At 53.0% G+C, this 70,921-nt stretch overlaps 1 protein-coding gene and 1 long non-coding RNA gene across 3 annotated transcripts; one reads left to right on the top strand and one right to left on the bottom strand.

Annotated features, from left to right (window-relative positions):
* The first annotated feature begins 14,045 nt into the window (after positions 1-14,045).
* On the top strand, positions 14,046-46,901 carry GYPC (glycophorin C (Gerbich blood group)). Its single transcript, XM_036996012.2, has 3 exons — positions 14,046-14,330; positions 45,324-45,446; positions 46,247-46,901. The coding sequence occupies exons 1-3, from the start codon at positions 14,294-14,296 to the stop codon at positions 46,438-46,440; spliced, it is 354 nt and encodes a 117-aa protein (XP_036851907.1). The 5' UTR covers positions 14,046-14,293; the 3' UTR covers positions 46,441-46,901.
* Positions 46,902-56,823: 9,922 nt separating this feature from the next.
* LOC140850514 (uncharacterized) lies at positions 56,824-68,702 on the bottom strand. Of its 2 annotated transcripts, none has more exons than XR_012133459.1 (3): positions 67,703-68,702; positions 65,389-67,536; positions 56,824-57,175 (listed from the first exon to the last, which is right to left on the bottom strand). It is a non-coding gene; the product is annotated as an uncharacterized lncRNA (long non-coding RNA). The 2 variants fall into 2 exon arrangements; XR_012133458.1 differs by having other exon boundaries at positions 65,389-67,996; positions 68,554-68,702.
* Positions 68,703-70,921: the final 2,219 nt, after the last annotated feature.

Raw genomic sequence — 70,921 nt, 5'->3', positions numbered from 1 at the left:
TTTGCCAGATATAAGGTTAATATATAGAAGTCCATTTCTTTTGTATATAGCAGCATTGAACAATTAGAATTTAAAATTTAAAATATAATGCCACTTATATTAGCCACTAAAAATAAAATATTTAGGTATAAATGTAAAAGAATGTACAGGATCAATGTAAGGCATACTATAAAACTCTAATGAAAGAACTTAAGGAAATCTACATAAATGGAAAGATATTCCATGTTCACAGATAGGAAGACTTGCTATTGTTAAGACACTAATTCTTCCCAAATTGGTCTATAAATTCAATGCAATGCCAATACCAAAATACCCAACAAGCATTTTGTAGATATTGACAAACTGATTTGAAAGTGTATACGGATAGACAGAAGACCCAGTAGAGCCAACACAATACTGAAGGAAAAGAACAAAGTTGGAGAACTGACACTACTCAGCTTCAAGGCTTTCTATGAAGTTCCAGTAAGCACGACAGTGTATATTGGCGAAAAATAGATCAATAGAACAGGATAGGGAGCCCAGAAATAGACCCACACAAATATGGTCAACTGATCTGTGATAAAGGAGCAAAGGGAACTCAATGAAGAAAGGATACTCATTTTCAGCACATGATGCTGGAACAATTAGACATCCATATACCCCAACCCCTGCCAAAAATAAAAAGAATCTTGATCCAGATCTTTCACCTTTCACAAAAAATTAACTCAAAATGATCATAGACCTAATTCATAATACAAAATTATATAACTTCTAGAAGATAAAAGGAGAAATTCAAAGTGCCCTTGGTTTGGTGATGAGTTTTTAGATAGAACATCAAAATCATGACCCATGAAAGAAAAAATTCCTACTTTGGACTTTATTGACATTAAAAACTGCTCTGTGAAAGACACTGTTAAGAGAATAAAACGCCACAGACTGAGAAAAATCTTTGCAAAACATGTCTGAAAAAGGACTTGTATCAAAACAAAATAAAACATTCTTAAAATTCAACAATAACAAAACAAGCAACCCAAAAAAATGGGCAATTAGTATAAATTCACCAAATAAAGTATACAGATAGCAAAAAAAAGATATTCAACAAAAAAAAGATTTGTGAATTATAAGCTAAAAACAACATCCATTAGGATTGCTCAAATCCAAAAAAAAAAATTGACAATACCAAATACTGGCAAAAAGGTGAAGAAAAGGACTCTAGTCCACTATTCAACAATAAAAAGAAATGAGCTGTCAGTGATGGCCCCAGAAGACGTGGTAGCAGTGCACACGCATCCTGCTGAGTGGAAGGAGCCCATCTGCAAGGCCACACGTTGTATAATCCCAGCTCCGTGACACTGGGAAGGGCAAAATTACAGACACACAAAAGATGAGTGGTTGTCAGAAGTCTAGGCCATGGAGAATAGGTCGACCAAAGGATTTTTAGGGCAGTGAAACGATTCTGTACAATAATGCAATGGTGGATGCATACATTATTCATTTGTCAAAACCCATGGATCTGAATCACATAGAGTGAAGTTTTTTGTAAACTATGGACTTTATTTATTAACAATGTATCAATATTGGCTCACCAAATGTTTTAACAAATGTACTGCACTAATGCATGTTAATGGGGGAAACTGTGTAGGTGGAGGTGTAACAGAGCTTTCCGTACTCTCTGCTCAACTTTTCTGTAAATCTGCAACTGCTCTAAAAGACAGTCTATTTTTATTTTGAAATCACTTTTCTGAACTCACACTTTATAATATATGTACATTCAAATAAGCATCTTTTTCCTCTACAGTAGTTGCATTTGAGGCGTGGCACTTGTGCTTACTAGGGATGTTCACCTGAGCGGCCGTCAGACTCGCAGGGTGGCCCCTATACTCCCCACGTCAGCACATCTGCCTCTGGGAGGCAGTGACTCTAAAGAGCAGCTGCCAGTTTTTCTGAACTAAACCTAATGAACAGCATGGATGATTAGATATATTTGTTTTTCAAAACAGAGAGGGCTGATTTTATTATACTGCTTATAAATTAAATCCAGAGACAACTTGTAGAGTTGAAGTGAGATGGAAAACCATTTCAAAGAAGGGCCACATCACGGGAATAGAGTTGCAACCTCTATACTGGATTTTCTCCTAAACAGAAGTAGCTTTACATTATTTTTCTGCTCATCATTTAAAATGTATATAAAGAGAAAATCCAGTTTAATCTGTATTTAATCTGCCCACAGACAAACAGTCTGCTTTCAGTCTAATCATTGCTCCTTGGAAGGTACCCTGTCCTTTTTCTCTAGCTGCCTTTAAGATTTTCTGTTTTTCTCCCAGTTTTCCTTTGACATATTTAGACATAAGTTTATGTATAGCATTTATTTTGCTTAAAATGTATAGCACCTCTTGAAACTGTGACTTGATGTCTTATATCATTTGGGGAAACTTATCAGCCATGATTTTTTCCGAGCATATGTTCTACCCCATTTAATTCTCTTCTCATTCTGGTACTCCAATTATAGCTTTTTGTCATATGTTTTTAACATGCTCCATATATTTCTTATTTCTTTTTCATATTTTGCATCTTTTTCATCTCCATGCTTCATTCTATTCATTTTCTATTGACCTAACTTCCAGCTTGCTTGTTCTGTTGTAAATTTGTCCAATCTGCTGTGAAATTCATGTATTGAGTTCTTAATTAATACAGGTTATTGTATTTTTATTTCCAAAAGGTTCATAGAAACATTTTTATAGTTTCCTGATAAAGTTCTCCATTTTGCCAGCTAATTCCTTGGACTAGAATTATTATAGAGCTCATGTCTAGTAAATCCAATACCTGAATTTTCTGTAGGTCTATTATCTGATTTTCTATTTTGAAAATGTTTAACCGGATTATAACTAACATTACAGTAAAGTGCACAATATTAAGGGTACATCTCTATGGGTATTTCATACGTATATATTCATGTCACCCCTACCAAATCAAGATATAACAGCTATTAACAACATATAAAGAGTTCTAACACGTCAATGAGAATAGAATCATCATAAAGAAAAAATGGACCAAGTACCTAAACAGGCAATTCACAAAAAGAGCACAAAGAGGTAATACAAGAATACATATGATGGACATGAGGGCTCAATCTTAATCAAGAAAATGCAAATTAGCAACATGATGCTATTGTTCATACATTGCATTACAAGTTACAAATTAATACATCACTGATCTGTGGTGATGAAACTGGGGCTTTCATGTCCTATGGAGATGGGAGTGAAAATTGTCAATCGGCAGGCATCTCTCTGTATTTGAAATTTATTTACTCTTTGATTCAGCAATTCCATTGTTAAGACTCTGTCATTCAGAAATTTTCATAAAAGCACACAAAGAGATATTAGCTAGCAATGATATCAAAAATGTTTGAAAGCTCACTATTTGCCAGATACTGTTGTTGGTTCTTTATGTGTATCAGCTCGTATAATTCTCAAAATTACATAAAAGCAATAGCTATATTCCAGTCTAAATGAGAGTTGAAGTAGGAAACTAGCACTAAAAAAGGAATATAGTGCTTGCTTTTGCCTCAAACACAAGGAAGCAGAGGCAAAACCTTTTAAAAGGATGGCTGAATGAGGGGACCGGTCATAGATCAGAAAATGTTGCCCAGGTGGGTCAAGTGGCCATGGCATGGATCCAGGGGGTAATGCCCCAGGCCGGGCTAGCCAGGCCCCTAAAATCTGGTGTCTACTGGAGAGGAGTTCACTACCTCACTCCATGTACCGCCGGTCGCCTGCCCCATCTGTGTGCCTCGCTGTGCCGGCTGCTGTGGGGCTCACGGACTCAAGACTTCGTCTCTGTCTAAGGGTCTGGACATGGTGTGGGAACACTGTGTGCTCCGCTGCAGTCTCCCAGGGAGGCGACCCTGCCCAGCCAGGCAACATCTGCAGCACAATGTGCGGGTTTTCTGTCAACTGTTCATCCACCGCTGGTCTCTGCTCTGCTTGAAGGCAACGTTATCTTACTCATCTCTGGAGTTTCATCACTCCGGCACACAGCGGACAGTCAGTGAATGGCTGCTGCACACATACACGGTGGGGTCCATGGCCACACAGATGAAGAGGCGAATATGTGTGTAGATGGGAGGATAAGCGAATACCTTGTATCTAGTACTGACCCTTTCCTTATTGCATGCAGACAAGAAGGCTGCCCTAGATGATGTCTAAGGTTTACTGTCCTGAAAATTTTTCTTTATTCTAGCTTATTTCCACCCTTTAAGATTCCAGCTTAGTTAAATTTATTCCCACCCTTCAAGCTTCACCACGACAGAGAAAATCATAATTAAAATGGCACTGTTTTCTCTAAAATATGTTTTTTCTCTTTAAAGAACAGACAGGTCTTTTGCATCTATTGTTTCACATTTCTGAGAAAAGAACAGCTTCAGGGATGAATATCAGAGTATCTGTCTGCTGTCATATTAATTCTTATCTGCAAAGAAAATCTATTTCATGTTTATTACTTTTTATTGTTGCCATATACCATGAGTTCTTAATACACTTCATACTGTCATCATTGCAAGTACTTCGCAACATAGTCGTACACAGCTGAAGCAAATCACCAGGATGGTGGAGTAAGAGCCGGTGAGGCTTCCAGAAGTGTGGCTGAGGCTAAACAGCAGCTCCCGGGGTGGGCTCTTCCCACACTGGGGGGCTGAGGGGCTGGGGAACAGGAGGCCAGACCAAGCCACGTAATCACACTCCAAGCCCCAGCTGCAATGTGGAGTAGTCATGCCCACTCACATCCCACTGGCCAAAACAAATGAGACGGCCAGTCCCAAATCCGTATGGCAGGGCAGTATAGGGGGCACATGCTGGGGAAGGGGAGGGTATTTGCTGGGCAAAATGCAACCCATCACATGGGGCCACGTGATGCCCCTGCTGTTTCCTCAGTCCCTGGAACTCCACCTGCTTGCTACACTTCAGTGGCTTTTATGACCCAATGAGTAAAGACAATAAGAAAAAGTCGTCATTTGTGGAGCACCACTATGTCCCAGCCACCATGTATATATTATTAATCCTTACCACAGATCTGCAGGGTAAGAGTTGTTATGCCCACATTACATATGAGAATACTACAGATCAAAGAGAGGAGGTATCTAGTCCAACGTCACTACGTGCATGCCAGACACAGACATCAAGCCCAGTTCCAGCGGCTGATTAAATCACCCATGGGCTCTTTCCTTCTCAGTGCACTCAGGACCACTGGTCATCTTCCCTGACTGATGGATTGATTGATGTCACAGGAATCAGTTCCTATGAACCAACTGATAACTGAATTTAGAAGACTCAAAATATCAGTGTTTGGGAACTGTAGAGCATTGACAACTCCACACACTCCTGGTGGCAACAGAAATTGGCACCTTGGAAAACAATTTGACATTATCTAATAGACTCAAATGCATACTCTTTTACAACCCAGAAAGTCCACTCCTGAGTGTAGTACGTAATATATAGATAGATATAGATGAGACATAGACGAGGCATAGGTATAGACACAGATATAGGAGAAAACAATTTTAAATAATTTTTTTTACATGTCCACTTAAAGATCCACTTTGGTAAGGACCAAAGAAATGTCCTTAAAGAAAGCCAGGCTCCTGAAGGAGCAAGAACATTAAGGTAACATTTAACAGAAAGTTGCAGAATACAGAGAAATTTGCTGGTAGGACTGTGCCTTTGAAAGCACTGGTGGAAGGGTCTGGAGAGCTGGAAGGAGGAGGTGATGGATGCCCGCTGAGGATTTAAGAGCTGGGTGGGATGAAGAGACTGGGGGCTTGAAGTCTGGGTGGTGACTCTAGCAAACAGGGATGCACAACGGGATGAATCCTGGGAGAAGGTGGGCTATCGTTTCCAGCCGGAGCCTCAGCTGGGGAGACTCGGGGCCAGTCCCTCAAGGAGATCACAGAGACTGAGGCCCTGCCCCTGACACACACCCTTAGAACCGTGCTGGGCACAGCTGAGGCTGGGAGCCCCAGTGAAGTCATGTCTCCTCGGTACCGTCCAGGCCATATTTTGGAAACAAGGTCAGAGACAAATTAATTGCTGCTAAATTTCATCTTGCTAAGCCCAGCCCATTTTCTCAGCCAGCTAGGTGGGTTTTTGTTTTTTTAGGTTTTCCTTGTGGTTTACAAATATTCTTCAAAAATAGAAAATAAAAATAAACTAGTTCAAATAGTATAGAGGGCTTTTATTTTAAAAGCAACCGGCTCCCACCACATAGGCCTGCTCTTCAAAGCCCTTCTCACCATCTCAACAGCAGGTCTCGGCTGGCTTCCTCGTTTTCCTAGACAATACGCTTATCATCCCGGTTTTTGACCTGCCCACCCAGACCATGTGCCCTGGCAGTCTGTGCGGGCTACTCCTCACCCAGCCCCGGCCAGGTCCGCCTGCCCCGGGGAGGGAGACTCAGCAGCATGGCGTCCACGCAGGCTGGCCAAGGAAGGCCGGGCTCTGGACCAGGCCCCCGAGGCGGCCGAGGCCACGCACCGCTCTGCCGCCCCCCCTGCTCGGAGCTGTGCTCCTCTGGAAAAGCACCCGTGCGGAGGCGCCCACATCTCACAGCACTTCCGTCCTGCCCTTTCGGAGCTGCGGTGGTGCTCACCGAGGGCAAAACACTCTGACCCAGACCCGCCCCTCCAAACTCTGTGCGTCCTCACTGCGGGATCCTGGGTCCCCCTACAAGTCGGCGACAGGAGGAAACACGGGGGCACCACGCCCGCGCCCTCTCCCCTTCCTCCACACTGGGGGGTGCTGGTATTACACCTGGTTCTTCTCTCGTCGTCTTTGTAACTTAATGAGACGCAGGGCATGCAGCCTGGACGCCACAGCCGCGTCCCAGCTCCGTCCGGGGGGCGTGGGGACCTCAGCCTTCCTCGCCCCCGGCACCCGCTCCCCGCGCCTCACCCCCAGATGGGCCCTAGAGGGCAAACAGTCGGTGCAGCCAACGCGGCATCTCCTCCCGACGGTCTGTGTGCGGGCGCGTTTCGGTTACAGGCTCGTCCGCATCTGGATCCCGCCCACCCGGAGGCCCGCGGGGGCCGGGGGATGCTCCGCCGCAGGGCCCAGGGCGGGGGCCCATCCCCCGGCTCTCGGGGGGCCGGACATCCCCGTCCCCCCCGCTTCCGAAGGGAACCCTAACGCCCCAGACCCGTGGCGACGTGCAGAAACGCTCCTCGGGCTCCATCAAGGGCACAAAATAATGCCAGAGTTTAGTTAACTTCATACTTGGACCATGACTTATTTGTACAGCTTTTTGTTTGTTGTTCTGGGGTTTTGGCCAAGAGCCTTTTCCTGTGGAGAAGCCATGTAAGCGTTCTCACACATTTCCCGGCATATCCAGCGCTCACCCTCTTGTCTCCTGCAGCACCGCCCTGAGGCTCGCTGCCCCCCAGAATTAGGCTACAAACCCAGCCCGGCCGCCGGCCCCGGCCCCACCCTCTCTCCCAGCCATTCCGCCTTTCAGCCGGGCCCGAGGGCCCCGAGCCATCCCACCCGGGGCGGCCAGCGCTGCTCTCCCAGCACCCTGCCGTCCGGGGCCCCAGCCCGGCTGATTCCAGCCCCCGGCCGGCTCCCCGGCTCCCCACCCACCCGTCTCCGAAAGCTTTAACAAATCTTCTCTGGACCACAATTCACAGCCACGTGTACTTTTAAAATTCAACCCTTCTGGCCTGAAGGTCTGTGTCCTTTAGCTGGAGCTGCTTCCCCCACCCTCTCTCCTTTCTTCTTTGTCTTTGTCATATAAATTTCAATGTAATTTTCCCCCTTCCATTTTCTCTCCTCTCTTTGGGAAATTCATATTCGTTGGACTTCCTATATCATCTTACTTTTTCTCTCATTTTCTCTTGTTTTGTTCTTACTCTAGGAGATCTCTTCAGCTTTAACTTTTGACTCTTTAACTGAATTTTCATTTTAGTCATTATAGACGTACCCAAGTTATGATGATGCAGCTGATGATTGTTCAACTTTGCAGTGGTGCAGAGACAAACACGTATTCAGTAGAAACCATACTTCACATGGTGAATTGGGTCTTTTCCTGGGCTAAGGATACACAGTGTGGCGTCCACTCCTGGGCCCAGCACCGCTCGCAGGCAGCCACACAGTCACCAAGATCGGCACCTAATGCACGAACAGCCATTCTGGACCCATGCAACCCTTCTGTTTTCCACTTTCAGTACAGGATTCAATACATTACATGAAATATTCAGCACTTCATTATAAAATAGGCTTTGTGTTCCATGATCTTTTCCAACTGTAGGCTCATCTAAGTGTTCTGAGCAAATTTAAGGCGGACTAGGCTGAGCTCTGATGTTTCGTAGGTTAAGTGCGTTAAATGCATTTTCAACTTACGATATTTTCAACTTACCGTGGGGTTATTTGGACATAACCCCTTTGTAAATTGAGGAAGATCTTTAATTGTTAATTTTCAAAAACTCTTTCTAATTATTTGCTTTCCCTTTTACATAGCATACTACTCGTATTTTATGGTTTTAATATTTTCCCAAATTTATGAGTATATTAAAGTCTGCCCTGTTCCTTTTTCCTTTAAGCTCTCTTATTTCTTTTACCAAGGTTAGTTTTTCCTTTTGTCCAAGTCAGCCTTTTATTCGCCACCTTCTGGTTCTTGCATCCGACAGCCGTCACATACAGCAGCCTATCAACATTTAAAACTGAAAGACCAGGCGGATTCTCCTGAGGAGTTTTTGAGGGTTTCCTCTTCCGTTGCCTGATCGGCCTTTCTTTTGGGAGGAAAACATGTGACTGGAACATCTGTGCTTCTGGATTGTATGGTCTCTCCTTTAGGGTATGTGGAAGAGGGCCTTCCTGACAGTCTGAAGGCCCCCAAATGCCAGAAAGGGGAGGGTTTTACTGAAAAATGCTCCTTCTCACACCAGCAGCCTTGGGTCCATTACAGTTTTTCTTCATCTTCTTAGAGACATCCACATATTTTTGCCACTAGGAGCAAACTTCTGCACCAGTTTGACATCTTTTACCCAAAGGTGGGGAAGTGGGGAGGAGGGGAAGAGTTGCCCCACCCCAAACAGACCTTCAACAAATTTCCTTATCTTCACCCTCAGTTCCAAACTCACCTTCTGACCTGCCACCTCTGAGCCCAGATCCCTGTGGCCCTGACAGGCTTAGTCCCCCAGCCCCCACCATGGGCTTCCTCAGGGCGGGAGGCTCCATCTCTCTATATCCACCCCTCCACACGCTCCACACCCTTCCCGTCTTCCAGGAATTCTTGAAATCTCATGCATGAGCTCTGAAGCCTCCCCTCAGAGCCACTACATCCTGTGAGCTTCTTTCTTTTATGATCCACTTAATATAATTGCAGTGGACTATCAAAAGAGAGTATAAAATATGCTGAATGAATTCTTGTGAACCACGCACCCCATTTTGCACATGAGAAAACATGGAGGCAAAGTCCCTTAGCAAAGCGGCAAGTGTTAAACCAGGAATGAGAAACCACGCCTGCCACATTCCAAATCCTGCTCTTTCCTTGCTCATGAGACTGTCCCGGGGCTTCAGGGAAGTAAAATATGCAGAGCTCACAGCAAAACTTTGGCAAATGCAATTACCAGTCCAGTTTCCCCTTCTTAATCACAAAGCCACATACCCCAAATTCCTTCTCGCTCTTGGCCAAAGAGAACAAACACCACAAAAGGTCTAAGGAGGAAGCTGCCTTCTCTCTTGGGGCCTCAAGAGCTCAGCTGGGAACAGCTGGAGATGCAATATTTTACCTCTGTTTCACACCAACAACTTTTACCCAAAGGGAAAGGGCTGTAACCCAAACAGGGCTTCTTGAACGTTTGTCATTCACTCTCTAGTTGTGAGAAGATTTTCATTTCCACATGTTCTGATGGGAAACTTTGGGAACTCACCCAGCAGTAACTTGCCTTTTCTCCTTTGCCTCAGGGTCTCCAGCATGATGAGCTCCATGACACTGAGCCGAATCACAGGGGGCCCTCCAGGGACACCGGGATCCACCAGGGACATTGGGTCCTCGAGGGACACTGGGATCCACCAGGGACACTGGGTCCCCCAGGGACACCAGGGTCCACCAGGGACACTGGGTTCCCCAGGGACACCAGATCCACCAGGGACACTGGGTCCCCCAGGGATACCAGGATCCACAAGGGACACTGGGATCCACCAACACTAGGATCCATGAGGGACACTGGCGTCCACCAGGGACACCATTATCACCATGATCCTCTTCTCTGAGAGATACAGTTAGGAAGTTTCCAGAGGCAGGCCATTCCGGATGCTTAAAGATCCATGCCTGGATGAGGTGTCATGTGAGTGAGGGCCCATCTGTAGCTCTGGTCTGACACGAGTCCATAGCCTTCCCAGTCGTGGGTGCTGTGTTCTCTGCCTGGCATGCTGAGAACCAGCCTTTAGCAAAGTCTACACAGAAGAGGGCTAACTGTTCAGTCCTAGCAGGCATCCCTAGGTCTCCTCGCTCCCAGCCTGCAGGCCGCCTCGCTTAAGAATTGTTCTCGGGAAGATCCGCGGGCTGCTGGGACAGGGGAGAGCCTGCCACCCCTGCTCCCTCTGGGCTTCTCAGGCTGTCCCTCCCTCTCACGCCTGTCACTCACAGCCTGGGAGGGCATTGGCAAGCCAAACCTTGGCTCTTCTCTCCGCTCCTCATCACATATGCGTAGCCACAGTTTGGTTTTCTTAAAAGCTGCCCACTTGCCAATCAGATTAAGTCAAACTATGCTTCTGTGTTAATGGCAAAGAACCTGGAAAAAGGCCCAGGAAAAAATATTTGCAATGCACATGAAAAGGTGTTGTTGGCTTTTGCATATAAAGAATTCAGATAAATCAATAAGGAAAACATTAACTACCCCTCTGAATGAGGAAACAACATGAACAAAATATCCACGGAAAATACGTGCAATTTGCAAATAAGCACATGACAGTATATTCAATTCAACCTCCCTAGTAATCAAGAAAATGCAAATTCAAGTAAGTACATTTGTTTCCGTCTCATCCACAGAATCATCAGTGATTTAAGATCTAGTGCTTAATTCCAGCAAGAGGCTCTGAATTGAGCACTGGCTTTCTTGATTGGAGAGAATATAAATTGTTACAGCCACGACTCATGAATGTGACCGAAGCTTTAAACACACTCCTAACCTTTGAGTCAGTTACTCCATTTGTTGGAATACAAGCTAAGGAAAAAAAATGTGAACTGCAGATATTTATGTTCCCATGGTTTACCACAGCACTACTTAATTAGTAAACAACTCAGTAATTAAAACGAATTGAAGAGATTTTATACTTTTATATGGGAAAATGGTTATGACGTTTGGTAATGAAAACTCAGCACTTAAAATCACCTATTCAGTGAAACAGAATAATATAAAGCAAATGTCCACAAATACACAAAAAAGACTAAAAATAAGAATATCTGAGTGTGCCAGAGATTATGAGCAGTTGTTAGGGTTTGGATTTTTTTTCTTTCCATTTAATTTTCTTTTACGCAAAGGGCATCTATTGCTTTGATGATGAGATCAGAGAGAGATGAGATAAAACTTTGATGAAGAGTAAAACTTTTAATCAGAATTTTTCAAGGATAAGTGAAATCTGCCCACTTCTGCCTGTAAGAGCTCAGAGCCAGAAGACTATGGCCACCAACAAGGGGCCAGCCCTGAGTGTGTTAATCTGGGGTGGGGGTAAGGCAGGCAGGGAGGGATCCCCTGCCCACAGGCAGCTCCTACCGGACAGGACAGAACACCAGTAAGGAAGAGGAAATGCCCCTCCAGGACTCCATCCACCCTCTCCCGGCTTGGAGGGCTGGCAGCTCATCCTGCCACGGCCCCAGAGCATCACAGCGCCTGCCAGAGCTCAGACTGCATCCTGGCTGCTCTGCCTCGGACAAGATCTTGTCACTGCTCCCAATGTCAGTTTTCTCACCTTTAAAATGGGCCCTTGGCAATGCCCCTTTGAGGGTATTAATGGGAATTAAATGCAGTAACAACGGTTCCAGGGTTACAAAATCTGAGCTCTTTCTACCTCATTAATAAATATCCAATTCATAAAGGCAACTAAATGCATTTCTGTAACTTAATATCAGATTCTTACCATTTATCTTATTTTTCACGTAATTATCTTACCTTCTTAAAATAGCCCTCATTTCTTTAAAAGTAGACACTGTCATGGTTAAATCTTCTAAAATATATCAAATGCTCCCCAGCTAGCTAAACAACTACTCGTTACTGAACACTATTTACCTTCTTTTCAGAATGGCGTGAATGAACCATCACTATAATAAACCAAGTGGGTGCTGAGGGGAAAGGGACCGGGATCTTTCATGCGTGGGTGCTGAGTAAGACATTGCAGCACCCCGTGAATTACTAATTCTCTAATGTATTAGTCACAGTAACCTAACTGTGCAGGTTGCTCCAATTTCATAGATGACAAAATGGAGGCTCAGAGGAGTTGAGAAAATGCTGAAGGATACCCAGCCGGGAGGCAGTGACGCCTCAAACTGAGATGGGGTCCCAAAGCCATGGCTCCCTGATGCCCAGGGTGCAGTCACATCCTCAGAGGGCTGAAGCCAAGACGCTTCCTGTTGTGCAGGAAGGGCTCTTGTTCTCGCATCTGACCTTTACAGCTGGTGGGGGTCTCTATCTCCAGGTTGGTTTGTTTTAGCTGTTTACTAAGTTGGTTAGTTCAGTTTTTTGGTTTCTCTCTGTAAGGAATTCTTGTTATATTCTGGTACTTTGAACTTGTCTTATCCTGAGAAATTAAGTAAGTGAAGGTCTTGTGATTATGTCAAAAGTCCGGTGAGCTGCAAGTGAGCCTCTAGAAATCCTCCCATAGGTGAGCGCAATGACCTGGGGATGGGTTTTTGGTCACCTGGTGGGTCTCTTGGCTGCCTTCCAGCTCCCCGGCTGTGTTTCAGATAAGTGAAGTTGTTTAATGTATGAACTCTGAACCCAGGGGATACTGTTATCCAACATGGACCTATATGTATTACAAAACAATGTTGAACTGTTACAGAAATCCTTGCTACCTTCTATTAAATGCCTTTTCTGTCCCACCGTTAATTTACAGACACTGCCTCTGTAAAAATCTGGAATTTACGTGATCTTGTCTCCATCTCATAGACGAGGAAACTGAGACTCCACAGTGTCCACACCTGGCCAAAGGCATTCAGTAGGTGCTTCCGCTCGGGTAGGCGTGTACACGTCCAGCATGGGGGCTTCACTGAAGATTTGTAAGCAGTGTGAATTCTTCACATTACCTGAGAGAACTGAACTTTCTCACCAGGCCGAATCCGCAGTCCTCACAAGGGTGCCTGGAGTTGCTTCGGCCCACCTGGAGCTGAGCGAGGCGTCTGCACTGCACACCTGCAGGGGGCGGCCTAGCACTGTGTCCCACGCGGACGGGCCTCCCACCAGGCACACCCACATGGTGCCCCGGGACTGCAGCAGAGCAACTTTGGTGGGAGAAGAGCAGGGTGTCCCGGCGGTCACGCACACACTGGAAAGCCCCAGTTAGGATGGGACAGCGGCCTGGAGCGGTTTGGGGGTCTCCTGGGGCTGGGGTAGGAAACAAGGGCGACTCGGCCTCCAGCTCCCCGCTTTGCTTCCCGCTGGGGGTGGGACGGCGGGACGCCGCACGAGCACTCCCTGAGGGCGATGCGGGTGGGCTCCACGCACCCCACTGCCAAACCCGTGTCCAGCTTCTAGCTGTCCTAGTGAATCCCGCACGAACACGCCCACGTCGGGAAGCCTCGACAAAGCTGAGCCGGGGAAGTCACACGGCCTTTGTCCTGATCCCTTTTTTCTCAGAACTTTTCCAAACGTTAGCCCGGGGCTGGACCAGCAGCCCTGAGGGGCCAGCCGGGCAGGGCCCGTCCCCGGGCCACAACCGCCGGCGGCTGCGAGCGCCCCGGCCCGAGGGCTCCCTGCGCCCCCGCTCCCCGCCCCGGGCCGGCCGCCGTGCCGCTCTGGGGGTCTCCCCCGCGGGCGTCTCGGCCACGCCTGTGCGCCAGAGCCCCGCACGGCAACAGCAACGGAGGAACTGACTCGTGCGCAGCCAAGTTGGAGCGCAGGAAAGTTCGGAAGTGGGCGGGCGCCTGTGTTTAAAAAAGGGGTGGAAAGCCCGCGGCCGAGTCCGCAGGGAGAAGCGAAGCCCGCCCAGCCGGGCGGGAGCCCCTCCCTCGGCGCGCCGGCCGTGGACACAGGTGCCGCCGCCGCCCGCCGCCGAGGCCGCAGCCCGCGAGCGCGACCCTCGCCCCCAGCGGCGGCCCGGCTCCGTCGGCGATGAGCGCCCCCAACGCCTCGGCGCCAACAGGCCCCCGTGAGTACCGCGCGCAGGGCCGCCGGCCAGTCGCCGCCCCACGCCAGGCCGGGCACAGCCCGCAGCCCCGTGCGCCCGGCCCGGGGAGTGGGGGGCCCGGCCGCCGCCGCTCGCCTTCGGGTCCTTTGCGTGGCGGGCGGGACGCGGCTGCGGGGAGGGCGCCCCCCGGGAGCCCGCGGAGGGCCTGCGGGAGGGCGCCTCCGAGCCCCGGCAGACCCGCGCGCCCCGCGGTCCGGCGCTCGCTGTCTGTTTGGAACGGCACGTGCGTTAGCCCCAGGAAGCCGTACACCCCGACATCCTCTGAGGGTGCTCGGAACCACCGCCGGGCCGCCCTCTCCCCCAGCCCCGCCTTTGGCCTTTTGCATTCAAAAACGAAAGTTTATTTGTGCAGATGACTGTTTATCCGCGCCCTGGCTAGGCCCGGCCACGGGCTGTCAGACAGGACACTAAGAAGTTTGTGGTGTGGTAACACTGTCACCAACAGGATAACGGTATGCGTGTTGGAGATACCCTCCGTCACAAGTCTAAACTCCAGGGCCTGGGGGGCCTTACCGCCGAACCGGAACGTGCAGGAGCGTGGTTAGGGGTAGCTTTGCGCAGTGTGAGGCTGTGTCCCCGGCCACACGTGAGCCGGTGGGGTGCGCAGACAGGAGGCCTGGGAGTGGGGGCCCTGCTGCCCTCTGAGGGACCGTGTGTGCCGCTGATTAGCCAAGGACCTGAGACAAATCAGCGTCTTTTTGCTCATTTCATCATCCGCAAAACGGGAATAATAGGCTGTCCTCTTTGGGATGTGAGAAGTCAGTGCATATAAATGGCTCAGCACAGAGAGCACATACAGAGTGTTGGGGAAATGTCAGGCATATTTATTTTCATTTTACATGAGTGTGGAGGAGCGGACTTGTGTGTTTACAAGTGTGTGTGAGTGTGAGTCAGAACCAGTGGGCATGTGTGCATGCGTGTGCCAGCGCCGAAGCTGAGGGGACAAAGCCACTGTGTCATTCCCGTGGGCCCCAAGGAAGCGAGGCGCAGGCCTGCAGCCGGCGTGCCCTGTCTAGAAAGGACAGGCTCGCTCACCCCAGAGCTCTCCCCCTCCCCTCCCCAGCCCTTCTCTCCGATTCAAGTTTCAGACCTTGACCAATGACTGCAAACCCTTCCCTTCTGAACCCCTGAGGATGCAGCCCTTCCTCGCATACCATTCCAGATTACCCTTAGGACTTGATTTATGGCAGGACCTCTGCTGTGGGAGAACCGTGGGGCCCTGTTTCTTGCTGCTAACTCGGGCAGGATGTGTCTGTATCCTGTCTCAGTTTAGATCACTGCTTCTCAGAACCAGAGCTTAGAATGCAGAGACCCACTGTTTCCTACAGCCGGGTCCACCCCTCCCAGCTGGGCTCAGCCAGAGCCTGACTATCACAGTTCTTCCGAATGGGCCCTGCACACAAACCCACGGCCTTGTCCTTGTATAGAAGGAGGCAGTGCTCAGTGAGGAGATGCAAGCTTGGCAGCTTTACATAGAAGTCACTGCCTCTGGCAGAAGCAGAAAGAATTGCATTAAGTGCCAAGTGAAATTCCAGCTTAGCCATTGCTCAACCCCTCAGGATATTGCTGGTGTTGGGAGTCACATGGCATAGGCTGGACCTTTCCAAGGGTGCCCTGGTTGGGCAGTTATTTCTGGGGACTTGCAGTGCACCCTGGGAAACAAGAGGGTGGGGTAAGGGGCATTCTGTGTTTGCAGTGGGAGCATGTCAGCCTGTCTGCACTCAGTAGGAAGAGGCCCCTCACCAGCAGGGGGGAGACGGGCAAGCCAAGTCAGCTGGTCTCTGGGTGGCAGAGAGAGATGAGATAGATAGGTAGATTAGATAGATAGATAGATAGATAGATAGATAGATAGATAGATAGATAGATAGATAGATAGATAGATAGATAGATAGATAGATAGAAAGAATAGATAGAAAGAAAGAATAGATAGGATAGATAGATAGGATAGATAGATAGGATAGATAGATAGATAGATACAGATGAGTAGATAAATTAGGTAGATAGATAGATACTTCATAATAGGATTATTACCATCTCAAGGGCAGTTACTTTACTGATTTATGAAACTCCTTCCAGAAGTGTTATATATTTATACAATTACCCTTTACTTTATAAAATGAAACTTATTTTATATGTTCTACTTCATCTTACTTTTTTCATAAGAATATATGTTAAAGATTATAATTTATCACCAGGTAGAGACAAATTCATTCTTCTCAGGGTGGCACGTATAGGAACAAATTGGTTGTTTACATAATAGATTCCTCTATGAATGGACATTTAGATTAAGTACAGTCTTTGATATTTTTTTTTTTAACCAGACACAGTGATGTCATGACTTACAAAGTCGGGTTTTACATTCATGTGTTTGTGTACCTTTAGGATAATTCCCCCTCCCCTCTGAATTTAATTTCTGGGACAAAGAGCGTGTACATTTAAAATGTGAGTAGACACTGAAAAATGGCCTTCCAGAAGGTCATGTGAATTTCCAACACTTGTCAGTGGCCAGTGAAAATCTCTATTTTGCCACATACTCACTCGCACTTCATGTCTTAGTCAATCTGATGAGTAAAATGTCACTTTTGAATGCGCCTCTGTAATTCCAAGTGAGGCTGTGCATGTTTTCATACCCCCATGATAGCAGGTCCCATCCCCAGTGAAGAAACAGTCCCCAGAAGCTCACAGCAAGCTAGAGGCAGAGTAGGGACCACCCCCACCCGTGCTGTGGAGCCAGACGGGGGTTTGACCCCACACCAGCACTTACTGATTTGGGGGAGGTGCCCAGAACCTCAGAGCCAAACGCTGTCATCTCCAGGTGTGAACAGTAGAGCCCCGCACAGGAGGTGAGATGAGCAGGAGAACACAGCCCTCAGCAATAATGGTGTCTGGCTGTTGTTAACAGGACTTATTAGAGCAAAACTGGCCAACAGGTGCCAATAATCTCCAGAGCCCACTGTGCCCCGAGCAGCTGTTTTTGCCTTTGATAATGTTAATGACAATGGCAGCCCCGGGTGCCCACATGCCAAGCCCTGAGCTAGAGCCTCACAGGGGTCGCACTCCAAGGCCTGGGCTTACAGCGTTTCCCACCTGTTGTGCCGGTGGGGCACCAGGAGCTCAGGGGATGACCCACCCCAGGGCTGTCAGGTGCCGAGCAGACGCTGGTGGTCAGACCCCTGAGCCGGCAGAGGCCCACCAGGGGCGAGGGCTGGGGGTGCCCACGGTGTTCAGACACCACCGCACCATGGGAGCCGGGCCTGGGAGGTCACCACCGCAGCTCCACACACAGAGAGACCAGCGAAGCACGGACGCCCAGCCAGGCCAGGGGCCCGACCTCAGCCCTCTGCGGGCACCATTGCTCCCTCTCCTGTGGCCAGACCTGACCCACACTGGGAGCTGCTGCCTTCCACCCGCCTTTCACAGCCGGCTCAGGCTGCCCCCTGGAGCCTTCTCTCACAGCCACTCCCTATGCCCGGACCACCTTGGTCCTCCATCTCCACCCTCTCATCTGCCCCCTCCAGGCCCCCCGAGCTCACACCGGCATGTCCCCCCAGCCCAGTTTGGCACTCCCACCTCCCCCACCGTGTCTCAATAGGGGAAAACCACCCACATGGCCCTGGGGACACTGCAGCCCAGATTCGAGGGTCTGCCGCCTTCCGGAATGTCTGACCTCCCAAAGGGCTCCGTGACCCCACCTGCCCCCCATTGGGGGCCGGGCACAGAGAGGTGCTCAGAGACTCAGATGCACTGACAATGCACAGGTGACAGGTCAGTGCCCCAGGCCTGTGGCTGTTGCAGATGCTGAAACACATTTGACAAATCAGACAATAGCTCCTGGCCCAGAACTTGACTTACACGCGGGGGTCAGTAAGTTTTGAACTGAAATGGACAGAAAGTCAAAACAAACTCCAGAACAGGGCTGATGGGTCCCAGAAGCCGCCTCCAGCCCCGGTCGGTGTTTCAGACTCTCCCTGCCCCCGAACTCTGCCCAGGGTTTTCTTGGGATCATTATGTAATCCAAACCTGTGAAGGAATGCTGGCTCCTGCCCTTATTATCATAAATTTTAACTTTTGTACATTCTTCCAGAACAAATGTTAGGGTGCAAATTGTAGCCAATGGCAGGCGCTGGCAAGAACCAGTTTCCTCTTGTGAGAGCAAGAGCTGAGCCCAGGGGCCTGGACCACACTGCCTGCCATGTCACAAGTGAGCGAGGCAGGCGGCCCACCTTGCGTGGGGCACAGCAGCCCAGCAGGACTGGCTGCCCACCTGCCTGGGCCTGAGGCCTGCCCTTTCTCCTGGCCCGACACCTTCTGTGCCTCTCATTAGTAACTCCAAGACGGATGAACTGCTGGAGGCTTAGTGTGGACTAGTCGGAGAGGTCAGACCTCCAGGGGACCCAGTCATAGTGGCCACCCCACAGTACTGAAATCCCCAAGCCCTCACAGGGGGACAAAAAAGGGGCGATTTGAAACACCAGGGCATCTAATCTAACAAGGCCTGCCCTCTGGAGAAGTTTCCAGGGCCTCACCTGCTGGGGTCAGGGCTAACCCAGGGAAGGGAGACACCCAGCACCAGGCCACCCCCCAACTCCTTTCCCCAAAGGGAGGGATCTGGGAAACCTGGTGAAGCTCACCATGCAGAGGCACTGACTGCAGAGAGACGGGAGCTGGCCGGATCTCCACACCCTCCCCTGCCTCACGCCTCCCCCAGCCCCCCGGCAGCTCCTCCTCCTCCCAGTGCATCCTGTCTGCCTGCCAAAAAAAGTGCCAAGGCTAAAAGGCACAGAAATACAGTCTGAGGAGACAGGGCAGCATCTGAACCAGACATGGCAGGGATGCTGGAAGTCCCAGGCTGGGGAGTCGAAACCACTGTGACAGGCAGGTCTTTGCAACGCGGCTATATTCCCCTCACGTTTGGGCTTCGACCTGAGTTAAGCCACACCTCCCCCCTCTCATTGCTGAAACATTGTGACCAATATGCCATTTGGGGCTCAGGGGACCCACCCTGACCCCTTCCAGGACTCCAAGGCTCACTTTTCAGGGCACTTGTGAGGGGCAGGCTGGCAAGGCTGCCCAGTCACCTCAGAGCACAGCCAGAGCCCCTGCCCCACGCTACACATGACACATGCTCTTGCCGGGGGCTCACACACACGGCTGCCTGCTGCCGGGACCCCACTGTGTCTTCCCGGGACCCTGGAATGAACCTTCTCATTTACCAGTGACTGTGGGCACATATATCCCCACCAGGGAATGACGGTTTGCCAGCTCCAGATGGGATAAGGCGATTGTGCTGCCTGCCTGCCTTTTGTGTCGGCCCCAGGCTCCGACTTCTCTATTCGCCAGGCAGCAGTGTCCACTGCCTTCTTTTGAGGTGCTCTCTCAGAGCTCCTACAAGAACCCCCCAGCCTTAGCAAGCAGGGGCTTTGAGTGCAGGGTCCCCAAGTGCTTTTAAACCATTTACCCCAAATTCACTTATTTATCAGCTTGCTGGTGGTGACAAGGTTGGAGCACCCGCCTTAGGGCCTAGACCTGGACCTGCCTGACCTGGCTATGGCCTTGAACATGTGGCCTCAGTGTCTCAGTCCACACGACAGACTGGCTTGTCCTGTACAGCCACCAGTGTCTGTTCTCAGAGTCCACACTCAGTATTTAATGTTCTGCTGCTGCCTATCTTGAAATTCTTAAATCTTGAAAAGGGGACGCCCATTTTCATTTTGCACTGGACCCCAAAAATTCCATAGCGAGTCTTGATACAGCAAGACTTTTTTCTGGGCATCTACTCCAGAGGTTTGTTCTGAGCGTATCATCATAGGAAAAATGCCTAGCAGAGTGGTGGGCAGGTGCCCGTTAATCACAGCGACGCACCGAGGGCTTGAGTGCGTCCCAGATGAGTGCTGGCTGCCTCCCCACCCCCACTCTCAGCCCTGTTTGCCCACATGCCGCTGAGCTACTCCCCAAGGACAGGATGGCACAGCCTGCCCAGGTCTGCAGAGCCAGAGCGGGCCCTCAGAGCCTGCGGCAGGCACCTCTGCAGGTGCACCAGTGGTAAGCTGCTCCTTCTGAGCTGAGAGCTCTTCAAAAACACTGAATGAGTGAATGGGTGTGAAGATGCAGAGGTGCGGGCACAGCTTGGTCTGTACGGAGAGGGTATCCCGTGTCCTCCACAGCCCTGTGCGAGGCCCTGCCCTCAGCACCCCGGGGCTCCCCTGGGCCCAGTCCCGACCTCTCCCTGTCCCACTCAATGTGCACCCCGACCCTTCCCTCCACCCCGGCCCCCACATGCCCCGCCCTTCAGTGCATGCCCCGACCAGCCATGTCTTTCTTTTCCTGAGGCTGCCGCCATCTGACCGCGTTCACAGACAGGATGCTCCCACCTGCGCCTCAGAGCCTGGCTGCCCCTCCCCTGGGGCGCTGCCTGCCAGCTGCACCCCCCCCAGCGCCCTCCTGCCAGCAAGCTGGCCTCACTTCCTGGGAGCCTGTCCTGTTCCCTCCTTGTCTTCTGCCCAAGTTCTCATTCTACTGAATCAATTTCAGTGATGGTTGAAAATCCTGAAGAGTCATTTTTTAAAACTTCACAAGCTCTTTTTTTCCCTTTTGGAAAAATTCTGTAAATTACCTGGCCCCTCTCCTCCATTATGACTGTCCCCCCAACTCAGGGCAGAGAAAGCGGGCTCCCCTGGGCAGAGCTATCTGGCCTCTCCCCCCACAGCCCTCCAGAGGGACTTTTATCTCCATTTTGCACATGAGGACATGGGACTCAGGACGCAGCAGGCCTCACCCACACCCCGTCGGCGCCTTGAGAGGCCCAGAGATGTTTGCTTCCTTAAAATCGAAAGGAAAAAAGAACTTCTCAGATGAAATATTCTATTTGTCTTTATGCCAAGGTCTCCATGTTTAGTATTTTGGGGGAGAAGGGGCCCGTGAAGGTCACACCGAGGCCGGCTCAGCCCACCCAAGGCCAAGGGCTGGGTGCCCTCTGGGCCCTGCACTGCGCCTCCCCGCCTGACTGCCCTGGCCTGTCTGTGTGGCTGCATGGCCGCCTCACCTGGAAGCCTCGCATCACCCCCCAGGAGGCCCCTGGGGCGGGGGCAGCTACTCTGTGCCAACCCTGCCCCTCTGCCCTCAGGAAGAGGGAACCACAAGTCAATGCCGGAGGCACCTAGGCCTCTCTACCCCCATCGCCATCTCTCTCCCTCTCTGTCTCTTGCTCTCTTGGCTTTTTAAACTATGAAATTAGGCTGCTCTTCATGTAACAGTTTTCATAAAGTTCTCGTGCCTTTTTTCATCATTATGGAAGTAATTCATGTTCATTATAGAATGGATGTGAGATCCTCCCTAGAGCAGAGACTGAGATACTCATGGGACACGGGTGACAGCTGCTTGGCAGTTTGGAGCTGGGCAGAGATAAGGGTGGGGCTGGTGCAAAGGGGCCCAGGGAGGGGCCGGGAGGAGCCTGGTAGGCCCCAGCGCAGGCAGAGGGATGGCAGGGAGCAGCCCTTGGGGAGCACCCCTCTGTCCTACCCACTCCCAGCATGGACACGTAGGCACCCTGTCCAGTCCTGAGGATGTTAGGCATGCAGACGTAGAGGTTATTGATTCCAGTTTGGAAATACAGAAACCGAGGTTCAAAGAAGTCACTTCCCCAGGGCCTCAGTACATCATGGGCTCTGTGCAGCCTTGAGCAGCTGTGTCCCCTCCACCTCCCTCCACCATGCTGACAGGGGTGCCCACGACCCCTTGCCCTTCTGCCCTGCTCCAGGCAGCCCCAAGGTCACTGTCCGGTCTCTAAAAAAAAGTTCTTATCCACCCACCACCCAAAGAGCCCCAGGTGTTCACTCCGCCCTCCTCTGCCAGCCCCACTCGGCTTCCCAGCAGCGGCTAATGACATGCCCACAGAGGCACCAGGGTTGAGACCCTGTGAGTCGTGCCAGCAAGGCCGACCGGCACACAGGCTCACGTTCCCCTGGGAAGCAGTGGGCAGCTGCCTCTCAGATGCACCACAACAGCCCTGGGGGAGAATAATGCCCCCATGGACACCTGGCCAATTCCTGGAATGCCTCCACCACAGACCCACCCCGGGGGACTGGCAGATTTGTCTCTTGTTAAAATATCCCAAGCTATGCGACCATCACTGCCTGTGTGTCATTCTTTGCTGGTACCTTCCCATCTGTTTCTGGTCTCCATTTAAGAGGCAGCACTCTCCCCCAGCGGCAAGCCAGGGACACGAGGCTCGCAGAGGTCAGGTGGCTGGGGAGGACTCAGGCGCAGGTGCAGGAGCTGCGAGACCCTGATGCAGAGTCCCCAGGGAGGGCATGTTTTCACCACAGAAACCCATTCATCAGGTTCTTCCGGCGAGGGCAGGAGGGGATGATGTGGAGGACCTCCCTGCTGGGGTCCCCCACCCCAAAAAGCACACACACAGAATGGTGTTACAGCCACAAATTTGCATAGCAATTATTTTAGGCAGAAACGACATTTCTATATAAATTCTTAGATAAAGCCGGGAAATAGAAAACAGATAAGAGCTATCTGATATAGTTGAGCTGGAGATAAGAGGCCTGGTGTCCACACTGCAGGGGCCCCTGGTGACAATTCACTCTCGAGTTGTCCCTGGACTCGGAGGGCATCACAGAACGAGTGTGCAGACTCTGGTGCCTTCTGGAAAGATGGCTGATGCCCCGCTGGCACTGATGGTTCTCTGGGACTTGGACCTCAGAGGAGCCTTCCAGGTTAGACATTCCCATCACATGAAGCCACAAAACGTACTCACTGTGGTTAAATGTTTGCCACTAGCCAGACTGCAATGTATACCCAGCTCTTAATAACTTCACCAGTTAGTTCCAGGAGATAAATTTTTATCAAACTCCATGAAGAAAACCATCAAAACTGTACAGGAAACTGGATGGAAAACTCCATTATGAAATCAATTTATGGTAATATTTATAGCGATATATAATATTATCATAATAATATAATAAATGTTTTTAATGACTACCATATACAACCCTGGTTCTTTAATAGAAACACATAGGGTTACGGTATGACCATCCTATATCTGTCCTAGGGATTCAGGAGGAGAAAAATAAAGTTTAAGGCAAGATCCCTGCCCTGAAAACATTTCTGGGTGCCCCGGAGCGGCAAGACGCACCCCAGGAGCAGAGCAAAGAGCATCTAGGCCTCCTAGTGAGAACTGCCTTGTCCCACGAATTTGGGTTCCAGATTCCATCACCTACATCTCATTGTGATTATGCACTGAAATAGCTAAATAGATAGCTAGATATTTAAAGAACAAGTTAAAGTAATATGACCTCCCAAATGTAAACTGATACGTGACATTAACTAATATTAAATTATGGCGACTTTCTATGTAACTAGATATATTCTATCATGTTGAATTAAGGATTTTGTGCTTGAAGAAACAAGTTGTCAGTAACGGAGGTTGATTGGTGAGAATGTTGTGACTTGGGGATGACCTAAGACAAGCCGTACAGGAGAGGGGACAGTCTGAATGTCCCGGTACCCACGGCATGCAGGCGTGGGGAGGCCTGTCACAGGAGCTGGGCAGTGCTAGCCTGTCGTGTTCGTTCGTCAGTCGCCATGACCCCTCACTGGCAGGGAGGTGCTGGGTGTCACCCCCACCTTCGGGACACAGGACTGCTGTGGGGCAGGGCTGTGATCTGAACCGGGTGGTCTGACCCACTGTCCACCCTGTTAACCCCAGCAGAGCACCACCGGCCAGTCTTGTAGGAAACGGGGAGTTTCAAAGGAGAACAAGGTTTTCTTTCACAGGAAGAATGGAAGAGAGTCGGTTCCACGGGCTTTGTGACTGCATTTCCTTACGTCTGCTTTGGTAATTGCCCCTCAGCCATTTCCTATTTCAGAATCCTGGGGCTTCTGAAAAGGCCTTTTAGAATAGGCTGCTTTAAACAGCTCATTTGAGTGAGATAAAGTCTGTCGCTCCCTGAGAAAATGAACAACACTGAAGAAAGTTAAAGTGCCTCTTGGAGGCCCCAGCGGTCAGTGGCGGCCAGAACCCCTAGTTCCCCTACAGAGCTGAGCCACCCTGCGAGGCGTCCTGCCCAGGAGCACCTCTGGGCTCTGCTCTCTCCAGCCCCTCCCCGCTGTCCTCGCCCATCTCTCTGAGATCCCACTGCTCTGGCGCACCCGGTCTGAGCCCCTGGCCTAACGTGCCCTCCCCGTTCCTGGCTGTGAGAACAGAGGCCTGAGTGTCTGGACAGATAAGAGGCTGACCTCTCGTTGCCCCACGTCCTGCCCCCAGCACCCCAGTTCTCCTTTGAGCTCCCATGAAAAGGGCCCTCCCCAAGGAGACGGGGCAGAGGGAGGCGGTGTCCTCTGCCTCAGTCCAGGAGGTCTCCCTCTGAGCCATTAACCCCCCTGGGAACCCTCATGCTGCAGCGGGATGCTGTCCAAGCCCCTCTGGCCCCCCGGACCAAGCCCTAGTGTCACCATCTGCGCCATTTGTGCCATCGGTCCTGTGCTGGGACCCAACACCCCAGGGTCAGGACTCCCTGGAGACTGCCTCCTGGCCAGGGCCTTGCCAGTCAGTGTGCCCAGCAGAGAAGGTGTGCAGAGACCCAGGCCTCAGCATCCCCAGCCGAAGTGGCCTGGACCCTGTGCAGGGCCTGAAGCAGAGGCAGGCCCCTCCCCAGCCCTGCCAGCCCGCCAACTGGGGTCGGCTCCAGCACTAACCAGTGGGGATGACCTTGGGATGGACAGTCCACCCACTCTGGCCTCCACTCCCCTGCTGCCTATGTCCCAGTAACCTTGCTGGGCGTTCAGGATGCAGTGAGCCCAGCTGCCACCAGACTCTGTGGAAGGTGGCCATGGCAGTGGACAGTGGGCCTGATTTCTAACAACTGAGCATTCTCACATTGAAGTGCAGACTTCAAGTGTGACACACCTGGGATCAGGGTGCAGCTCAGCCTCTCGGTGGCTCTGTCCCCTCGGATACCTTAAGTGTAGGAAAAGATGTAGGTCAAGGCCCAGGCCTAGCACGGAGCAGACGTTCAGTAACTATCAGCCTGAGCGAGACTCGCTGACCGTCACTTAAACCAGGGTCTGCAAACTAAAGCCCACAGGCAGAATCCAGCCTGCCACCTGTTTTTAGAAATAAAATTTGTTGGAACACAGTCATTTGCATGGGTCTATGGCTGCTTTCAGGCAGCCACAGCAGAGCTGTGACAGAGACCATATGGCCCTCGAAGCCTGAACATTTACCATGGGGACTTTTATCAAAACGTTTGCTGACTCCTGACTTAAACCAGCAGGAGACTTTGTAACGGTGCCACCGCCAGGCCAAGCCCACCCAGCCCGGTGGCACCTCTCTCCAGGGGCACCACAGTCTCACGGACAGACAGGAAGCCATGGAAGAAAGGGACCAGGCGGCAGCGGGGGAGGCCCGCTCGGGCCAGGCCCCACCGACCTGGGCGCCCACAGAGGCCTTCGTTCCTGGCAGCTGCTCTGCCACTGCCCGGGCCGCCAAGGGAAGGGGCCCTCCTGCCTCTCCTCAGCCCCACCGGAAGCACAGGCACTCGGGGCTCCAGGCCGCCCTGGCGAAGGCCCTCACCTCATCTGGGTGCAGAGAAAGATAAACCCCTCAGGCGCCCCCTGGTCCCACAGCCACAGGGCCCGCCAGCTCACCCCCAGCAAGGTCATCAAACAACACTTCCCACCCAGGGCGCAGACAAGAGGGCGGTCCTTCCCACAGGAGGGTGAGTGGGGTGCACTGTGCCTGACTTCACTGAAACTTCTCCCCACCTTGGGGGGTGTGACCCCTCTTTTCAGATCTGGAGTTGGAATTAAGGGAAGACATGTGCTCACACTTGGCCGGTTATACAATGGTGCGTCTGAGTTCAGCCGTGGTAACGGACTGGGCAGCAGCCAGGTGCCAGGCCCTGGGGATGTGACAGTGGACAAGCCAGCAGCGACCCCAGGGGGAGCGTACCTTCCAGTTAGACACGAGCCACACACACGTGTAGAACACTCAGTCCATCGGATGGTGCCCAGGGCGAGGGAGTACAGCCACGCCAGGGAGGGAGGAGGGAGGGCTGTGCAGTCGGGCAGGTGAGCGGGAAGAGGCCACGGGACTGCCTCCGGCAGCTGGTGGCGCAGCTGGGACCCACCATCCTCCTGGACCCGCAGGCTTCCGAGCCCCCTGCTAGGGAGCTCCTGCCCCGAGAGAGGAGCCCTTCATCTCATCACGTCTGCGAGGCCCGGGGAAGCCAGCACCTGGGGGGGCTAAGGGGGGGCACGAGGATAGCGGGGATGCCTGGGGAGGGCCGGATGCGGGGGAGGGGACAGGGGGCCACGTGCCCGCTGGGTCCTCGGCTGTCCTGGAAGACGCCCTAGCTGCACACACGTGTGCTCGCACGCATACAGCAGCCTCCCGAAGCCTCTCTGGAAGTGTGAGTTGCATCTTTGGGTGATAGTGCTGGTATCTACAGGGAGTGAGTGTGAGCGTGCAGCCCCAGCTCCCAGGCCCTGCAGCCCATGTGGCCTTCAGAGCCCCTGGGGAGCAGCTGGGACTGGGACTGAGGACACAGGAGCCGAGTGAGCCCCTGCAGGGTGCCAGCCCGGGAGAGCGCAGAGCAGTGACCTTCCTCCCCAGGCTGGAGGGTGCGGCCCAGCAGGTGGTAGAGAAGAGAACCCAGAAAGGGTGGACACATGGGGGTCTCCTCCCATTGCTCCCGGGCCAGGGCTGCCACTCACCCCGGGAGGGAAGTCCCAGCACCTGGCTCAGCAAGGCCCAGGCCCCCAGCAGAGCGAAGCACAGCCGGAAAGTACACCTGCCTTCCCCTCCAGAAATGGCTCGGGTGGCTCAGGTTAGGACCAAGGGCCCCTGCACTGTGGTCCCCCCACCACCGGGTCAGAGGTGCACACTGACACAGCTCCCAGGGGCGGGCCACCCCGCAGGTTTGCTAGACCAGGGAAGATGCTGAGAGGTGATTTTCATCTGCTTTCTGTTTGCACATTGCTCTGTTTGGTGTGATGACCAGTCCAGAGGCGATCCAACTGACCCAAGTCCCTAAACGGGCACAGGAACCCACCCTGGCTCCCCATCCCTCAGGTAACATGACCCCAGCTGCTACTTATGTGACTTGACTCCCCATCACTGAATGGCCCTGTTGGAACTGCTGGCAACAGCAACCGCGTTCACGGCTTATCTCCCTCTGTCCCCCACCCCCTGAGCTGACACAGGGGAGGACGGGCCACCCACTGAGCTCCCTCTGGGCTGGGGGCCGGGGCGGGGAGCGCTACTGTACATCTGCTTAGAGGGGGCGCCGGGGGTCCTCACACAGCCCGGAATCCTGAGTGTTCCTGGAAAGGGATGAAGCAGCTGTCCCAGGAGCGCATCAGAGCCAGCACTGCGGTTCCCCGCGGGCAGGCGGTACTCTCCTCTCCAGGATGCCAGGCGCTTTATGTGCTGGGATCCTAAGGGGACAGATGGCTTCATGCTTAAGCACTGCCTGCCTACCAGCACACACACACACACACACTCATACATGCACGCACGCACCAGGGAGACCTGGATGGCAGCACCCTCAGAAACCCGGCCTCTCCGAATTCAGCTCAGGTCTCTGAACTCAGGCCCCATGCATGGGACGGCCCCGGTCACTCCCGAGTGGGGTGCATGTGGGACCCTGTCCTGGGTACCCCACACCTGCCCCAGCTGCAGAGCTCAGCCTGGCAGGCCGGTGTCCAGCATGGCTGTGTCTGAGCACAGGGTCATTTTATCTCCTCTGGGGCCTTTTTCCCTCCTTTTCATTCTTGCTGATGGAATAGCTCTTCGGCGCAGGCCTGCCTCTGATAAGGCTCCAGGCAGTACAGAAAGCAGAGCTGAGCCCTTATCAAGCAGCTGCAGGTGGACCTGCTGCCCCACCAGGCAGGCCTGGAGCTGATAAAGTGGGCCTGGCCCGGCCCATCACCAGCTGTGCCCTCAGAGATGGGCAAGGGCCCCAGAAGCTCCTTTACTTTCTTAAACACCCAGGCAGGGTTCTGGCGGCTCCAGGCGCAGGACCTGATGGGGAGCAACTGGGGACAAAGGTTTGATGTGGAGGGTGGATGGAGAAGGGACTCTGGAGAGACAGGCAGCGGGAGCTGGTGCCCCCACAGGCATCTCTGTGGCCACGCAGGTTTCCCTGTGAGGCAAACACCATGGCCCATGTTGCAGACGAAGCCCTAGGACTTGTGGGGGGAGGCGTGATGGTGTCTCATCGAATGTGATGTGGCCAGGTTTGAAGCAAGGTCTGCTCGCCCCAGAAGTTCAGGTTGCCTTCCTCCCCCCTGGGAGCTCTGGTTTAAAGGCCATCAAGGGCATCCCCTGCCACCCCCACCACCACCACCCACACACACACACATGCCCCGTTGAGGACAGCAAATTCTACTTTCAAATCCTAGCTCCCCCTCTGAGCCTTGGTCAGTGTTCACCAGCATCCTTAGGGCAGGACAGACTGGGTTCGCAGACTGTTTTTGAGCAGGTGATGTGGCGGCTCTGGCCTTAGCTGTCCTGTCTGAAGTGGGCTACCCGCCTCATCCCCACCTCACTGAGCCACTGCATCCTGGCAGGAGCAGACGGAGAGCGTATTGCCACCACTGGCTGCCAGAGTCCTATCCCCAGGCTTGTCCCCACACTGGGAGCAGGGCCAGGGGCTCCAAGTGGGGCAGCCGCCAACCCTTGGGCCCAGGTCCAGGTGTGAATCCTGGCACTGTCCTTGACAACTGAGCCTCAGTCTTTCGTATATAAAGCAAGGGTGGAGGTGCCTGTTAGCAAGGTTGCTTGGGGGTCCCAGCTGAGAGGCACTCACGATCTGTGGCTCCCCCATGACAGCAGGTTTTGAATGCAAGAAGCATTGTTAGTGTGAGATAGTGCACGTGAATCCCAGCATGCGGCAGGCCCGCCGAAGTGGCCGACATGAGCCCAGCTGGCTCCTGGCTGCCCTCTGCCCCAGGCTCTGATGCACATGCATCCCCTCTGAAATCAGGGCTGTGCAGGTGGTCTGTCCTGGGACAGAGCCTGGGCTGGAGACCTGGGGTGACAGCTGGCACACTGAGCAGTGACCAAGGCTGGCAACACACACTGAAGAGCCAGAGAAAGGACAGCCCTTGGGGCAAGCAGGAGGGCAGCCAGATGGCAGCTCGCAGGAGCCAGGGCCTGGGGCAGAATGAGGGGATGCTCCTCAAATCTCTTCCCTGGAATCAAAGAATCACTGGTGTATGCAAATGTCCTCTGCAGTGTGGGGAGATAAATGCCAGAGATGGCTTTTTACCTCCCATCCTCGAGTGGGTGCTGGGCTCTGCAGGCTTGGCAATCACTGCCAACTCCTGCTTCCATGCCACTGAGTGGATGACTTTTCCTGGTGCATTTCAGTCTGGTCTGATAAGCGGAACCTTCACTCAGTAAGCTTTTGATGACCACCTACTATGTGCTGGCCACCTCACATACTGCCAGGACAACAGAGAGGAACATGCCACAGCCTTCTCCACACCCCTAGAGTCGTGTTGATGTGTTTGATGAATCTGTCTGTAGTGATAGGAGGTCACCTCCTCCTGGGAGGTTGGGACACATGTCCCCTCATGGTTAGACTTGAACTAGTGTGGATTGATGTGTAGACGTCCACCAGGTAGGCCAGGTGGGGTGGACATTTCAGGCAGAGGGAACAGTGTAAGCCAAAGCCCAGAGGTGTGAAATGCATCAGTCCATGTGACCTGCAAGGGGCTCGCATGGGACGGTGGGCTGTGCATGTTAGATGATAACATGGGGACTCAGGCTGGCTTGTGCATATGGCCCCAGGCTCGGGCCTGCGACACCCTAGAGCTCCCCTCCAGGTGTATTCCCCCCACCCAGGGACTCCCAGTATATCTGGTGAGTTGATGAAAGAGTGAGGAGTCTGTGGAGCTGGCATGCAATATCTGGGACATACTTTTAAATACAAAATGTTGTTTTTTTATCTGAAATTCAAATGTAACTGGTGTCCTACATTCTACCTGGCAACCCTAGGAGGATGGGACCTGAGCACAGGTGTTTTTCTAAAGGACGCTTGAGATTCTAATGTGCAGCCAGAGTTGACAGCCACTGGTGAGAAGCTCCTGCTTTGTCTGAGGGAGCCCACCCACTCAAGCCCCAGACCAGGTCCCAGCTGCAAAGGCTTCTGCAGAGAACTAGTGTTCCTGGCCTTCAAAAACATCCTCAGAGGAGCTTCATGAGATTCCCTTCCTATTCTCTCTGTCCCTCCATCTCATGGATACCTTCCACAATGGTTAAGACCTTATTTTTTACATAATATGAAATGCATCTTAATGTTTGCTACTTCAAATAATATATTTTGCATTATTTTATCTGATTACAGAATAACTACTGTATAATAATTGTGGAAGTTATTCAGTAACTGGATGTATTTAAATACAAAATAATAAATCATTATTCATAAGCCTCCTATATCTTCAGTCACACTATCTCCTTTATTAACTTCTAATCACACTCCTATCAGAACCTTAAAATCTCCAGCCTCAGACCCCAGCCTTGTCAGGTGTCCCCATGTCACACCCACAGCTCCCTCTCCTCACCCACTACTCTCAGCCCCAGTGTCCTGCCGGTCCTTTCTCAGTAGGTTCCAAGTGCTCTTTCAGGCCTGGAAGGAAGAAGGGCTTCCTTCTTTCCATCTCTGCGCTACTTGAGAGTTTTTGGAGAATCCCTTTTTCTATCATCTCTCACCTGATCGTGGCCCACAAGAGAAGACACAGCTTATTTAACCTGAACTTTAAGACTTGCCATCGTCCATTACTCACCAAGCAGAAGAATAATAAAGTTGATTAATGATACTGAATGCAGTAGTGATGATGGAAGAAGTGATAAGGAAAAGGAAGAGAGGGAAATAAACTCAAAATATGTATTGGATTTAGCCATTTATATTTTTTCTTCTCTTAAAACCATAGCTTTAATATTTCCCAAAACAAAATTCAAAAGAGTTATTTGAAAGGTGTAGAATTAAAAGGTACGTGCATTCCATGTGAAATCATCCATGCTAAAAAGGATAAAATTATTTGAACTCTGAACTGTCTTAGACCACCTGGCTTATCTGGGAGTCCTAATCCTGGTCACTCAAACAGGTCTAACCCCGTAGTTAGCTACTGTCTTTTTTGGCAACTCTATTCTCACTGTTACCTGGTTTGCTTAAGACATTAGAACACCTGTCTGACAGAATGGTAAGTTGTGTTTGTACTTAACCTTTTCCCCTAAGATTATGTGTTAGATTTCAAACCCACTTCTGAAGTGCTAAGATTCCTGATGAGGAAAGATGGACAGAGCTTCCTGTCCACATTGGCTGTATTGCCACAGCAGGAGCACGCCAGTTCACCCTTCCTGTCAGTCATCAGATCTTAACCAGTTGTTGAACTCTAGCTACACCGCCTGCAAAATTCTGAAAGGAACAAAGTCTAAGTTCATTAACTTTTTTGATTAGTCTCCAGGGCATTTATCACTTTCTATGAATGAAACATTTAATTTAGATGGCAGTTGATCTGTGTCATAGGATTTCAACTGATGGGAAGAAGAGTTATGTACATGTTTATGGCTTCTTTGCTTTTAAAAAATTAATGTTGGGGAAATATAAATCTCAAGATCTGAATAGGGCAGGGGCACGGCTGTAAGCAGAAGCATGCCAGGGTGATGGGTAGAGACATCTTATAGAGCACCTCCATCAGCCAGAAGAACAGTGGGACAAGGGGGCAGAGAGCCCGTAGAGTGGGCATGGTGAACAGAAACGGCTTTTCCACCCCAAGCGCCAAGACAGCGCCGGGCGCCTGACCCAGGGACGTCCTGGCTTTGCTGCCGGATGCAAAATGAGGAACTGAACTGGTGGCTTCCTGAAGCCCCTTTCCGGCCCTGACACCAGAGGACAAAGGAGAGCTGACGGCACAGCAGGAAGTGCTTAGAAAGCAGCAGCATTCCAGAAGATAAACATGCTCACCCTGCCCACAGGCACTGGCTCATTTCACCTTCCTGCCAGAGGCCGGGCATTCTGAGGGGGGGAAGTCATCTGGTACTTTTCTGGGCACTGTAAGACGGTTTTTGAAAAGAGCTGGTTGTGGATATCACTTGCCTTTCTCCTCACCACCACCCCAAGCACTACACTCCCCATATTCAGATGGAAATAGTTCCTTTCCTAGCTTCCTTTTCCAACACTACTCCAGTAGAAAATCCAATCAGACGAATCACTGGCAATACAAGCTGACGTGTATTGCATGTAAACTTACACCCACCGCCTCTGTGCATCATCTTGTGACACCCTCACCACCGCGCTCTGGGTGGGTCCTGTCATGGTCCCATCACACACATGAGGACAGTGAGGCTCAGCACACCTCTGCCTCCGCCCAGGGTGGAGAGGAGCGTCTGGGGCATGCAGAGGAACAGCTCATGCCCCTTGCTCCTGCCGCCCTCCTTCCTCCCAGACTCCCTCACTGCACCTGCCCTGCCTGTCCTAACCTGAAGGGCCTACTGTCCCTGGGCCATTTGGCCTCCCCTGACCACATCCCGTGGGGCAGTGCTACGCTGTCCTGAGAATGCGGCGCACATGCCCTCGCCTGGAGGTCCTCCTGAGGCTTTGAGCCGAGACCCCACAGCAGCGCAAGTCCCTCCCTCCGGCTGCCCTCAGCACCCTGCTCCCAGTCCAGACAGGACACTGGCCTCTCTGCGCCTGCCTGTCATACCCAGTGAAGGGAGGAGAAAACATTTTCCACTTCCTTCTCACTAGCTGATGAGCGTTCTGGAAGCCCAGTGACAAAGCACGGCTAACCAAATCATCATCATTTACACATGCAGCCTGATCGAGGACATTTAGTCATGTAATTAGGTACCTAATTATGCTGAAAATGCAATTATATGATTTTTTAAGTGAATTAAGTCCTCCAGAGGAGTGGTAAGGATTAGCACATGTGACCCAGCTGGAAAACAGGGCCTGCGGGGGGCATGTCAGCGCTGACCTGGGGCTGCGCCAAGGCTGAGTGACGTGAACTTGAATCACGTGTGTGAGCACCCAGTGCGCACATGCACCACTCACGCACACACACAAGACGCCAGCCTCACCTCCATGTCCCCCAGGAGTTTACAAGGGCTGCTGCATACCAGGGACTTATAATAAATGGCAACCATTAATATCTCTGGAAGCTCGGGGTCCATCTGTGGAGTGACTGTTTAATGGCCAACTGGGAGACTCCTGGGGAGGTTATTTATTTACCACATGAGAGGCAGGTTTGCAAAAAAAGTCATGATAAAAGAGTCGGCTGGGACCTGTCAGAAGATAGTTCACGCAGCATCACTTATTCATTCGCCTCGCATTATGTCAGACGCTGAGATAGAAAACACAGTCCTTGCCCTCTAGGACCCCAAAATTAGTGCACAGACAGAGCATTTTAATGGTGATTTGTACAAGTTGTTCAGAAAACTACTGCCTTCAGGCTAAATCCAGCCAGTGGCCTATTTCAGTACAGTCAACTAGCTAAGAATGGGTTTTTACAGTTTTAAAGGATTATAACAAAGTAGACAAACAAAGCAATAAAACATGCAAAGAATAGGCAACAGAGCCCATCTGTGGCCTGCCAAACCTAAAATACTATGAGAAAGCTCACTGCCCCCTTCGGGAATAGAAAAAGGAGCACACAGCTTAGCAGAAGTCAGGGCAGGCTTCCTGCAGGAGGTGATGTGATCTGAATTCTGCAGAGAAGGAGTTTATAAAGGCCCCCAGTCTGAACACCATGGCACAGCACCTCTGCCCGCCGCAAACTTCCTTCCCACCAGCAGGCCCACGCATGAGAAATGACAACAGAAGGCAAATTTCAAGGCTCTGTAACTGAATAAGGGCTACAGAGACCAGAGCTTCTGAAATGTCAGGCAGTGGACTGTGGCTTAGATCTTTAGCAGAGGGACATGCCTGGCCTGCCCCAACACCAAGGCTGCAGGAAGACAAATCTGCTTCTCAGGCCCTTGTGGCCCTGAGCCCTGAGTTAGCAGAGGGCCGTTCTGGGGACCAAATGATGTGGGAGAGAGAAATGACATGCAGACAGCTGCAGGAGGCCTCCGACCCTCAGATGCCAAGGACGCCCAGACTCCCAAGCCTTGCACTCACTCCGTGCCAACCTGCCCCTGTAGCGCAGCACCTCCCCAGCTGAGCAGGCTCCCAGCTCTCCCTAACATCTGCGCCCACAGGGCAGTCCCCAAGGACACTGTCACTCCTTCCTCCCTAAAAGTGCACGTGGCATTCTGAGCCAGGAGGCAGCCATCTTGCTGTCCCTTGGCTGTGACCTCATCACCACCCTTTAGCTGTCCACACACATGTGGCTAGTCTCAGTCCCTCCTGCAGGGGCTCGCTGGAATGGACACACCAGGACCTCCTGCATGTCTGGCTAAGGCCCTGCCCATCCCACATCTCCATTCAGGCAAGTCCTCCGCCTCAGGAGCACATCACACCCCGTGACCCAACGACCCACGCTGTCCCACATCCCGCTTCCTCCCGGATGCAGCTTAGATCCCACTGCCCCTCGTCATGTGTCCACAACCCCTACCGGCAATCCCAAGAACACATGTTCAAAACCCACCGCTTCTCTCCTCTTCCATGGAAGTCCAACCACCATCTGCCGTCCTCTGGCTTGACCATGGCTCCCAGCCGGTCCCCTCCTCTGCCCAGCAGCCAGAGCAATCTGTCAGCATGTCGGTCAACACATCAACATCCACTCCTCTGCTCGGAATCGTCCTGTGGCTCCTGTCTACTTCAGAGGAGGAGCTGACGCATTGAAGGGCCGTCAAGGCCCGACATGGACCGACATGGACCTCTGCTAATGCTCCAGTTCTTCCTTCTACAACTCACTTCACTCCAGCCACACCGGCCTTCTGGCCGTCCCTGAAACACACCCGGGCTGCGCCCTCCTCGGGGTCTTTGTACTTGCTGTTCCCTCTGTCTGGAAGCTGTTCCTGTGTTTCCACACCCTTCCCTCTGCCACCTTGTTCAGGTCTTAGTCCCCACCCCTTCATGACACCTTCCCTGGCCATGCTTAAATCTGAGCTCCCACCATAGACCCTACCCTTTTCTGCTTCATTGTTTCTCCTAGCACAGTCTAGCATACCACATAGCTTATTTATTCTTTTTATTATCTGGATCCCTTCCCTACAATATAGACCCCAGATGGACAAGATCTTCTCGCTACTTTCTTTACTGCAGTGATCCTGTATGGTTTTTGTTGAATGAACTCCATGAATCTTCTCTCCCCTTCTCCTGGCCCAGTCGTAGATAAATCCATTCTTCCCTCCTGCATGTCCGAACTCAAACAGCCACCCCTGGCCAGAGACGCACCCACACACCAGCGTGTGTGTACAGACATGTGTGCACCTGTGCACCTGTGCACATGCGTGTGTAAGCAAGGTGGGAAAGGCTCTCTTTCACTGAGACACACGGATCTCACGGAGAGACTCAATGTTGAGGAAAATGAGCAATGATTACCCACATATTCAAAACAGACACTAGACGCAGCCTAGCTAGAGTCCACACTGGTCTGAAACGGTCACCCAGCGGCCATCATCTAAGAGGCTAGACAGCCACCACCGAGGACGTCCCTGACGGCAGCTGGAGAAGGGCCACGCTGTCCCCACCTCACCACAGGGTTTCACCCTCTCTCCGCCTCGAGCCAAGTGAGAAGGGCCAGGGGAGCCCCCAGAACAGGCAGGGGTGGAGGCAGTCTGTGCGGCCGCCACGGACAGCCACGTGGGGACTCCGGGGGGAGATGTAGCACCTTCTCAGGCTGCCCCTCTGCAGCGCCAGGCCTGGAGGGGGCAAAGACCATCTTTAAAGCATCCCACTCAGGAGAGCCCCGGCCAGGGAGGGGCCAGTCAGTGGAGGACCAATGGGCCAGGGAGGGTCCAGGTGGACATGCCCACCCCAGTCTTCTCAGGGGCTGTCACCGCGCCCTCAGACAGAGCCTGCTCAGCCGAGGCACCCCCACCGCCACCAGTTAAGGAGAAAGCCACGGTTGCCCCTGGCCTGGCACCCCCTTCCCAGGGCAGCTCGGGGGCAGCGGGAACTCCAAGCAGGGCAGAGGGAGGCGTAGGGGGAGCGGAGCCGGCCGGGCCCCCTTCCCCCACTGAGTGCACTAAGCACAGGAAGAGCTTTTTTTTTTTTTTTTTTTACTGTGGTAAGAACACTTAACTCCCGAATGTCTGCGTGTACAATCCGCTGCACTTGGCTACAGGAACAATGTTGCCACAGAACTCGAGCTTTCTCACCGTGCCGGACCGAAACTCCACTGTGGGTCAGCGACTTCTCCCCCCCAGCGCCCGGGTTCCCCTCCTGGAGCCTGGGAATCTGCCTGTTTTAGCCTCATGTATGTGGAATCGTGCAGCACTGGTCTTTCTGTGACTAGCACATGTCTTTGGGAGCGTCAGAGTGGTTGTGAGGCCAAGACTTTTCACTTGATTGGGCTTTTCTCTTCCCAGAAGGGGCTGGAAAGCTAGCGGTCCACCCACGATGCAGACCCAGGCCCACAGGGCACATGGCGGAGCCGCCGCTCCCACAGGCAGGGCGCAGGGCCTCTCAGGGCCCTCAGATGCCGCAGCACCAGGGCAGATGTCAGAGAGGCCTGTCCTTGGGCCACCCCAGACCTGCTGGCTCCAGAGGCGGGAGGGGCGGTGGCCTGCGGTGTGACCGGTGTGACCCATCCAAGGCAGTTCTGACACCCTCAGCCCCGCAGTAAGCCTGTCAGGCTGGGTCACCCTCTCTCTACTGTGCAGACGTGGAGAGGGGGCCCTGGAGGTGAGCCGCTGAGCCCCACGGGGTGAGGCTGCCTGGAGGTGGGCAGGGGGTCGCAGGGCTTCCCTCCCCAGGGCCTGGCATTTGCTCTCAGCACCAGGTGAATGTGTTCGTGGTTCCCTGTTTATCCTGTGATAATTCAGCAAATTCCTACTGGGTGTTGCCATGCACCTGGGCCCCCTTCAGCCCCAAGAGGGCAACAGATGCATGAAGTATGTTCTTTCCTGGAGGGCCCACACGCATTGAACACAGCCCCTGGGGGTATGTCCACCCTGGGGGCTGGGCATACCTTTAGGGGTCAGAGGTCAGAGCACCATCCCAGCCATGAGCCGCTGAGGCAGGCCTAACAAGAGTTCAGAGGGCAGAGAGACGTGAATGTCTGAGCAGGGTAAAGCCCCTGCAGCGAGGCCAAGGCCAGGGACAGCTGGGCCCCAGGAGCGGCTTGTGTCCAGGGACTTCTGAGCGCCACTGAGTCTGATGAGCACATGACTTAGAAGATGGGCTGGAGCTGGGCCGGGGTCAGGGGTGGTGTCACGGAACAGGGAGAACAGACACCATGTCCACGATGCTGCTTGACTGCCCAGCAGGGGTCAGGTCAGAGGGAGGGGCGAGCAGCCGCCAGGGGGGCTGGCCTCAGCAGCCAGAGCCCACCAAGCCCCGGGCAGCTTCCCAGCCCACCACCCTCCTCCCTGGAGCTGCCAGCAGCCTGGCTGGGATCTCGCCTCCTCCTCCCATGGCTCAGCACAGGGTGGGGAGTTGAGGGCAGGGGGGGAGCCGGGGTTCTCCCCAACTTCATGCTGCACCCTAAACAGGGGGGATTTGCTGCCTCCTTACTAGACGCCAAGGCCCCCTCTGAGGGGCGGGACCCCACACTGTCATCTGGCTCAGCCGACCTCTGTCTCCTGAGACTCACTTCCCTTTGGGGCTTCTTGCTGGGCCCTGCTGCTCTCACGGTCCTGGGGGGCAAGAGCGGGTGGCTCCATTTTTGCACTGTGGTCGCAGGATGGACGCATAGCATTCTTTTCTTTTACTTAGACCCTCATCTGAGGTGAACTGTTGTGTTGAAATAATAAGGCTTTGTTAAAAACAAAAAGTTCAGGGTTACTGGCAGCAAGGACAGGCAAAGAAAGCCCTGGAACCCGTGTGGGAGCAACCGTGTCCTCACAGCCCTTCCCAGGTCCCCTCCAGCAAGCACGTCCCCAGAACAAACACCCAGATGCAGCAATCCCTGAGTGAGCTCCCAAGGTGGGCACACAGAGGCGATCCCCTGGCTGACCCTGGCCACCATCTGCTGCTGAATCTCTCCCCCAACAGCTCCACCGCCGCTGCGGGGAACATTCTTCTCCAGGGCAGAACAGGGCCCCAAGGCCCCGTACAGCGTGTGCACGGGTAGGTGGGCAGCAGCCTGCAAGGCCTCAGCGCCCCCCAGGCAGTCCTGTGTCACCACGGTGCAGGCCCAGGGCCACGGCTAAGATGGCTGTGCGGGTGTAGGAGTGATACAACCACACCACACAGCATTTCAGCAGCCTGGGGATTGGGGGGGGATTGTCTGTGAGGTGACCCACAGGAGCCGGGGGCCAATCCTGCTGACCTGGAGACTGGCTGGCACATTCTGACCAAGGTGGTCAAATTCATATTGGCCTCACCTGGCCAGGCACCACCAGGTGCTGGGAATTTAGTCTGCAAGTCCAGGCCAAAGGACCCAAACCTTCTGCATAAGCAGGAAGGGTGGCTGTGCTGATGACGCGGCCCGGGGAGCCCCCAGCATACCGCAGCCACTGCCCAGAGCCCAGCCTCTGACGTCCCCTGAGCAGGCGTCCCGGCTGCGGGGCCCACATCAACAAGCCCTGCCGACTGCACCACTGTGAACATTCCCTCGGTGTCTCTGCCTTTCCGCTACGCCCAGGCCCTGCTGCTGGCATGGCCCTCCCCCCCCATCTCAGCAGACCAGCCTGGGGAGCTGCCTCCTCCAGAAAGCCCTTCCTGAGAACATCAGAGAACTACCCTTCCCGAGCCTCCCCACAGGTGTGTGGGTCTCTTACTCAGGAAGCTCCTTGAGGGCAGGGGCCTGGCCTTAACTGGGAAGCACATGGCTGCAGCGTAGTGGAGGCCACAGAAAGTGTGCTGGGGGAAAGATGAGCAGACAAAACCGTGAGCCCCCTCACCACCGTGGCAACGGGAGTCCTGGGGCAGTCTGACCCCCATGCCCACCCGTGATGCTCCGTCTCACAGTGTTGGCGGTCTACTTTCACATGAATAACTGTGTCTCCTGAACCCTGTCATTACTCCCTGAGGACAGACACCGTCCTCTCCACATCCCTTTCGTCCTGGACCAACCATTGCTCACTGCTGGGCCCATGCTGGCTGGCCAGAAGGGAGACGGCGGGCAGGTGATAAGCTGTGCCTTTATTTCTTTGGGGGCACTTCAATTCTGACACCAGCTTTTCCCCAGGCTGGCTTAGATGCTACATCCTTTCCAGGTGTGATGACAGTAAACCACCAAAGAAAACCAAATGGGCTTGACCTCATTCCTCCCAGAAGGAAGGGTCACCTAATACACATTAACTGTCAATTGATTTCCACTTCACCTGCATAAGGACTCTGAGGCCAGAATCTGGAGCAGGAGGAAGAAACTGCTGTGAGCCCAAGAGAACTGCCTGTGACTGCCATGTGCCTGTCCCTCCCAGGAGCTGGCCTTCCTAAACCCAAGTCACATTCGCTCCTGGGAGCCATGGAAGAGGCGACTTTGCTCCCAGATCTGCAGGTTCTCTAGGAGAGAAGGCTCTCAGTGAGCCATGCAGTTTGGCAGGTCCACAAGTAACCGATGTGGCCGCCCTGGAACGCAGTATCAGCAGGGTCATCAACAAGGACCTCCACGGGCTCCGTCACAACCTGCCTCCTTCAGGAATTAAGGTTGAGATGATGTCCCTCTGCCCAGACCCCAGGCCCCTCCCTACCTGAAGCTGTCCTCAGCTCCCAGGAGCTCGCCTGCCTGGCGTCTCCTCTGCCCACGCCCGGACTCTTGCCCCTTTGCTGGACCAGGTGGATGGTGGGGAACAGGGAGCCGGGCTCCTCCTCCACGACCCCTGAGGCAGAAGGGAGAACATCATGGTGCGCTTGCAGGGGTAAAGAGGAAACCCTGCAGGGAGCAGCAGCTTCCCAGCACGGCTTCAGGGAAAGCACAAGAAGGGAGGGTCTCAGCAACCGGGAGTGTTGCTGTGTGTCCCCGGGGCGAGCCCCTGACCACTGCTCCCTGTCGACACCTGAGGATGCCCCCTCCCCCACCAGGGTCCTATTAGCTGTGCCCCTGCTGCCAGCTGGAGCCGAGGACCTCACCCACGTGGAGGGATGGCACCTGGTGCCCACTGCCTCCCAGGAATGTCTGCCGTGCATGAGAACTGGCGGCCGCCCCCTGGGGACCTGCAGAGCGTCAGGCACCTGGCTGCAGCCGAATGGCAGCCTGCTCAGGAGCAGAGCTAACCCAGCTGCGGCAGCTGGCGCTGGAGAGGGCGGCACGCAGAGAGGGGCACGCTTTGGCACCCAGGAATCATCCCCAGTTAGAACACAGGCTGCGAGAGCTGGGCAAGGGAGCTGACCCCTCTGGGCTTGCATTTCATTATCTGTAACTTAAAGAAAGGGAAAGACGGCCCTGATGCAGGCTTGCGGAAGACTCCAGGGAGCTTAGGAGGAAACTTCTTCGGTGCCTGTGCCCAGTAAATGCTCAGAGCCCAGCGCAGAGCACCCCTCCCCCGTCCCCTCCCCCTCACCTAGCTGAGCCCCCAGGACTGGGCGTCACCTCCATTCCCAAGGCCTCGACCCCACGGGCCTGCCCCGCCTGGGAGGCAACTTCCCTGACTGGGAGCTCGGAGCAGCTGTTCCCCTTGCCCCCTCTCCGGACTCACCGGCTCACAGGAAGCGTCCGCTGCCCTGGCTCTCGGCCCCGTGGCCAGGCCTGCGGCTGGAGGGTCACACCAGGGCCTCCGAGGCCCGGAGCTGTCGCGCCGCGCAGCCCCGTTGCCGCCGTGACCCGCGCCAGCTCTCCGCGGCGTGAGGCTGGCTGGAGCTCCACCTGCCTGCTCGCTGCCTGACCTCCTAGCTGGGCTTCCCTTGAACCCAGCACTGCAGGAATGAGGACTGGAGAGGCGCCCCCCTACGGTGTCCTGGTCTAAATTCCGGCTTCCGAACATGGCGCATGCGCGCGGGGCGCTGAGTGCGAGGCCCGCGTGCAGAGTCGGCGACTGCGCGCTCCGTGCGCACAGCTGCAGCCGAAGCCGGCCTGATGGTACTGGGCGCACCGCTGCGCAGCCTTCTGCGGGCGCCGAGCTGTTCGCCGTCTCCTGACGCTCTGTCTCGGTGTCTCTCTCCACACATGCCCTTTGTCTCTCTCCTTTTCCTCTTCGTGTCTCTGTCTCTCACTCTAGCTGGTTGTGACCCACCGGCGCACTGGGACTTACTGCCTGTCAAATGGTGCCCTAAATAACTCATGTCACAGGTCACATCTCCCAGGGAAACCATAAGCGCCCTGAGGACCAAGACCCAATTTCCATTTCTTGGAATGTCCCCTGGTCCCTGCAGTAGCCTGGCAACCCAGAAAAGCTGGGCACCCAGGCGTCAATTTCCTGTGGGCCAGGACGATGCTGGGGACCCACAGCCGGCACCCATCCTCCGTATGGACTCACAGCATCTGTTAGCTGGTCCCTTAGGGGCCTGGTGTTGAATTATGTGCAAACTACAGTAGTAATACGAATCAGAGTCAAAATAGTGGCTACAACGGAGTCGGCACCCGTTCTGAGCTGTGTGCCGTGTAGTCACTGTCTGCATAACATACATAAAATGTCTGTCACATGGTGCACAGCATTTCTAACCCCTACCACAGACATTGTTATTCTTGTCTAACATATGCAGGAACTAAAGCCGATCACTATGAAGCATTGGCTGAGTGCACTGATGTTAAGCTGGTCAAGCCAGGATTCGAACCAGCAGCTGCCATGACAGTGCTGAGGACGGGCGGGGTGCAGTTCGATTCCAGGCCCCCAGGAGGGGCAAGGCTTTCAGATACCATCCAGCAGCTGTTGTCAGTCACCAGACATGCAGCCTGGTGCTGGCCATGGATCCATGAGGGAGACGACGTGGCTCTGGGGTGGACAGAGCCTTCTCTCTGGTGGGCGTTGCCATCTTGAGGAGCCAGGAAGGAAAAGCACAGGGCACCCTGGGTCTGTGCGAGGGGCTGGGGCCTCCCGTGCCATCCAGCCTGGGGGCCAGACCCACACCTGCCATAAATGATACTTGTTCTCCCATAAATGCACCCCAAGCCTGCCCATTGACTCCCCCTTCCCCTCTTGAGCTCAGAATGACCCTAATCCTTGCCACACACTGACCCTTAAACCCCAGCTAGGGACTCGTTCCTGGCTCTTAATCCACCCACACGCGGACCTGTCACTTCCTGGTGGGATGGGAGCTCACTCCAGCTGGGCTTCTCCAAATATCCCATCATTGCTGCTTGCTGAACAGAAACAGCATGAGGAGTGAGCCCAGGCAGGGCAGGCTGTCACCTGCCATCTCTAGAGGCAAGAGGTCAGAACCCAGGCTCCCGCAGCCTCCGGGTCATGGAGGGCAAGCAGATGCCTGGGGACAAAGGGAAAGCTAGGGAGAGGTGAGCACTCTGTGGGCACCAAGCTCTGCTGGGATTGCTGGTACTTCTCATCTGTGCAGCAGACTCCTATTCACCCTGCAGTGGCCAAGCTGATAAACCCCCTCTGGGAAGGCTTCTCTTACACCAACAGTTCTCAGCCCTGAGTGCACAGCAGAACCACTAGAGGCCTGGAAACACAGGCTACTGGGCCCCAGCCTGTCTCTGGTACAGTGGTCTGGGGTGGAGCCCAAGGATTTGCATTTCCAACAGTCTCCAAAAAAATGCTGCTGGCCCAGGGACCACAGTTTGAGAACACTGTCTTACCCCATCCCCTCCTGCCCAGACAGGCTGTGTTTTCTGCTGTTCCTACCTATATGGCAGTTCCGGTCACTCTGAAGTGTCACCACCCTGGAGTCAGTTACACTGGGCAACTGGAGCAACTCCAGCAGTGCACCTGGGCGATGTGGGGCACGGAGGGCAGGTGTCCTGCCCCCAGCAGTGCACCTGGGGGGACGTGGGGCGTGGACAGCGGGTGTCCTGTGCTCCAGCAGTGCACCTAGAGGGATGTGGTGAGTGGAGGGCGAGTGTCCCTGCTGGGAGGCTACGTTCATGACCCCTGAGAGGCCTTGGCCCTCTGACCCCCAGCCTGCTGGTCTGCCGAGGACATCCAGTGTTCCAGCCTACAGGTTTGGGTACAGGGTCCCTAAACACAAGCTAAGAAATTCAACCCAAATGATTCAAGCTAAATACCCCACCCAGTACTGGACCAGCTTACCCAGATGGCCCGTGGCCAGGGCCCTGTGGGTTGAAACTCATTGACTGAAGGCATCTGGCTTGATGCTTGGCTCCTGACACCCACATTAGCTGTATGACCCCAGGAAAATGGTAACACTTTCCTGGGACTCAGTTCCCAAATCTGTAAGATGGAAACAATAATAACTTCTGCAGAGTGGGACCAAGTGGTCCAGCCATGCCGGCTAAATGAGTTAAAACCTGGCAAATTCTGGAAATATTACCTGGCATGTGTAATTGTTTTTAAGAGAAGAGGAAGTGCCAGTCCCTGCTGACGCCGGCCACACTGGACACAGTGGCTGGGGAAGTGCAGGCCTTGCCCTGGAAAATTCCTCACAGCAATCCCGGATATTTGAGCTCCTGTGAGCATCCCTCCCGACTAGGAGGTGCTTAGAGAGTAAGGCCTGGATCCTCTCATTTTTGTATGCGGGCAATCATGCATCCAGTAAATAGTACCTACTATGTGCTGGATGCTCCATCACAGGTTGTCTGCCCTGGGTGCAGGGCCCAGCATCCGCTGGTTCCCTCAGGGCTCACCACTCAAGTGCTCCGAATGCTGAGCCTCCTCCCCTCCCCTGCTGGCCCCCGGTGTGCACCCACTCTGCCTGCCAACTGGAGACCTGGCTTCATCCCCTTCCCCGCTCTGCTCCTTGCTGCCCCAGGGCTCCTGGCCTGGCTGTCCTCCCAGCCTCCAGCCCCTGCTCGGCTCGCACACCATCCCTCCTGGCTCTGACAGCTGAGCTCTTACCAGAAAGAGGCACCTGGCAGCTGCACTGGGGAGAATGACCTCATCACACTGTAAGTGAAGTGATTATCTGGGCGGAAATGACCATTATGAAGTAGGCTTCTCCGCTTTAATATGTACCCGATGTCGTGGGACCACGGGATTTCCATGTTAACACTGGTCTTTCCGTGGTCCGGGGACTCCTGCCCCTCCTGCGTCTCCCAGTGGAGAATGGAGTGCGGCAGCTCCAGGTGACCTTCTCTGCTGCAGCTCAGCCCTCTGGCCAGATCACTGGGCTTCCAAAAGATGCTCTCGGGGTGTCCTGTGCATGGAAGGGCTGAGGCAGAGACCGAAATGGGGGTCTTGGGGACCTCCCGACAGGAGCCCTCCTGGGAGGGGCTTCCTCAAAGAGAAGGGGCATCCAGAGATGGCTGGGCAGGCTAAGTCATGGCCCCAGGGGACAAACAAGCTGTGTGACTAGGCTCATCACTGTCCCAGCCTCAGTGTCCCACCTGTGAAATGGGCTAATGGGGCCCCACATCTCTGGGGCTGCAGTGAAGGCCATGTGATGAGATAAGGAAGGTGGCTGAAGTGGCACATGGTGTGTGGACACTTCATGCACGGTCTGTTCTGCCCACTGCCATGGGAAAAGCTGGCCTCCAGAAGGAAAGCCTCGCCCTGAGCAGCAGGCCCCGCCCTCACCCCCTTGGTTGTCTATTGAGCTCCTGCCAGGTACAGGCACCATAGGTCAAGGGTCAGCAGGGAGACCCCCTCGCACCACAGGCAGGGTCACACAGTCGCCTTAGCTGTGTGACACCAAGGGTGGCCCCAGGGCTCTCTAGCACCCTGGCCGGAGGCTGGCCCTGTGCCAGGCCATCTGTCTGCCCTGCATGGCCCACAGAGCTGCCCCCACGTGGCAGCAGGTGCAGCTTGGCTGGAAGGCTGCAGGGTGGGGGGGGAACGTCCTCTCTCAGTGCTTGCTCCGGTTCCATTCACAGAGCCTCATCTGTCCACATTACCTGTCCTGCTCACACGGTCCAGCCCGACCACCCAGCCGGACCTGTTCACAGAGCCCAGCCCCTGGGTGATCTCCACGGGGACAGACATCGCCCTTATTGCAGGTGAGACTCAGGGCCCCCACCAGGAGGCCAGGAGGGAGCCCCAGGGGAGAGTCGGCCAAGGCCGTGGGTGGCCCCAGGCCGGCACTCCCTCAGAGGCGAGCCCGGCCCTGCGAGAGACTGAGAAACGTCCGGCCTGGGTCCCAGAGGGCCAGGGCAAGGAGACACACAGGGACCCCAGGTTGGGCCCCCCCCAGGGCCACAGCAGGTGGGCCGTCAGGTGGATTCTCCTCCGCCTCTTCATGCCACACCTCCTTGCCCTCCACCCGGAGCAGGTCTGATCCTGCCCTCCTGGACCCTGGCCCCAAGCCGAGGCCCCGAGGGGTGGCGACCGCACCTGCAGCACCTCCTCTGGGGGCACACGGCAGCCAGCCAGCCCAGCTCTTCTGCACTGTCCTGGTTTCTGCACTTTTTAAGTCCTATGCCCCGGGGACCCCTTGGTTGGGACTGTCTTGGATTTGGAACTGGAAGCTCTGAGTCCCGTGAACCCCTCAGTTTTAGGGAAAGCCGCACGCTACATCATGCGTGCTGTGCACGGAGGCTGTCTTCCTCAGTAGGTGGCATGGCACCACACGTGGCTCAGACAGGCATAGATCCCAGCCCCATCTGCAGGGCGCTGAGCGGAGGGGTAGCTTACCCAGCACGGACAGGTGCCAGCACCCCGGGCAGCGGGGAGAGGGACAGGAGTGAGCCAGCCTGTCTGCCGTCCTGCTGGTCGCAGCGGCAGGTCCCTGCACAGCCACTGTGTCCTGGCCCCTGACCCCCGTCAGAGCCGTGAAACCCCCACCCTCCTACCTGCACAGGCGTTGTCACCACTGTGGCCTTCGTGCTGCTGTGCCTCCTCTTTCTCACGCTGCACTACATGTACCGGCACAAGGGCACCTACCACACCAACGAGGCCAAGGGCACGGAGTTCGCCGAGAGCGCAGATGCCGCCCTGCAGGACGACCCGTCCCTCCAAGACGCCAGCGGCAGCAGCAAGGAATATTTCATCTGAGCAGAACCGGGCCCCCCCAGTGCCTCCTTCAAGTCCACGAGAGAGCATGTGGCACCCCCCACCCACCACCTGTGTCCCAGGCAGACTGCATGAACGCCCACCACATGCCAACACACACACCCGGCCGGGCACATGGGGTGCCCCCCGGGGAGGAGGACTCGGCATCCCAGGGCCCCCGGGGATGCGGCAGCCACCCAGGAGACGGTGTGTCTCTGTCAGAGGGAGGGAGCCTGAGGTCCCCGGGGCAGTGCAGTTCGCCATGGCGTGGCGTGAAAGTCCCTGCTGGGTGCGCGGGGTGGGTGAGCCGGGTGGCAGTGAGTCATAGTACTGACTGAGGATCATGGCATCAAATGTCAGACCTTGACATCTGGGGGGAACAGCAGGTGCTGGAGCTAAAAGGCACCTTGGTCTCCCATTGATCCAGCTCTAAGTGATGGAAATAAATTTGAGATGTAACGGAGCATTCCGAGTCAAACGGCATCACTGAAATTGTCTAGGGAAAGATGAAGGCTGCCCGGGGCTTGCTTTCCCCGGATGCGGTTTTGTTCTCAGATGGAGTCTGTGCACACAGCTGGGCGGCCACGTCTGGCTCCTGAGGCCAGTGCTCAGCACAGACCGTGGGGGTGGGCACCCGCTGCCAGGGCAGCGGGGAGCGACGGGTAGCACCCATTTTCCCCACACAGGCAGAAGTTCGGTGAAACAGTGTAAGGGTGGACGTCCCTGCAGAAATAAGCTGTCCCAGCCGCCAGGACCCCGGCTGAAGCACGGGTTTTCTAACGGCACGGTACTAGACAGGACGGACTGTTAAAGCCATCCTCCCCCAAAGAACAGTGAGAGCGCGGGCTGCAAGGCCCACTCCCTGGGTTTGGGTCCTGTGACCTTGGGCAGCCTGCTTGGCCTCTCTGTCCTCAATGTTCTCATCCCTCAAGGGGACATGGCTCCACGGTCCCAACTCTCAGAGTTGATGGCAGGGGACTAATGTGTCAGGTGCTCACTGCGAAGGACTTTCTAATATCCATAACCAGGGCGGATATGGGGGTGGTGCTGCTTGTGGGAAGCTCCTCATTGCACCACGTCTAAATGCTTCCTGAGAAGCAGCCATGATTCCAGATGACAGAGCGGGAAGGTGCACTCAGCGACCATCCTCTTACCCGAGAGTCTTCCTGAACCCCCAGCAGCTCGCAGCCACTCCAAGACCAGATCAGAGACTGCGGCCCAGGCTGCCGGCAACCACCCAGGGCTTCCCTGGCAAGGGCCTGGGACAAGGAGCTGGGTCACCCTCCCTCACGCCCTCTGCAGGCCCAGGCACCTTCAGCGCCTGCCATGCTCTCTGAGAACCGGCCCACAGCCCTCCCCACACTCCCTCTCTTCTTCCTCACCCTCTTTGTCTGCCTGGTGTCCTGAAATACTGTCCTGCAGCACAGCCTGCTTCCCAGCCCTCCTGGGTCCCCAGGCCCAGCCAGAATTAGACAAGCGGGGACCTGGAAGCTGCAGTGGGTCAGCCAGGGTGGCCCAGTCCAGATGCCACCCTGGAGGAAGCTGTCTCAGGCTAATAGCCACACCAGCACACCAGCGGGTAGAGGGGCTGAGATGATGTGCGTGCCACACACACCTGCATGGACATCTGGTACACACATGTGTGCAAACAAATACTGCTCGCTCCAGCCGGGGGCACCCTTTCTTCACCTGCGACCCCTCTCCAATGCATGAAGTCTTTAGGCAGCACACCTGAGGCTGACCCTGAGGTCTTGGGCCCCAGGCTAAGAACTGGGAGTTTGTCCCCTGGGCAACAGGGAGCTATTAGGGGGACAGATCAGTCTCCATCATGAGGACGTGGCAAGGGCCAAATGAAACGGGACACAAGGTGAAGCTGCATGTGGAAATGTCCCGGGGCTGCTACAGGCTCGTCCGGGTTTGGGCCTGCCAAGCAGCTGGAGACGCCCCTCATCCCGGAGCACACCCATTGCCCCAGCCACCCTGTTATTTTGTCTGGATTTCACATGACTCAACCCATCCTGCCTGATGGGAAGTGGGTCTCATCTGTTCACCAGAAGAAGGGTCAGTGGGCCATGGCCTCAAGCCAACCGTTGTGTAACTATTAGAGGGCATTTTCTTGGGTGGAAGGGCTCCTGATAATGGTGCCCCGCTTGTGTCCCTTTGGGGGGATGCTGCTCAGCTCTCTTCCAGTCCTGTCCTGAGCTTTCGTGTCATCACACAGTGGGGGTGATTCTGGGGTCAATAGGATTTTGATGGACCTAGTGCCACACATACAGCTATAGGCACATTAACGTTTGCAATTTAACATGTCCACATGTTATAGAGACAGAATGGTTCTGGAATCGAAGCTGACCAAAACCCTCCCCTCTGGCATGAACTATCTCTGTGCCCTAGCAAGGGTTACTTAACTTCTCTGCTTCTGTTCTAATGAACAAAATGAAGATAAAAATATTTGAATGGTAGGGTGTTAGGTATATAAAATTCACTAAAGAAAGAGGCTTGTCAGGAAATGTGAAGGCTCAGAGATTTTACCTCCTTATGAGTTCACATGTCAGCCTGTAACAGTTCTGGGGATGTGGACAAAAGACACAGGACACCTTGGTGGGAGACAGAGAGCTTTGCTGTACATAGCAAGGCATGGACTCCAGCCTATTTCCATCTGTTCTCCTTGTCCCCAAGACCCAGGTGGGCAACATGGATGGTCCCAGATTACCTGGTGGTGGGTTGAGCCCCAGAAGAGGAGCCCAGTCTCTTGATGGGCACTAAGCACGCCTGCCCTCTGCTCTGAAAGACAGCACCACCTCCATCTCCCAAAGCTGCTTGCTTTACAGACGTCATTGACAAGATAGGCCAGAACAAAGGACAGTCCATGCCTCACTCACAAAAGTTGAGAGACCCACAGAGAATTGCCTCCCAGCAAGGTGGACACAGCCTGGTACCTGTGAGCTCTCAACACTTGTCAAAAACACATGCATGTACGTTAAACCCTAGCAATGCCCTAACAGCTGGGAGCAGATACTTCAAAGTATTCTCCCTTCCCACCAGCAAATCAAAAACATCTTCAGCTTCTTGTGGCACATGGGGGAGTTTAAAGTAGAAATCTTTCCCCATCCCTCTGCCGGTTCCTGAGAGATTCGGCTGTAGGTCTGGTTGTTTCCGTTGCTTTGCTATCATGGAAACAGAGGCGCACACTGCGGAACGGCTTCGTTCTGGCGATGGGGCTGGATGGAATTGGCCAGCCTCTGTGTCTAAAATCATGCTGTGATCAGGGGATAACTCTGGCCAGCATTGTATATCTCAAGGGATGCTTAAGATAGGCAGACCTCCCAGTGTTTTACTTCAAACCAAATACTTGAGCCAGCTTTTATTTTTCAAGTAGTTGAAATTATTCTCTTTCCTCTCCAAGTCACAAGCATTCAGAGATAAAAAGTACTTTGTGGGCCCCTTAGATGCCCTAGGGACAAGCCACGCCTTCCTCCTGGGAAGGACCATTCATCCAACATCGTCTTCTAAGAGTGACAAATGGAGTGACAAAATGATGGTCAGCATCCAGGCCTCAGCACCCCGACAGTGGCAGCCCTACATTCATTCTTTCTGCAGACTTTCCCTGAGTTTACACTATGCAGCAGGCACAACACCAGAGATTCAAAGGTGGGAGAGGCCCCACCACTGCCCTAGAGGACTCTCTCCACCGTAGGAAACGTGTGAAAACAGCTCAAGTGGCCAAGGAAACAGCGAGGCCTGATGGCGGGCCAGGAAGGGTCTGCGGAGGAGGGCTGCTGAGCCAGGCCCTGAGGGAGCTGGCTCGTGGAGGCGCCGGGAGCGCAGAGACGTAGAGCTGGGTCCAGAAGCATCTAGGCCGCTGTAGTCCTGAGACCTGAGGCTCTGGTGGACGTGAGCAGGGCCCTGAGGCCACAAAAATGAGGTGCGGGGGGCCCGGCCGCCACGCTGTGCAGCCTGGAAGGTTCCTCATAGGTCGGGGGGGCCCTGGCAGGGAGTGGCGGGAGAGTGTGGGTTTGCAGATCGCTTGGGCAGCCCACGGTGGGGCTGAGTCAGCGGAGCTCTGGGGAGAAAGGCAGCCTGGAGAGTGAGGACGGCCAAGGGAAGGCACCTCCGGATGGAAGCCAAGCCCTCTTTTGATACAACTGCGGATCCGCCCGCCTGCCGTGGTCGTGGGATGCATGTGTGGGACGCTATGGAGCAGAAGTTCACAGCGGATCTGCTGGTCTGCGGCTGCAGGCGGCTCCTGCCCTGCCTCGTAGCTAAAGCCCGCAAGGCCCACCTGGGTCTTCAGCGCCCTACAGACATCTGCAGCTCCTCTGGGACCAAAGATCCCGGCTCTTCCTCCTGAGAAGGACCCCCGAGGGGAGGTAAAGGCAGAGGCCGCAGAAGGGCTGCGTCTGAACCCCCTCCTCCACGGCGCCTGGGAGGCCCAGGGAAGGATCCTACCCAAACTTTCAACCCCAAGTAAGTCAGAAATCCTAAAAGTCAAGTTTCCTCCTTTAGGATGAAGCATTGCAAAGCCCTCCACCCAGGGGAAACGGGGGGCACAGGGAGCTCTGTACACCCCTCTCCTCTCCTGAGGATGCAGGGCCGGAGAGCCTGGGGAGGGAGAGCAGGATGAGCACGGAGGTCATGCCCTGGAGGGCGGGTGGGGGACAGCAGGGCAAAGAAGGGTGTCTCTGCCCGCATGACAGGGAAGACTCAGCCCCAACACCCTTCTCAGGGCAGAACACCATCCTGGCCCACAACTGAATCCTTCAATATATAAGAAAGCTTATATATATCATGGCTACATTGGGTTTACTCTGGAAATGCAAGTGGATTTAGAATTTTTTAAAAATCAATTAATGAAAGTCATCTGTTCATAGATCGAAGGAAAAAAGTCACAGTCTTATTTATTAGATGCAGAAAAAGCATTTGATAAAACTTAGCATGTATTCATTATAAAATTTCTTAACAAGCTAGAAAGAGAAGGAAATTTCTTCAACCTGATATGCAAACATCATTTATATATGTGACAAATTGAAAGAGTTTCCTTAAGATTAGGAAGGAATAGGTAAAGGACTTATCACTTCAAATGATCTCAAGACTATGAAGTCCACAGGACTAAATCTAACAGGGGATGTAGCTAATCTATGTGGACAAAGTTAGGAACTTACAGGACATTAAAGATGCCCAGTGAGCTGACCTCAGTGCATTCCGGTGGAAACACACAGGACCGGTTGAGAATTGTTCTTTTGCTGTGGTGTATTTGTGGATGTGTCACTTGATCTGTGTCACTTGATCTGCTGTTTCTACTATTTACCTAGAAGAACCATGAGCTTCCTCTTAACCAAGATAGTCCTGAGGAAGCCCAGCTGGGTGAGAAGACAGTCTATCAGATACTAAGAATTACTATAAATCTCAGGTATTTAGGCAACGAGGTGTTGGTGCATGAGGGGAGAAAAGACAAAGGGAAGTGAAGAGGGAACCGAGAAACGGCCCACGGCGGGGCTGCCCCCAGCCCTCACCTCTGCAGTCAGCTTTGCCTTCTCAAGGAGCAGGCCCCCGGACGCCAACAGCGGGGGACACAGGCCTGAACTCAGAGGTCCAGGTGAGGGGTGTGGTCCTGATGCTGATGAGAAAGTCGTCTCTTCCCACTTGATGCTAAGATTGGCCGCCGCCAACCGGTGCTGACTGACAGCACAGGCTTTGCCCTGAGACTTGGGCTGAGACTGATGGATCAAGGCACCCCCACTGTCAAATATGGTTCCACCAAGTCCTGTATACCCACAAGCCTCTTACCCTGCTGCCCATCTTCCCGAAGTGCCGCGGGCCTGTTGGTTGGTGGCCCTCACCACATTTGCTCCAAAGTAGCACTGAGTTAGCAAAAGAGAAAAAGCAAGCGAAAGAGGATTATGGTGGTTACGGCTGCCATTTACAGACCCAGTCCCATTCTGCAGGACATGAGGAGAGAAGACCAACTGTCCACAAAAGCTGTGGCAGTAACAGCGACAAGGGCAGAAAGCACACTGTTCCTTAACAGACTGGGGGCTAACACTAGGCACTCCCCAGGCGTGGTCTCACTCCTCACAGCAGTACCAGGAGAGAAGTATAATCAGCCTCACTAGAGAAGTCAAAGCTTGGAAACTTGGGTAAATAACAAAACAACACAAAAAACAAAAGCCTGCCCAACGGGGCAGAGCTAGTTAGTGGCCAGGCCTGGGGTCGGGAGAGATGGTTTCTGCTCATCACAGGGAGATGACAGGACTGATTCTCCTAACACATAGGGCTTGCCGGTGGCGGCTCAGTGGTCAGCTTGAGCTGCTATAATAAAACGCCAAGACTGGGCGGCTTGGACAACATCTATTCCTCTTTGTTCCGGAGGCCGGGGAGCCCAAGAGGTGGGAGCCGGCGTGGCCAGATTCGGGTGAAGACCTGCCTCCTGGCTTGCAGGTGGCTGCCCCTTCTGCTGTGTCCTCACAATGTGTAGGGAGGGAAAGACAGGCAGAGGGAGAGAGAGTGCGCTCCCTGGCGAGTTTCACCAGCCGGGGAAGTCCGGAAGTGGACGCCACACCCAAACACACCTTGTCACACACTACCCTACCCCCATCCACTCTCCTAAGGGCCCCTTCGTCTTTCCGGAATTTACTTACCCTCTTCTAAGTGCCCTCCATCCCCTCTTTCCCCTGTTGAGACGGTGTATAAGCCCTCAGATCTCATTGCTTTGGTTGAGTGTTCACTTTTTTCCTGTGATGCTCCCATGCACACAATATTAAATATTAGTAACTTTGTATGCCTTCTCTTGTTGTCAGTTTATTTCATAGACCCAACCATCAAACCCAGGAGGGTAGAGGGGAAAATTCCTCTTACCTAAGCCTCATCAAATCCTAATCAGCCCCCAGAGACCCATCTCCAGACACCATCCTGTTGGGGTTAGGGCTTCAACATATGAATTTGGGGTGCACACGAACATCGCGGTCGTGACAGGCAGGGTACCTCCATTTTGTACCATCAGGGACCTCCCGACCCTGCCTGCCCAGCACCCCTCCTTCAAGGACAGACCTCCTCTGCCCCACCCCTGTGACTGACACAGAACCCTCCCTATTCCTGGAGATGCACCCTTTGGCCACAAGTGATTGGACCAGGGGATACACGTGACCCAAACGAAGCCAATCACAGTCCCCCAACCCCTCCACGCACATACCTCATAGATGACTCACCCAGGAGACGGTATTTTGCTCAAGCTGGGCTACCTCTGAGCCCTTCAGTGGCATTTTTAATTGAGCCCAGAGAGCACACGCTGCAGCCCCTGTGCTGGGGGAGGCAAGGCGATGCAGGCAACGGGGCTTGCAGCCACGCCCCCGGCCTTAGGCTGAGTGGACAAAGGCTCAGTGTTATAAGTGACAGTCTGTGCGGGCCGGGGAAATCCGGCGCCACCACTGTGCCGAGCTCGGGAGGGGAGCGGCAAGCCTCCTGCTCTGACCTCCGGATTTCCACGTTCCACCCTGGACCTCACAGTGCAGCTCTGCATGAAGCTTTTTAAAACACTGGATTCCTTGCCAGCATTAAAAACTCAGAAGACATCCCATACATGTCCGATCTGTGGTTTCTCCTTTAAAAGTTTGAACAGCCAGAAAGCTGGGGCTCTTGTCGCTCCTGGCTTGCTGGAAGCCTGCTCTGGCTATGTCTGGCTCGCCTCCCACGGCTGCTTCTCTCAGCACGCCCTCCCCGCCCCACCGCCGGCCGCAGCCGCACCTGTGAACATGCTAGAAAGGCAAAGCACAGGGACCCTCCCCAGGCCCTCTGACTCAGAACCTCTAGGTGGTTTTGAGGCAGCTTCAGCTTGAGAACCAGCCTGCTTCACACTAGCACCCCAGACACGGCCTGTGGCCAGAGCAGAAAATCCCAACAACACCGGATCTAAAGACCCAGGCCTGAGGAGCTGCGAGCTTCCAAATGCGCAGGATTGGAGCTGAGAGGGTGGGAGGGCCGGAAGACAGGCCCAGTGATGTGGGCAGGTGGCACGCCCACTCTGGTCAGCCACCCTTCCTGGCGCTGGACTAGAGCAGGAGGGCTGAGTGGGGTGCAGCAGCCCCACCGAGGCCCCGCTCAGGTGGGCAGCTCTTGGGACCCTGCCCCGACTCCCCTGTTACCCATGTGTAGATCACGTCTCCTCTGCAGGAGGGAGGGCAGCAGAGCATTCCTGGGGATGATACACAGCACAGAGCAGCAGCCACCTCTGATCTGGGAGGAGACACTACCCGGTTTTCACATGAGCGTCACAGTGGCTGTGCTGGCTGGGATGAGCCTAAATGTGAGTGCTGCACCCCACCCAGCAGGTGTCCGGGGACTGCACCCGCTCCCAGAGGTGGCCAGGAACCCCATGTGGAGTGACAAGCCAGCCACCAGCAAATGCTTTGCCAGAAAAGCCACAGCTTGGTCTGCTCCTTGATGCCCAGGCTCCCCTGTGCTCTTGCTCCCCGTGCACAGGTCGCACCTGTGGGCCAACCACTCCAGGGCTGGTAGGATTCAGTTTACGTTGCTCAGAAGAGCTATGGAGACACAGTAAGAGTGAATTATTGGGTGCCAGCCATGTGCCAGACTAGGAACATCAGAGTGAATGTGGCTCAGCCCCTGCCTCAAAGAGCTGCCAGTAGTGAAATGGGGACATGCAAGTGGGTCGGCTATCTCAGTGTGCATTTTGCCCACCTGAAGACAGCCACTGCGTGGGGGTCTACTATGTGGCAGGCCCAGCACTGGGGGCCCAGGACACAGGCTGTCACAGGCCTGCAGAGAGATGACACCATGGCATGTGACATGCATACAGTCGCCGTGCAGGGGAGCACTGGGCCTGAGCACAGCCATCCTGCCCCCTCCAGGAGGCCCAGGCTCCCAGCTCATCCCCGCACCCCCGCAGCCCAGGCCTTTTCCTGCAGGCAGCATTAATGACCCCAAAGCCACAGCAAGTTCTCCCCTGGAAGCAGGAGCTCTAATGGTGAACCAGCGATGTTCAGTAAATGCTTAACTACATGTTTTTCTTTCTACCACTGAATAAACCACCGAAATCAGGTTGTCTCTACCTCACTGGCTGCTCTCTTTTCTTCCATTCAAGGCTGTCTCCCTGTTAAGTAGCTGTCATTTCACAGAGTAGCCTTAGTAGCTCAGCAAAAGTGCACGGCTGGGGCATCAGGGTAGGCCGAGCCTCTCCCAGATCTGAGCTGGGTGGCCTCCACTGGACAGTCTCCAGAGCACCTCTCAGCCAGCGGAGTGGAACCTCATGCAGATGGGGCCCTTAGGGGGTTGGGGGGGGGGCACAGAGCTGCTTTGGAAGGGCCCCAGAACAGGCTGGGGGCCAGCACGGGAAGGGTTGCAGGAAAGTGTGAATGAGAAGCCTCCCGCCAGGGCAAGGGGACAAAGGCCAAACCCACCCCGAGGGAGCCAGGCCAGCGTTAGACAGGCCGCCCTGCGTCCTGGGCCCCCAGGCATCCTGGGTGCTCTCAGGCCATGGGAACCCTGTCACCCCCTCATCCCACATGAGCCTCTGCCTTCTGCCACCACCACCCCTAGGGAAGGACCAGACGCCGGTTCTTCATGCCACCCTCCCAAGCCAACGTCGCCCTGCTGCAGGAGCAGGAAGGTCAGCTCAGCCCTGCGCTCGGCGCAGGAGCGAAGGGCAGGGACAGAAGGGCACGCAGCAGGCGCCAGCAGGAGGCGGAGTCTGTGGAGGCACAGCGGTGGCGGGAGCTGCCGCACCTCGTGTCCCTCTGCCCACACCCTGACCGGGCACTGCGGTGGCTCTGCCGAATGAAGTATGGCATCTGCTCTCTAGCACAGTGAGGTGTGGGTGCTCAGGAAGACGGGGAGGCTTATGGTGCCAGTGGGAGAAGCCGGCCGGAAAACAGAGGTTTCTATGAATCAGGAAACCAAGTTATTGGCCAACACAAAACAGTCATCTTGGATCATGAGGAGGTGCCTGGAGGCTCTGGGGAGCAGCGGAGGGTCCCCTGAGGTGCGTTAGAACGCCGTGCCTCCGTGAGGCCCCGGGGAGGTGGTGTGCACAGCGCTCAGACCTGGCTGGGACTCCAGGGATTGGGCGGTGGCTGCAGAGGGTCAGCAGGGCAGACTCTGGTGTTTGTAAGTGACCGAGGCTGCCTGGGACCCTGGGCAGGGGAGCCAGGAGAGGAGAGTGCTCAGAGCTTGGAGCGGAGCCACGGCGGCAGCCATGAGGGCGGGAGTGGGCAGGGAGAACGGGGGAGTCCGGGGGTGGGGTGGGGGCTTTCGGAGGCACTGGATGGAGGCCCGAAGCCCTGCGTCAAATCCCATCCAGCCAGCTCTTCAGTCATTCCACAGGTACGTACTGTGCCGCATGCTAGGCCATCAGGCCTGACTTATTCCAGGTGCTTCTGTGAAGGTGTGTTTGGTTGTAATTACCATTTAAATTGGACTTTGCAGCAGATCGTCCCTGTGGTGTAGGGGGGCCTCACCCAATCAGTCAAAGGCCTTACTAGAGCAAAGATGGAATTCCACAGAAAATGGGATTCTGCCAGCAGACAGCCTTTGGAATAGACCCCCCCACACACATGCACACGCACACACACACCCGTAATTCTGTTTCTCTGGAGACTCCTGGCTAATGCTCTCAGATAGGTTACGGACTGCGCCCAAAGACAGAAGAATTCTCTGCGGCCACGAGGCTTGAATCTGGGAAACCTGAAATCCTCTTAGCAGGTCCACAATGAGCTTTCCACTGATCCTTGAAGAAATGAGAAAAAAATGAAGAGAGAAAATATCAGAAATTTATTCTATTTAAGTCAGCATAAAAGATTGTCCTTTATTCTGAGATCTGTTTTCTTTCTCTCAGGTTCAAAAAGCACTTTCTTTGGAGAAATGATTAGCTATAGTTAGCAACCGTTTATTTTGTCAGGAACACACCCAGCACAACCGTTGGTTGTGTCCTAACTTGGCAAAATTGAGTTGGAAATCCTTCCAATCTGCCCATTTTTCACTGGAACCCTCAGAAACCGCAAAGCCTGGTCCCCACCCCCACCAGCTGGAGGCCTGCCTCCATCAGCGAGCTGCTCCCAGGCTGCAGGTGTTTCCTCTGTGGACACGGCAGGCTGGGCACATGTGCAGACGCCAGTCACAGCAGGGAGGCTGAGCGTCCCTGCTGGAGGAGGTGTGGCCACAAAGGTGGGGAGGCTTCCTAGGAGTGCTGGCCCCCTGGGAAGGCTCCCCACCTGAGTCGTTGTCCCCATCTCCTCCAGCCAGAGCTGTTTATCTGGCACAGTGTCCTGGTGCTGCAACAGAACAAACCTCAATGGCCTTGACGAACCTGTCCACCTCTTTGAAAATGCACTTGGCCTCCAGCCTGTGGATGTTGAATACGGCTAATAACAGAGCTTCCGGCTCCTGTGTCTGACAGCACGCCTCCTCCAGCCTGCACCCTGGGGCTGTTGCTCATACAGGGCTCCTTGCCAACCCAGCCCCAGCCCTGTGTCCACACTGGCACCTCCTGTTTCACGTCCTGGCACATCCAGGCCTTGCTCCTGCCGGCTCAGGGAACACTGCAGCACTGGGACCCCCCGACACCACTATGTCACACACACGCAGTCCGACCCGGCTTGGGGGAGTGCGCTGGGCAGCGGTCAGCTGTGTGACCTTGCGAGGGTCCCAGAATGTGGAGAGGCCCACAGGTTTTGGTATTTCAAATGGAGATACCTTCTGTAAGGTCACATATGGCCAAGCAGAAGCCAGATCATGGAAATTATTTACGATTTAAAACTTCTTTTCTTTTACTTTTGCTGTGGAAGTAGTCCCACCCTAACCCCATGGCCTTCTAGCATCCTAAACACACTGCACACATCGCTGTGACTGGGGGCATCCCTCTGGGTCACCACGAGTGCTGCACTGCTCCTGGACGCTTCCAGGGTGAGGGGCACCCCCCCACCCAGGGGCCTAGATGCTTTCCCCAGCAGGCTCTCTGGTGACTGGGCCCTGCCTGGGGACCCGGGTGGCCTGGAGGTGGAGTCGTACCAGGAGACCCTTACCTGTGGTGAGAGCAGCCACAGGGCAAACCCCAAAGTATTGTGCAGAAGGAATGTGAGTTCAGAGCCTGATACCAGCACAGGACCCTCAGGGGGGTGTGACATGGAGTCTAACTGGCAAAACCATGGGAAAACCATCGCGGCAGGCAAACAGCCAGCCCACAGGCGCCTGAGGCCAAGGGTCAACAGCAGCTTTAGAGGGTTTCCCACACCAACAACGTGCATGGACATGGCCATGGACACGGTGTTTCCTTTTCAATGTGTCCTTTTCCTTTTTGCCAATTTCCAGCTAGATTTGCCCACTGTCGTCTGACTGTCTGTGGGTAGCAGACCCTTCCCATGAGGACCACCACACTTTCTCTGCACCTGTCATGAACTGGGGACAACAAAAGCAGACATGCCTTAGGACCCAGCGTACAGGAGGGGGGCTGGTCGTTGAAGGAAAACTCCAGAACCTTTACAAACTCCAGCGCCTGAGTTTCAGTGAGGGGCCTGCAGATGGAGGCTTTGGTTGCTTGCTAGGCTGTGATTTTGACTTGAAGCCTTTCTTACCTCCTCTGCCACCACCTGCCAAAAGCATTTACAACATTCCTAACAGCGGCCGTTCATTGCACACTTGCCGTGTGCTGCGTGCTCAGCCAGGTCCATTGCATACATGACTTCCCTGAACTCCTTTTAACACCCACTGGGGCTGGACATCATTAACCATGATCTCGTCTTGAGGAAGCAGCCTCGGGGCAGTTATGTGACTTGTTCAGGGTCCCACAGCCAGTCAGTGATGGAAGCATAATTTTCCAATCGTTTAGTGTAGGCTGCACACAGTGACTTCCTTCCAAAGGTACGTTACGCAAAGAGGAAGAGGAGTGAGGAAGAACGACGCCTGCAGTGGGGAAACTCGACAAACGGGCTCAGCTGTGATGGTGATTCATGTTGACATCACCAGTGCTGATTCATGCTGATAGCATGCACCCTTGATACGATGTGTGAAAATGGCATTTTACCTCTAGGTCCTTCCTCTCGAAAACCCATAACCACAGTCTAACTATGAAAAAACCATCTGACAAGTCCCAGTTAACAGACATTCCACAAAATACATAAACAGTACTCCTCAAAACCATCAAGAGAATCTACGACAAGAAAGGCTGAAAAGCTGTCACAGACAGGATAAGGTTAAGGAGAGAGATGTGTAAATGTAACGTGGAATCCTGAAAGAGGGAAAGAACTGCAGGTAAAATCTAAGAAAATCTGAATAACCAAGCAGTATTCAATCAATGAAAAGGCAACCTAAAAAAAGAGTAGGAAAGCTTTGTGACATTTTTACTTGCCCGTGACCGCCCCCCTCCCAGCTTGGCCGTGGTCTTGAAGAAGGGACACACAGTTCCGTTGTGGGATCCAGGTCCCTGGCTCGGTGAGAGCAGAGCCGACTTTACTTTCAAATGACTGTGTCTGTCTGTTCTAATAGTTTTGGAGTCTACCTGAAGGACGGACACAGGTGGCTGCCTCTTTTCCCCCTAACTGAGAAGTCACTTGGTGCAGAAAGAGACCCGCGTTCTCAAAAATACGAATCAAATAAAAAGCCTGTATCCTCCTGGGGCAAAATATTACAGGTGAGATACATGATAGAATACCTAAAACCAGGGAGGAAAAGCTAGAGAGAGAATTGCTTTGAGAAATTTGGGGATTCAAAAAGCACCCATGCATATTGGGGAATTTAGGAATCGTGTGCATAGCTGGAGCAGGATGCATGATCATAAAGAACCTGAGAAGACCCTAAGCCCTTACCTCTGGCTGATCTCCCATATAAGCAGGAAAAGTGAAGGCTAGAGTAGTGAAGTGCCTGGCTAAGCAATGAAGGAGTGCCGCCCCACAGAGAATGGGGGCTGTGCTTTCTATTGTTGTTGTTATTTGTTTCTGTTTTGAATTTGGGGACAGTTGTTTGTAATTTTTATTTCTTTAACTCCCAGAATTCAAGGAAATAGCTTTCAAAACCGTGACTGAACATAAGCTGAAGGAACAGAGTCTTCAGAGACCACACATAACAAGGACTGCAGCTTTTTGCAAAAAGCAACTTGACAAATGGGCAGCCATAGACTTCAACAATCAAAAACAGAAACCTCCAGGGAAAGGAAGAATCTGAATTCTAAAGTTACCACAGCATAATATTCAAATGTCCGGTTTTCAACAAAAAGAAATCTCAAGAAATAGGAATGTATGGCTCATTTATGGGAATAAAAAAAATTGATAGAAACAATCCTTGAGAAAGCCCAGATTTTGGACTTACTACACAAATATATTAAATCACTTGTCTTAAATATGCTCAAAGAGCTGAAGAAAACATGGACAAAGAACTAAAAGAAACCAGAATATCAATAAAGAGATTAAGAATTATGAAAGTAACCAAGGAAAAATTCTGTAGCTGAAAAGTACAATAATTGAAATGAAAAAATCACTAAAGGGTATCAACACCAGATCTGATTAAGCAGAAGGGGAAAATCAGCAAACCTAAAGATAGGACAATTCAAATTATTTAATTTGAGGAGCAAAAAGGAAAAAGAATGAAAAAAAGTTAACAAAGACTGAGGGACCTGAGAGACACAATCATCCAGAACAATATATGTTTATGGGAGTCACAGGAAAAGAGAAAGAGTAGAAAAACTTTGAAGAAAATATTTGAAGAGATAAGAGCTGAAAACTTCCCAAATTCAATGAAAGAGAGAATCTTGAGAATAGCAAGAGAATAGTGACTCATCACATACAATGGATCCTCAGTAAGCCAACTTCTCAACAGAAACCATGGAAGCTAGATGCAGTGGAATGACACTTCAAAGTGCGGAAAGAGAAAATGGCTAACCGAGAATCCTATATCCATTTTAACTATCCTTCAAAAAAAATGAAGGAGAAATTAAGACATCCCAGATAAACAACAGCTAAGAGACTAATTACCAGTTAGGCCCACCTTGCAAGAAATAATTTGTTAGAAAGAATTATATAGGTTCAAGCAAAATGACATTAGAAAGTAACTGTGAAAGCTGTACAAAAATATAAAGATTTTCAGTAAAGGCAACTATATAAGTAAATATAAATGTCAATATTACTGCATACTTGGTTTTTAAATACACTTTTTATTTTCCACATGACTTAAAATATGATGTGTAAAAACAATTATAAATCTATTTTGTTGGGCACACAATATAGAAAAGTATAATTCATGACAACTACAGAGAGGAAGGATGAACCTCCAGCCTCCAAAACTGAGAAAATTAATTTTGTTGTTTTAGCCTACCAATACGTGCTATTTTGTTATGCAGCCCTAGCAGACTATTACAATCTGTAATAGATAAAGAGATTGAATTAATGATAAAAATAATCTCCCAAAGCATTGCCAAGAATGTGGAAAAATTGGAACCTTCCTACCTTGCTGGTGGGAAAATAAAATGTGTTATCCTTTCCAGAAAAAGTTAAACATTAAATTACCATATGACCCCACAATTCCATTCTTAAGTATATATCTCAAAGAATTAAAAGCAGATACTCATATTATATATAAAAATAGCTATAGGAGCACTATTCATATACCTGAAAGATGGAAACAGCTCAAATGTCCATCAATAGATGAATGGGTAAATCATGGTCTACACATACAATGGAATATTATTCAGTCATGAAAATGAATAGGGTCTTGATACATGCTGCAGCAATGATGAACTGTGAAAGCATAATGATAAGGGAAATAAGGCAGATACAACATATCACCTACTGTGTGCTTCCATTTGCCTAACGTACCCAGAATAGATAAATCTACAGAAAAAGAAGGTATATTGATGTTGCCCAACTCTAGGAAGTGGTTAATGAGGAGAAACTGCTTACTGAGTAATGAATTTCACTTTGGAGGCATGAAATTATTCTTGAACTATATAGAGGTGGGAGCTGCACAACATTGCAAATGTATTAAATGCCACTGAATTGTCCACTTCAGAATGGCTAATTCATTTTATGTGAATTTCACCCCAATAAATGTTTTTAAATGGCAACATGAGAGACCCTTGTGCTGATGGAATTTGTTCTGTATTTTGACAGTGGTGGTGGCTGTATGATCCTCCACAGTGGATAACATTTTAAGAGCTAAATGCACACCTGCACAGTCACACACACATATGTACACATACACACTAAATTAGTACAAGTAAAACTGGGGAAATCTAAATAAGACCTATGGATTTATCAATATCAATGTCCTGGCTATGGTACTTCACTATAGTTCTAAGATGTAGCTTAAACTGGGTAAAGGGTGCATGGGGGGTCTCTCCATATTATTTCTAAATCTGCATGTGAATCTGCATTATCTTAAAAGTTTCATTTTTTTAAAATTCCCCTTCCAAGCATTCATGATCCACATCCCTGGGGGCTGGTAAGAAACTCAGAAATGACCTGACCACCATCTTTCTCATCATGAAAGGTGAAATAGATCTCCTATTAACAGGAAACTTTAAAAGATCTGTGATTTACCACCCATATGTTGATGTCTATTCATTTGATGTTGCCAAAGTTGCTCCCAAATTGCCTAGTATTACATTTTTCTGTATGCCCAGGGATTTCCTTGGCCTCAATACATAATTTCCTCTTTAAAAATCAAGTCTTTCAATACAGTTCAATATTACAGCTTCATGCTGCCCCATCTCAGTTTGAGCAACAGCTCACCTCCCACTTTCACGCTTCGAGTTTGGAGAGGGACAGAGGAATATCATGTCCTGACATCGTCTCAATTCCCCACCCAGGGAAAAACGAAGTAATTAGGTGCATCCACTTTTAGAAATAAGTATTTTTTTAAAAATACAAGCAAAGGAAGGCTAGTCATTCACGGGCTGGTGCAGCCCGCCTGCCTTCCACTCCGGTATGGAAAGACCACCCGTCTGGGAGTCAAGAGTTCGGCAATTAAATGTGTAGTGACTCCCTGGGAAGCTGCTTCCTCTCTCCTGACCTTGCTTTTCTCCTTTCTACTCTAGAAGTTAAATTAGCTCCTTTAAAAAATCCTTTCCAGTTTTATAATCATCTGATTCTTGTCTGCCGTCATAAATCCAAGGTCTGTCACTCACTATGTTAGTAGTTTAACTCCTGAGAGCCCCAGACAATAGTGTGTCCATTTCTACAAAATAATATTCAATAAATGAATGAATGAATGACTAAGCGAGCTTCTGGGATTTTGATAGGGATTTATTAACCTATAGATCAATTTGAAGGGAAGTGATATCCTGCTATTGATTCTTCTGACCCATGTACACATTTCTCTCTCCCTGTTTTTAGGTCTTCTTTAATTTCTCTTGGCAATGTTTTGTAGTCTTAGGGCATAAATCAAACTTTTTTTGGTCAAATTTATCTCAAAGCATTTAATTTTTGTTATTCAAAGATATTTTTAATTTCTGGCTGTTCATTGACAGTATATGGAGATGCAATTCATTTTTGTATCTTGATCTTGTATCCCACCCTCCATCAGTAGTTCTAGTGCTCATTGGGAGACTCCACAGGATATTCCAGGTTGACATGTTGTCTTCAAAAAAGGTAGCCTTACATCTTCCTTCCCAATCTAGATGTCATTTATTTCATTTTCTTGCTTTATTGCTCTAGATAGAATTAGCTACATCCAAGAAGCTTTCCCCTGTGGCCTCAGACAGGAATTTCCTTTCCAAACAGAAACTTGGGGCTATCTCCTTGCAGAGGAGGAGTGAAAGAGGCTCCTTTAAGTCAAAGAGAACTTTACTGAGCACTTCCTGCGCAGGTGAAATGCTGACTCTAGCGATTCCTTCCATCTTCCAAAGCACGGATGATAACAGAAAAAACAACATTTAAGATACAGACACCCAGACTGACTCCAGCCTTGTGAAGACAATTTAATTCAAAGAGCCAGATAGGGTTGAAGCAACCCAGGTCATCAGCCTGAAGCAATATCCAAATGGGTTCCTTAATTCAGAATTGCATTAAGCTAACAATATGATTGACTGTGCATATAATTAAGCCCACACTTTAAAAAGGAACTTCTATAGTAGTCTATGCTGCTTTTCCGAGCTGGGGTTCAACTACATGGCTTTCCACAAAACAAAACTTCTGCACGCCTGGATTAGGAGGCAGCCCAAACCTGCATGGCTGTGTTCTCCCCTGGCACAGCTTGAGGGCCTCTCCTTTGATCCTAATACAGGGATGATCCCTCCGTTTAAAAAGGCAAAGCCTGGCCATCCTAACCTGGCCCTGGAGCAGCACACAGCACATTCTGAGACCTAGGATTCCCCAAGCCTCCTCAAATGCAGTCTGGCCTCTTCCAAAGTTCCCCGAAAAGGTTTCTAACCAGGAGGGGTGAGGAGTTTCCCTCAGCCTGGGCTGGGAGTTAACACCCTGTCTGGGTGTAGTGGGGCATCGCTCCACACCTGGCACTGGCCTTGCTCCGGGGGTGATCAGCTGCACCTGCTGCTCCGTGTTACTGCTGGTTACACAGCTTCCAGGCGCTCTCACCTGTCCCTCTAGTCAGGTGGGGCCAGGCAGATACTCTCCCCAGTGGGAGGGGCTGTGACTTAGCTCCTGGTGTGGTGTGGGCAAACTGGGGTCCTGGGCTGGCAATCCTCACTTGAGGACCCAAATCAGGCAGATCTGTACCCGCTGAGCTCCTGGTCAGAGTGCACCCCGTGTTGGTCTGCAGATGAGCAAAGCCACTAGTTGGGGTTACTACTTGGGCACTGCAGGCATGAACCCCATCTGCCAAGATCCATGGGCTGGTTGTTGGGAGCCCCTCCCTCCTCTTGCTCACAGATTTCACTGCAGTCAGCCTAGGGGCTCCCACAAAGTGACCCGTCATGCTGGTTGTCCCCCTCCACTCTCTTTCCCTCTGGGGGACCAGGGGGAGGGCCATCAGTCACCCCACGGCCATGTCTCTTACCCCCAGCGTGTCCTTGTCTCAGGGGTGCAGGGACTGCGCAGCCTCACCCATGTTCTGGGATCCTCCCAGTGGTGCCTTAGTCTTGAACAGACGTTAGTTGTTTCTGAGGTGGGGAGGTCGGGTTGGGGAGGCAAAGTCCCAAATGACCCACGTCACCATGCGGGCAGTGTCCCTCCTGAGCAGGTGCTTCCTGACTCACGTCCTCCTCACAAGTCACAGGCTCCCTAAGCTTAGCTTTGGCTCTTGCTCCGATTACCCGTAAGGCTTCCTCTGGCGCGCCCAGGGCTGTGCTGCAGGGCTCCGCTCTAGGAGGACGGCCGAGGCTCAGCACCCTGTTTCTGTAAGCAGGGGCTCACTCTGCTACCGTCCATCGGCACCACCCACCTTCTCAGCTTCTGCCAGAGCAGGAAGGCCTTAAATCCCCATGGTCAGAAGAATCACTTCTGGTTGTAGCATGAAACATAAACCTTCCAGCTTCCTGTTGATCACCACTGGGCGTCGCCTGTGGCCGCACATGTAGACAATTGTGGTCTAATCATTTCATGCTTAATACAGAGTAATCTACACTACAACTTCCATAGACCATTGGAACAAAAACACATATGTTCACTGTCTTTGCTCATTTCTATTGAAAATGCACAGAGGCTGTTCTCCTCTTTTTATATATATCAGAAAGATAAGGGGGAAGGAACTTCAGCAGGTTGCCTAATATCACAGTCTTAGTGTCTCCACCACGAAGTGGGAGTGACCTACCTGGCCGGGGTGGGCTAATGGTGCAGGCAGAGCGGCTCTCCCAGCGGCCACAGGCAGGGAGAGCTCAGAACCCTGTTACTGCTGTTACTAGCATGGCTGTCCCCCAGCCTGCGGGGCCAGGCGGGGCAGAGGAGCAGCGGAAAGACCCTGACTCAGCACCGCTTCCTCCAGCCACACCGACATCCGCCTCTCCCGTCAGTGGACCCACACTTGGGGGTTGGACCCCTTGGGGTTTTTGGGAACTTGGCAGGGTGTGTGGGGTTACTGATAGGATGGGTAGCCCTTTTGTGGTACATGAAGGGTCTTGAACGCCCTGTTAGACACTCAGATAGGCGATAGACCCGTTTATTATTTGAACATTGCATCATTTTATATCTAAACACAAGTATATTTACCCAGTTTTGTACACACTGAATTTTCAAATGCAGCGATCATGTGAATCAGGAAAAGAGTTGCTTCTGTTCCAAGCATTGCTCTTCTTTGGGTGAAATCCTATCACAAATGGCAATGCCTTCGAGATGTTTGAGTCGTCTCCAGTGCACACCTGGGTTCATCTGCTTTGGAGGCTGTCCCAGGGTCCCCAGGAGAAGGTACATAATATGCAGAAGCATTCCTCCATAGCCCTCACTTCAAATGTCAGATCTAAAGAAAATCTTCAGGGAAATCATTGTCCCCTTTCTCTTCACCTGCACTTACTCATTTGAAGCAGGTGCAAACATCTGATAGCATCACAGTTTCCAAGAGTCAGGCCTGACCATTTACATATTACAACATTGCATCTTATCATAAGATTGCTTTCCTTTTATTTCTCCTTTTTACTATAGACATTATGGTCAGGGCTCTATTAACTTTTTAAAAATCACATGCACAGGTGGGTCGTCCTCTCTTTGAACTCCATTCCAGTACAGTTAAGGGAGCATTACAAAGTATTTTCTAAGAAGGGGCTCGGGGGTCTGACAGTATGAGAAGCGCTACTCTGTATCCCTGACTCGCCCACCCAAGTCTTCTCTCTGTAAGAAAGCCCCTTTAATGAAGGTGGGATCCTGCTGTGACAGGGATTAACTGCCTTGGGTTTGAGGAGATAAAGTGATCTAGACCCACATTAAATATTTAGCTGGATCAGAGCAGCTGAGTCAGCCTAAGCCTCGGGTTTCCGCTCAGGTAGCTGATGACATCACATTTCCGTCAGCCAGGTGTCAGGGCATCAGCTCTCAAGCAGAAGGGGGACAGGTCAGCAAGGTCTCTGGTTTCTCATTATGGCTGAATATCAAACTATCAAACTAGAAAGGTCGAACTATCATTCCTGCAGGGAAAGGAGAGTCGTCATCCAAACATCACGTGGTAAGCAGCTGCGTCCGTGGGCATGACCCTTCCCTCCCGGCCGTCCAGTTGATGCTGCGGATTGAGGTGCAGAGTGGCCAAGTGAGCGAATGCATGCCAGGTGCCCCAATGCCAAAGCCCGGCAGGGCAGGGGCGAGAGCCGCAGACGCATCAGCAAATGCCGCTCCCGGGGAAACCAAAGCCACGCGAGCTGTGCAGAGTAGGGAGCGTACCCCCTTACCTGGAACCCCGCCCCGACCAGGCTGCCCATCTGCCCTGAAGAGAGGCAGAGCTGTTCCCCAGGGAGGGGGCACCCATCGCTGGCCGCAGGAGGCCAGCCCCAGCACCCCCCGGGCAGCCTTCCTGGTCTGCATCTCATTTTCATCTCTCGAAATCCTCTCTCCCAGGACCCATGGCCTCAGGATTGCCAGTTAATTTATGCAGCAGCTGTATCCAGGGTAGCTACTCTTTTGCCAGGAGCTGGAGGTAGGTGGTGAGCAAAGCAGACTTGGTGTCCGCTCTCACGGAAGTCAGCCTGGCAGAGAGCAGATGTTGAAGGGAGAAACAGTCACGTGAACAATGTGCAACTATAACAGGATGTGAGCACCCTGACAGCTGGAGAAGGACCGACGCACCAAGAAAGGTTCCCACAGAAAGCAACACCCTCGCTAGCTGTGGGTTTGGAGGAGTTCACTGGGAGAAACTGAAGGGCAGCAGGTGGTGGAGAGTGACCCGGGGGGAGGAGCAGCATGTGCAAAGGCCCTGTCGGAGGGGCAGCCCCAGAATCCACCTTCCCACAACCAGACGGAGGAATGAGGAGCGTGGGGGTGGGAAGGTGAGATGCAGGGTCCAGACCACATGGGCCTGTAGTCAGGACAGGACCCTTCAAGAGGGACAAAAAGCTGTGCAAGGAGGTTGCACAGGAGGGTGGATGGGGGTGGGAGACCTGGGCAGTTTCCCACTGCGAAGCCTGGAGAAGGATGGGTAAGGAGCCAGAGACAGCTGGGAGGTCGGTCAGGAAGCCATGGCCCCAGCAGCCTAGCACGTGGATGTGATCTGGGAGATGGAGGTGAGAGCAGAGACTCAACGTACTCAAGAGGGAAAACCTGCTGGGCCCCCAGTCTGACAAGCGAATTCTCAGTGAAACGAGATGATTCAGGGTTCAGCTGCTCCCTCTCCAACCTGTGGGCTCTCAAAGGTCCACCTCCAGTAATGCCTCTTGTTCCTCCCTCACAGCTGACCAGCGAGCCTCTGGCCAGGTAATTCTGGTGAAGAGGGGGACAGTCACTGCTTCTGGAAAGTTCCAACTACAAGAAAACATCCTCCTCACTGTGAGCCTTGCTCTCCTGCCCATTTCTTGGGCCTTCTGCTGTCTTCAGCTGTTGAGGATAATTTCTGTACCATTCTCCCCACCCACTCCCACCTCCCACAAGTCTGCTGTGGAAAGAGCATAAACCTTGGGGTCCCCTTACTAATGGATGGCCTTGGGCAGACCACACACCATGTCTGAGCCCAGAGCCTTCACACATAAGCCTGGAGGAGCGGCCGGCACCCGGAGGACAGAGGAGACAAGGAGCCGGCACGGATGACAGGAGCCCCACGTCTGCTATCCCCGAGCAGCATGGCTCAGTTGCAGGATGTGGATAAAATGAGAGTTCCTGTGGCCAGGATTCTCACCTGGCCCTGATTGACTGGCTCACTGCACACCTGTGGGCAATACATGGCTGTTGACTCTATAAAAAGAGCTCCGCCCCGTGCTCTGGGCAGGACATGGTGGCAGGGCTGCAAGGCTGCAGGAGAGCAGAGCAGAGGCTGGAGTGGTGGCAGCACCGAGGACAGAGGCCCAGAGAATGGCTGTGCAGGACGACTGTGCAAAGAGGCCCGGAGGATGGCTGTGCACGGTGGCTGTGCGGACAGAGGGGCCCAGAGGCAGAGACCAGCTTGCTGCCTGCAGACTTGCTCTGGGTGAACAGGATTCTAGTAACTGACCTGCCACCTGGAAATAAAGTTGGGTATAACCCTTTCACCCCAAGAATGTTTTGCTGTTATTTTCTTTGGTCACTGAATCCATAGTGAACTTGCCCAGGGCTGAAACCCATTGGCAAGACACAGGACCTTGAGCACAGCTCACCCTGAACCTTAAGGAACATCGTCAAAGTCTTCATGTACAGGGAAAATTCCCCAGCATGTGACAGGTGTTAGGAACAGCAGTGGGGACACAGAGAAGCCAGCCGAACCCAGGAAGACCAAGGGCATGTGAGGAGGGGCAGCTGGGAGGACAGACGTGGCCACTGGAGCAGCCCAGGCACTCAGGCGGCCCTGGGTGGGCAGGTGGAAAGCAGGCCCAGCAGCTGGCGCCCCCGGGAAGCAGGAGGGCCGGGCCAGGTGGATGCAGCTGCCTGACTCTGCACCCACCCCTCGTCAGTGGTGGACAGATTTGGGACCCTGCGCCACACCCCAGGCGTGGCCCCAGGAAGGGAAGGGCAGGAAGGTGCGGCTCTGCAGTGAGGGCCTGTGGCAGGTGGTGGCAGTGTGTGTGTGAGGCCGGCAGGGCCAGCCTGTGTGGGGGCATGGGGCAGTGGGGCCAGGTGCCGTGCTCCCACACCCACAGGCCCAGCTCCCTGCCCTCAGGGCTGCAACCAGCATCAGAAGGATGCCAAGGGCCTGCCTGACGAGCCAGCACCTCCCCTGGCCGGCTGCACTCCAGGTGAGGGCACCTGCGCAGCTCCTTCCGAGCTGCTTGTGCAGATCTGGGGCCAAACGCCCAGGTGCCATGACGCTCTGCAAGCTCAGTGCCACCCCTCCCTGCAGGTGCTCACCTGGCACCTCCTGGCAAGGCCTCTCTCCCAGGAATGAGCAGCGCTGGGCAGGGCCAAAAGCTTCTGGGTTGTTTGCAACCCGCCACCTGCCTAGCGGAGCACAGACGCATGAAACTGGCCGCCAGGGAACCTGATGCTAAGCACACATGCTGGGCCTCCCGTCCGGGGCTCTGTCCAAGTCAGAGGACCCCCTCCTGGCCCCGACACGTCACCGGCAGGCCAAGGCTGAGAGCTGGCCACCGAGCAACTCATCACGGTCTGGGACTCTGGAACAGCAACAAGCTCTCTGGACACTTTTCCTCCTTTACAAAAACAAGAAAGGAAAGAAGGAAGGGAGGGAGGGAAAAAGGAAGAAAAGGAGGAAGAAAAAGGTGGGATTAAAATATTCAGAACCCAGAAAAGGGTCATTATCAGTAAGAAGAGCCCAGGGACGACCCCACAGGCCTGGGCTGGGTCCGTGTTGCGCCGGCTGTGTGAGCCTGGGCAGTTTGATTGACTGCTCCAGGCCTCGATGGCCGATGTCTGCAACCGCGATCCTAAGAGCACCTGCCACGGAAGTTTGTCCTGAGGATTAAATGACAATCCACCCAAAATGCGTGGCATGCTCAATTTGCTCAATAAATATTACCTGTGTATCATTA

This window comes from Manis javanica, chromosome 7 (genome assembly GCF_040802235.1).
Source record: "Manis javanica isolate MJ-LG chromosome 7, MJ_LKY, whole genome shotgun sequence".
Taxonomy (NCBI): Eukaryota; Metazoa; Chordata; class Mammalia; order Pholidota; family Manidae; genus Manis; species Manis javanica.
The sequence above is the reverse complement of the archived record's forward strand: the minus strand, read 5'-3'. Positions and strand labels throughout refer to the sequence as shown.

What these genes read in the sequence shown, in the direction of transcription:
- GYPC (XM_036996012.2), top strand. Translation starts at nt 14,294, where the DNA reads ATGAGCGCCCCCAACGCCTCGGCGCCAACAGGCCCCC. An exon ending in CTCGGCGCCAACAGGCCCCC is followed by an intron (nt 14,331 to 45,323) that starts GTGAGTACCGCG and finishes TTCCATTCACAG; the next exon opens with AGCCTCATCTGTCCACATTA. An exon ending in AGACATCGCCCTTATTGCAG is followed by an intron (nt 45,447 to 46,246) that starts GTGAGACTCAGG and finishes CTACCTGCACAG; the next exon opens with GCGTTGTCACCACTGTGGCC.